This window comes from Helicoverpa zea, chromosome 31, assembly GCF_022581195.2.
Source record: "Helicoverpa zea isolate HzStark_Cry1AcR chromosome 31, ilHelZeax1.1, whole genome shotgun sequence".
Classification (NCBI taxonomy): domain Eukaryota; kingdom Metazoa; phylum Arthropoda; class Insecta; order Lepidoptera; family Noctuidae; genus Helicoverpa; species Helicoverpa zea.
This window is the reverse complement of record NC_061482.1, coordinates 15,487,542-15,549,852: the sequence shown is the minus strand read 5'-3', so window position 1 is coordinate 15,549,852 and position 62,311 is coordinate 15,487,542. Positions and strand designations below refer to the sequence as shown.

At 36.6% G+C, this 62,311-nt stretch overlaps 2 protein-coding genes across 2 annotated transcripts in view; one reads left to right on the top strand and one right to left on the bottom strand.

Moving 5' to 3' along the window:
- The window catches only part of LOC124645455 (transmembrane channel-like protein), a 17,375-nt gene extending 16,192 nt beyond the window's left edge, over positions 1–1,183 (bottom strand). Inside the window, exon 1 of the mRNA XM_047185263.1 lies at positions 1,084–1,183. Coding sequence (XP_047041219.1) covers positions 1,084–1,168 — 85 coding nt within the window. The 5' untranslated portion in view covers positions 1,169–1,183. The remainder of the gene's footprint in view (positions 1–1,083) is intronic.
- Positions 1,184–27,554: 26,371 nt separating this feature from the next.
- Positions 27,555–54,590, top strand: LOC124645104 (laminin subunit gamma-1). Its single transcript, XM_047184848.1, has 30 exons — positions 27,555–27,713; positions 33,333–33,451; positions 33,806–33,954; positions 34,654–34,771; positions 35,030–35,213; positions 35,615–35,820; positions 36,243–36,346; positions 36,751–36,936; positions 37,525–37,750; positions 38,129–38,343; positions 38,676–38,890; positions 39,492–39,855; positions 40,220–40,405; positions 40,780–40,977; positions 41,308–41,477; positions 42,039–42,163; positions 42,712–42,867; positions 43,450–43,570; positions 44,166–44,350; positions 45,456–45,573; positions 48,325–48,566; positions 48,987–49,191; positions 49,652–49,889; positions 50,256–50,458; positions 51,171–51,252; positions 51,336–51,424; positions 51,816–51,945; positions 52,707–52,800; positions 53,290–53,898; positions 53,935–54,590. Exons 1-29 carry the CDS (start codon positions 27,585–27,587, stop codon positions 53,423–53,425), a joined length of 4,893 nt encoding a protein of 1,630 aa, XP_047040804.1. The 5' UTR covers positions 27,555–27,584; the 3' UTR covers positions 53,426–53,898; positions 53,935–54,590.
- The last annotated feature ends 7,721 nt before the right edge of the window (positions 54,591–62,311 follow it).

The following is a 62,311-nucleotide window of genomic DNA, read 5'->3' as shown; positions in this document are numbered from 1 at the left end:
TGCGGTTTAGTTTCTACTACAATTTTGAAATAAGTACTTGCAATAATTTTACCGCTTATTTAAGAATAAGGGACAGTAATGAATGCGTGTAGGTAGCGATGCTCTGAGGAATGCACAGACATTATTTTTTAGCTAAGTCAACGGGTTTCGACGGACCCTAAACAGGTTGAATTACAAATTAATCCTGTTTTCGATCTGGCAATTATTGTTTTGGACGCAAAAAATCGCAGTTTTCAAGCACGATAGAAGCAAGATCGAAAAAGGTCATGCTTGTAAATGGGACCTCAGGTATACTGTTAAGCATTAAAAGTCAGTGTCTAATGGATGTACCTAAGTTCATTTCGGCACAGATTTCTAGGCCGATTGTCTTAAAATTCTTTCTAATTTTGCTTTTGGAAGTAGTTATCATTCATCAGATTCTGACCTGATGACAATGGTGCCACCTGGGAATTAAAAAAAAGGAAAAATCGGTCCAGGCGCTTTTGAGTAATCGGTGAACGTAAATAAAAAGAAGATCTATACGATTTAAGAACCTCCTCCTTTTTGGTAAGTCGGTAAAAAAAATATGTACGATGCAAATAATGTATTCTTAGTTGTACTATAGTTTATTGCACAAGTATAGAGAGAAGTTTATTCATTTAATAATAGATCGCTCAGTAGTAACAATTTCACGCAAGTACAGTCATACACAACACTATTTCAGATAGATACAATATATCATATATAATTTTGTACTATTCGCAAGGCAGTTTATAATTCGCATTTTTTGTATCGCATTGCAGACAAACATAAATTCACACATTTTATTCACTTGAATAAAATCACACGATGCATGTTTTTAGGAAGATTAGAGATAAGTGACGAATACTATAAAACTAGCTTCTGCCAGCGGTTTCACCCACATCCTGTGAGAACCTCTGCACGAACCCGGATAAAAAGTAGCCTGCAGCCTTCCTCGATAAATGGGATATCTAACACTGCAAGAATTTTGCAAAATGGACCAGTACTTCCTAATATTAGCGTGTTCAAACAAACAAACATACTTACAGCTTTATAATATTAAGTATAGATCGTTTATCGTACCTCCAGCCGATGGGGAGAATTTGACTTCATTGCTGACGGGCGTCTCCGAAGGCAGGTGGAACAGGTTGACTCCTGAGGAAGACATGCTGCCAGGGTCTGCCCAAGTGACCGACAGCCGGTCCACCGAAGGCTGCGGAGATGCGGGCGGGTGATCGCACGAGCCCTGACAGAGAACAGCGTACTGGTACAGGTATAACTTGCATGTGTAAAACAAAGTCACTTTTTCTGTCCCTATATCCCTGTGTCCCTTTGTACGCTTAAATATTTAGAACTACGCAAGAGATTTTGATGGGGTTTTTTTAAATAGATAGAGTGGTTGAAGATGAAGGTTTATTGTATAATAACATTGATTAAATAGTGGGGAAATACTGTTATCCCGTGCGAAGCCAGGGCGGATCGCTAGTACTTGTATAAAGAAACAACTCGGTATTAGTTGAGATAGTGTTTATATAGAGAAAAGGTAAGCTTTAATTTGTTTTCAGTAATTTTATATAAATACCATTATGTTTAGTGATTATTTTGCGGCGTTTTCAGACATACTTCTATTGAAATGTGGTTAAAAAATACATATTACGCTCCCACTTTTCTAATAAGTCATGTTTAATACATTTTATACATAAATATATGCTAAAAGGAAGACATTTCTAAGCTATTAGTAGATTACAAAAACAAAAAGTAAGTAATTCCCGCTGTGTTGTTATTTTAATTTACTTTTCATTACTTAGCAGAACTACGACAATTTTCATCATTTAACTTCATGTCAGATTTTAATTATAAAAGTTTTTTTAATAGTGCAACTTTTAGCTTAACAGCTTTCGTTCTAATTTAATTCAAAATTAATATTAATGTAATTAAAACAGTCTTCGTTAGGTTTGTACTTATTTTTGGGATTAACTTTCATCACTGTCTTATATTTTTATATTAAATTAAATGCTGCCTTTAACAATTAACAATATATACGTAGTTTTTATATATTGATGAAAGACTGTAATATTTCAGTTATAAAAATACCCGTACCCAGAAATGGAAAGTCCGAAACACAAAAAGTTGTATTGTTTCGTTGAATAGAGAGATGGTACTGCGGTCAGTTCTCAAGAACCTACTGACGCAAGGCGGGTCGCACACCAACCGTATTGAAACCTCCGATTTATGTAAAGTAATGCTTCAAAAGATTGTCTTGTACGTATGTGTGGATGTGTGAATGGTGGTAACGCACGAACGTGTGAACGGGGAAAATAATATAAGTCTGTTTAATATATTCATGTCGCAGTCATCTGGGCTGCTATTTGATTTCTGGCTAGTACTTGTGTAGTTAGATAAACTTCATTGAATCCAAGATTAATGTATTTAAGTACGACAGGAATATGCATGAAAATACTTAGAAGCATTTTAAGATATCCTGAAGCTCTGCAATTCGTCAATTTCTTTCAGTTCGAGACCTAGCTATTTGTGGTCAAATGGCCGTGTCATTTTTATAACATTTTGTGTGATAATGTATTGTAGTAGAAAAATATACATACATACATCAAGGGTGTACCCGCTGTATTTCAATTGAAATAAAGAAAAGAAAGATTCTAGTGTGCGTCGAGCCTTTCGATACTAAATTAATATAGACTGTGCCTGTTATTGTAAGGCGCGGTGATGCTACTTATGTACAGACGCGCACGAAACTTTGTATTACAATAAAAAAAGGATATCACTTCATAGAATAAAACAAAGTCGCTTTATCTGTCCCGATATCCCTATGTATGCTTAAATTATGTTGCGGTTTTTTTTTTAACAGATGGAGTGATTGAAGAGGAAGGTTTATATGTACAAAAACATCCATTAAATAGTAGGCAAATACCTACTGTTATCCCGTGCGAAGCCGGAGCGGTTCGCTAGCTAACAAATATATTGGTTAAAATTTCAGTCTTACCAAGGACTAAAGGGTCAGTGAGGAGGTCTGATTGACATTCGCTCAATGTAAATCACTGGTTCTTATGGAAGCCGACCCCAACATGATTAGGAGGTCAGGCAGATGAAATTGCTTAACATAATTCAGAAATGAATAGATACACGATAACTTGTTGATAACTGATCTGCCGATTATATGCATGTGTAAAATACTATCGCAAAGAAGCTTGTAAATATTTTTTACGAGAAATCAGCAAGCGCAAAAAAATCTGTGTTCAAAAATATGTCATCGTTGAACAATCCGTCCAAAATTTTCACAATTTAAAGTACCCATTAACAACGCTTTGTGTACACTCAGTAGGGAATCGCTTATACATATAAATAAATGGCATATTACGATAAGTAAACAAACAACAATACACTCGCGACATTGAACCGCGGGTAATTTAATTAAAATGTCATATTCGTTAACAGCGCTGTCTGCGACTGTCCACCATGATAAACCTATAGCCATCACGCACAGGGTACTATATTCCGTCGCTAAAAAGAAATGTGAATAAAATAAAAATGTATTTTTCTAATAAGGAATAGACCAAGATTAGACAATACGAGAGGTAAATAAAGTCTTTTTCGCTTTAGTAGCTCTAACATGTAGGTTTTGCTGCTTATAAAAAGTGAATAAAATCGACTTTTACTCACTAGTGAAACAGATTTTTCAGTATGGCCATGGGTAGCTTTGTCTCACTGGTGGACTCGAGAGGAAATACAAAAGACGTTCGGTGGGCATACGATTTTGTGAAAAGTTGTGATTTTTCCATCTCGTGCCTTTCAATCCTTTGACTAGCTCACGAGTTTTCAAAAATATCAAAATCTAAACTTATGTGCAATTTTAGAGTGCCAAACTTACTGATATCATCAACAACAGAGCACAGTAGGCAAAAAAATAATAACTTAAAACTTCATTCGTACAAGAGCTTGGGTGGCACAGACAGACACACAGAACGGTCAAACTTAAACACAACTCATTTTTCATCGAGGGTTAAATGCTTCCAGAATCTTACAAAACGACTGAAATGTTTGGGATGAAAGACCGAAAGGCAAGAGTTAAAGACAATTTAGGTCTTATTATTCCTTTGGTGTTAGTAGGTAGTTCAGGACGATAACATTTCAGTACTACTTCATAGTATAAAACTAAGTCGCCTTCTCTGTCCCTATATATGCTTCATAAATCTTTAAAATTACGCAACGGATATTGATGCAGTTTTTTTAATAGATAGAGTAATTGAAGTGGAAGGTTTATATGTGGAGATGTCGGTTGTTCTCCATTACACCTGCTCCTTGGAACAATGCAACGAGCATAACGTTTCGAAAGAACTTCTATACGCCTATTTAAAGTTTACAAAAAAAAATAGTTGTAGTTTAAAAAATACTTAAAAATGAGTCTAGAGATTTCATCCCTGAAGGCAAACGGAGTTAATTATGGATTTGTCCATTGAAGGAAAGGGAATATAAGGGAATATATATTGGTCTTGTCAAAAACTAGTAATGCAAAATGAATGTAAAAGTCGGCACGCCCACTGGACACAAATGCCCCGTGACGTGACAAGCCGCAGTATGTCTCGTAGTGCCAATGAGTGTCTGACTGCCACTGATTAACTGTCCAGGGTTGCCACATGTCATTTCTGTCAAAAAAATAAATGAAAACATACAGATTGGAATATTAGAAGAATTGTTGGTCTCACTTCAGACTAACTTGACTGGATATGTCAAAAATCTGTATTTATGAGGTCGGTATTGTGAGTTGTGTATCTTTTCGAAAAAAATAACAGTACTGGGATTCTATAAAACTCGATCAACAACTCGCATTTCACTTCGATTCGTAATGTCATTTCATACTTTAGGGGAGGTAGGGGAGGGATGGGCACTTTTTCACAATTTATTGCATAAAAAATCAGATTTTACAGATCATTATCAACTTTTATTGCCATTTCTTATATTCGGCTAGATATAATGAAAGAGCTTTCCTAAAAATTACAATCAGTTTCAACATTACGAGATATTTAAACGGTTTTATTTAGCTCACCCCGTTTGTTTTATTATTTATTCTTGGATCAAATTTAGTAATTCAAATTTCACCCTCTTCCTGTCAACCGATTGGTCTGAAATTTTGTATACACCTTTAATTAAATCCAATATGGCCGCCGGCACAAAATGGCACAGCCCCCTCAATATGGGTATCAAATGAAAGGGCTACACAAGTAGAATACTGTCAGCAACCCCAGCGGGGCGCAACAGGGCCAAGGCCTGCCTGCACGTCGATTCTATAAAATTCGAACAACAACTCGCATTTCACTTCGCTATTCACTCTCACTTCGCATTCGATTCAGAACGACCTTGATTTTGCATTCTGTAAACATCACCTAATCACTTGCGAAGTGAAGTGAGCTCGACATCGACCAATGCTGTGCTAGTGACTTCCCCATTCGACAAAATGTCAAAACAAAATATTTAAGTACTTTTACGAGTGTTTGTTCTTGACAACTCACAGAAATGACAGATAGTCTATGGATGAACACCGTTACCAGTCGGTAACGTAAACTACCCAATTAAAAAAAAACAAAACTATGATCAGAAATCAGAATAAAAGGACCCCCCTTTTATTCTGATTTGATCATGTCTCCCAACTGCCCATCTCTCCCCTACCTCCCCTATAGATAGACAGATTTTGACAAATCTGTCAAAATCTCGTCTTTGATTTAGTTCAACTTGTCAACACGCTCGATAGTGAAGCGCTAGTGTAGTTTGACAATGTCAATCACGAAACTTTAAGGTAGAATTCCGTGGGTCGCGATTGTCGCAGCCGCGCGCGACAAAAGTCAACCTATGAAAATGTATGGCACCGCTGCCGAGGGCTGCGACAGTCGCGCGCGGACGACGAATTTCGTGAGCCGCTCGCGGCCGTACGCTTCTCAACATGGTCTAGCGCTTAATAACATCTATAGAATTTTAGTAAAACCAGAATTAAATTTTTGACAATGCCGCGAGCAGCTTACGAAATTCGTCGGCCGCGCGCGACTGTCACGGGCCTCGACAACGGTGCCATACATTTTCAAAGGTTGACTATTGTCGCGTCCACGGAATTCTACCTTTAGATCGAAGTCGAAGTGAGAGTGATGTCGAAGTGAGTTGTGATATTTTATAGAATCGACATGCAGGTCAGGCGCCAGGTTCATAATAATATGGTTGGTAACACGAGATTTGTTCAATCCAATTAAATCAATTTTACACGCTTTTTATTAGCTTCACCTGTATGTTTGTATGTTTGTTTGTGACCGACTTCTTTGGGCGCGATTTTGACCCACTTTAAACGGCCAGATTTCGTTCAAACTTTGTAGATTTATTGAGGACCGATGACAATACACTAATTTGATAAAATTATTCCATTTTAACCGACTTCCCAAAAAGGAGGAGGTTACACATACACATCGAATACTCAGAGGTTTATAGACCGATTTACGTGATTCTTTTTTTGTTCGACTCGGAATAGCTGCCAGTTGGTCCCATAGTCATCAGGTCAGGATCTGATGATGGAAACCCTGAGAAATCGAGGGCAACCTTCAAAAGTTGTAGGCATATATAGGGTAAAAACTTGACACTCAGGTGTACGCCTAAAAGCACTATTGAACTGTGAAGATTTGGAGCTGACCTGATGATGGAGACCAGGGAGGGTCGAGGGAACTCGACAACTGAATATGTAAACTACCTCGTGTTTGGGCTTAAATTATTTGTATTGACAAGACCTTTGCAATAGTGAAGGTTTGGAGCTGACCTGATGATGGAGACCAGAGAAAATCGAGGAAACTCGACAACTGAATATGTAAACTACCTCGTGTTTGGGCTTAAATTATTCGTATTGACAAGACCTATGCAACAGTGAAGGTTTGGAGCTGACCTGATGATGGAGACCAGAGAAAGTCGAGGGAACGCGACAACTGAATATGTAAAATACCTCGTTTGGACTTATATTCTTTGTATTGATGAGAACTTCCCACTTGTATGGATAGTGACAACTATTCGTATCACTGAAAAGCTTTAAATAAATAATCTTTTTACAAAAAAATTAAACCGACTTCCCAAAACACTAAAAAGCAAAAAAAAAAACTAATTTTAGGTGCATCGGCCTAGAAGTCGGTGGCAAAATTAACTTAGTAACATCCATTAGACACCGACTTCTAGGCTTTTCAATTTGCAAAATATGATTTTTGTTAATTTATATAATTTTCATCTATAGTCGATAAGGTAAGAAAATTAATTAAAATTTTCTAGAATTTTTCTCTACAGTCGATAAGGCAGGATTCGATGTTAATTTTTGTTTCCAATCATTATCTTTAGCCGTTTCCTCTAATATTGACAAATTTTTGTATACTAAAGAGAATTTTAATTCTACAAAACAAATAATAGTTTTAAAACAAACTAAAAAGTAGAAAATAAATAATAGTTTAAAAAAACTAAAAAACACGCTTTTTATAGAAAAACGAACTAAAAAATAGAGAATAAATTTTAATGAATTTAAATTAAGAAAACAGTGTTAAAAATTTCAATGAATATAAATTAATAATAGTGTGAATACAAAAAAAAATATTAAAAAAAGCGTGGGGTGCTTTTTAAGATATTATCGAAATGAAAATCACTGTACTCATATCTGTCAATAAAAAAACTATTGATACCATGCACCCCACGCTTTTTTAAAATTTTTTTTTTTTGTATTCACACTATTATTAATTTATATTCATTGAAATTTTTAACACTGTTTTCTTAATTTAAATTCATTAAAATTTATTTATGTAGAAGTTATTTTGGATTACAGTTTAGTTTTGTGTTTGTATTAGATTTAAGTTAAATTTTATTCATTTTGTAGTGTTAGCTATTGGGTAATAACTGTGGACACCACTATCGTATTGGTTAAGCTGTAATGATAGTGTGCATGTTTAAATAAATAAAAACAAATAAACATCTTACAAGCAAGTAAAGATACGCAAATATTAAAACATTTTTATTATATTTCAACAATTCTGAGAAAATACGTTTTATGCAAATAAAAGTACAGGAATAAATTAAAAAAAAAGAACTTCTAAAATGGACAACCCTGACGGTTCATACCATTATGTTCTCCCTCCCTGCGTTTATATCACTCCGAATAATAATTAAGAAGTGATTTTTCACCAAAGATAGAAACCGATCGATACCGTACTAAATCGTGGAAGCTTTTTTGATACACACCTATTGTGGCAATTTGTATAATCGTGTCAATTGTGCGTTGTATAACTAGGTTGAGTAGATCAGATAGGCAGTCGCTCCTTGTAAAGCTCTGGTACTCAGCTGCATCTGGTTAGACTGGAAGCCGACCCCAACATATGTAGTTGGGAAAAGGCTCGGGAGATGATGATGTGCGCTGTATCACAAACCGCTTATATTTTCATAGAAAAAATCGAAGCTTATGAAGCGTATGTTAAAAAGATTTAGCTTTTTTCTTTGGTTTGATTTACTTCCCAATGCAAGATACTTCTCTGGCCTTAAAAATTCAATATGTCTATCTTAACACCAGTTTTGAACTAAGTCGGTGCAGGCCTTTGGGTAGATAAGGCCAATGATAATTACAAACGAAACCTACATCATCATCTAACGAGCCTTTTCCCAACTATATTGGGGTCGGCTTTCAGTCTAACCGGATGCACCTGAGTATCAGTGTTTTACAAGGATCGACTGCCTATCTGACTTTCTCGACCCAGTTTCCCGGGCAACAGACAAAACCCACATTATTAATAAAACATTAGCTAAACTGCCTCTCAAGAACTCACTTGCAACCCAGAGACTGAGACCAAACTACAGACCTAGGTACAAACTGACTGAACTAAAGTTTTATATTTATAGTAGGTACTTTCGACTTGATTTTTTTTACCAACGTACATATATTGTGCCAGTCAGTGCTGAGCAAAGGCCTCCCCTAAAGTCTTCCAGTTTTCAGCACGCTGCTTAAATCTTCAGGAATGAATGATTCACATTGTTATACTTAATTAACTTAGACTTATATTTAAAAATTACAATTGTTCAGTTTCTAAATTACATACTGTTACTTACTATATTGGTAATAGTTGAAGTCACAATTAAATCACAACACCATCCAAATATGAAACACAGCACACCGCCTTTGTCCGACTGCGCGGAGTATTACATTTCGTTAATTGGCTCCGTTTAGAGGTCGGGGAGTGCCCTGATTGGCTGTAATTACCTTTGTGTACCTTTCCCAGTAATGGTTACCGTTAAATGTACTCAGAATTCGGGTTTTTGAAGGTGTGAAGAATTTAGAATGAAATGTGAGTAAAATTCTAATGAATATAGTACTTTGCGATGTAAGTATGTACGTGTTTCTGTCGGTAAGGTATGTACCTACTGTGTCCATAGTTAGTTAGATAAATTCACAATATATGTACCTACGGGTTATGCCCATCCAAACATCGGGCCAACAAGCACAAGACGTGACACAGAGTGTAGGTACTTTTAACCTAAGCACTACCTGATTCTCGCGGTTTCACTTGCTCTAAGTCCTGTAGAAATTACATGAATCTGTCTAGCCTTTTGTGACGGCTTCTAGTCTAACCGAATGCAACTGAATACCCGTATTTTCCATGAATAGACTGCCTCAACAAGGCTGACTTTCTAACTTCACTATTAAAAAAAACTTATGGTCGAATTAAGAACCACCTCCTTTTGGAGTCGGTTAAAAATAAAGACGTTTTCGCATTTAGGACGCTCTCAAAAAACGCGTCGCGGCGTGCGGCATCGCATTGCATCGCATCGCAGTTTTGTGTGGAAACCCACGGTGCTTAGGTATAGTTACCTACCTAGATTTTATCTGTAGTACTTAAGCAGATAAAGTGTTACATACCTGCGGAGTCAGCTCCGATTTGGCTATGTCTATCACAACTCTCGGCCGAGGCTCCAACTTTAAGATGCCGCGTTCTTTATTACCCTGCAGAAGAAAAATACTTTATATAATATATTTTGTAATTTTTCAAGTACTAACCGTCAGACGCACAAAGCTCCATTAAAGTTAAAGCTTCATTAAATCTATTGCTGTAACTTTTTATCTTGTTGACAAAGAAAGGGTCAGCAATAGACTTAAAGAAGCTTCAACTTTAATGGAGCTTTGTGCAACTGACGGTATAAGACTACAAAGATTTAGTGAGCCGATAGTTGATTTGGGCTCATAAACCAATGGGAAGATGAATGGAAGTACAGACATAACCACAATTAGGTTTTTGTTCGGTATCAGACTGACTAAAAAGTTTGATTGAATTCATAATAACAAAAAAAAACCATTAAGGACCAACCAAATAGTTAGCAGTGAGTGCGCAGGCAGGACTTACTTACATTTAGAAAATTTTAAAAACAGCGGTAGAAATGGTGAAGAATTTCTTTGCAAAAAGTTATGAGACCATACCGTACACTTTGAAAGCTCGTGAGGTTCTAAATATTTCAATGGCAAACAAAAGAGTGGTGTTATTAATTGGTCATCAGCTGGTACAACCAGTTACAGTTATACTATGAAGTTCCGCGTTTATTTAACCTAGCTCAATGATTTGTATAGTACCTACAAACACATTTATCGTCATCAATGGTTACAAAAAGGTGTTTAGCATCTTAAAAATTGCAAATAATAATGAGCGATCAAAAAAAAAAACCGGCCAAGTGCGAGTCGGACTCGCGCACATAGCGTTCCGTATCATCCAAACTAATATTCTATACTTATATATTAGGGATATCGAGCAAAAATGAGTAAAACAATCACGTTTGTTGTATGGGAGCCCCAAGAAATATTTATTTTATTCTAGTTTTCAGTATTTAGAAAGAAAGAAAGAAAGAAAATCCATTTAATTCAAACACACGAATGACGCAAGAAACAAGTAAATAAATAAGGGACAAAACATACAACATATTTGTTGTTATAGCGGCAACAGAAATACATCATCTGTGAAAATTTCAACTCTCTAACTATCACGGTTCATGAGATACAGCCTGGTGACAGACGGCCGGACGAACGGACGGACAGAGGATAGAAAACAATAGGGTACCGTTTTACCCTTTGGGTACGGGACCCTAAAAAGTAAAAGTCTACAGCCTTCCTCGATAAATAGGCTATACTACTAACACTATAATAAATTGTTCAGCTCGGGCCATTAATTAGACCAACCAATTACACAAGAGTTTATATGTGTGAATTCAATCAAACGTATAAACTTATCAGATTTCATAATACCTATAGATAACAATGACAACTGTGGTAAAACTACAATAACTCCTCCCCGTCATGTATTTGGATATTTTTGTTTCAGCTGACTGTACTTTCTATTGAAAGGACATTGTTCAATTTTGGCCTAAGAACCGATGTGAATATAAATTATACTATAATTTTCATTTATTTTTATATTGTTTGAAACATATTTTAGTATTCCACGGACACTTCAAATAAATAAATTCCAAATAAAAAGTTGGGTCACAATTATTGATGCCTTATAAAATGTTTCCGTCAGCCAGTGCTGCCAGTTTCGGAAGGTTTCGCGATTTCGGTAAATACGGATCGAATTGAGAACCTCCTTTCCGAAGTCGGTTATTAAAATAAGTTGCTAACACTTTATTCATTTAAATACCTAAACTGACTAGCTAGAAAAAAACTAGTATTCTATATGTTTTAAGTGAAATCGCGAATTTCTAGCTTGGCATTCGAGTAGGATTATAGTTTTCGTAATTGGCAACACTGGTGTACTTCAGTCAGTTGGCTAGAAGTCAGTTTGATTGCTTTGCGACTTTCGTTTCTTTTATGATTTTCTATGCGTTTCATGGTTTTATTCTAACAACTTTGGCTTGATTACGCACTCCGATTAGATTGCGTACTTGGTAGACTCGGCTGTGTGTAAAGGACTGGATTTTCCTGGCATTTTCGGATATTGCTGTGTCTGTGATCGAATTTAGTTGTATTATAATTACAACAATGGATGCAGAATATAGTATATTGTATAAATTGTGGATCTGCTGGAGGTTCTTTAGTATTAGAAAACGAAGATATACTTCGTTGCATACAACAATGGACTGTTCCCCGTATGGTAAGTGGTCTACGAAAGTGTTTTTCTAATTTTGATAAGAATGTTACTACCTACTTATGTTTTCATAAGCACACAATTTCTCGGTTTTCAAATCAATTGCCACAATTGCAAGTTACTTGACATTTACTAATGTTTTATTGTATTTATTTATTACAGGTTGAAGCTCATGACCTTATATGTACGACGTGTTGGTCTGAAGCAGTCGAGCATAATAAGATGCAATGCACTGTTGGACGCAATTGTGTACTTTGTAAGAAGCTCCTACCATCAGGCGTTACTGTTGCAATTGTATCGTTGGGCGTAGAACAGTGGGCTGTCGTGCCCACATAATGACTATTATCTGTTATTTAAGCTGGGCGAGATACCAAAATTCAATTGAACCCCCTGCTCAGTTAGTAGTAGTAGTCAGATAATATATTATTGAGAAATATTGATGATTAAAAACCTTTAATTGAATATAAAAAATGTTTTTATTGCACATCCTCGAAAACCTCTTTCATTGTTATTGGTAAACCTTACTTTAACTGTTAAATTATTTTGTGTGGTAATGACATTTTTAGTATGGTTGTATGTCCTTCTTGGTAATAGACCGCGGGTTCGATTCCCGCCTTATGGCATGTAGATAGCTAGGTAACTGTCTAATATAAAAGTAGTAACAATCATTTAAATAAATAATTCTCCATCGTAATAATATCGATATTTTATGAATTGTGGTGAATGGAACTCTTCCATTTTGGATACTTATGCGTTTTATCACAAATCCAAAGTGGATTCACTATATATTAAGAAACGTAACGTTGAAAGCAAAAGCGTTAAGGTAGTTGTTTTTCATAAAAATTCTAAGCATTTATGAAAACTAGTCACACGCCCCGTCTTCGCACGGTGGCAATGTAAAACCTTGGTGTAAACCTTCCTCTTGACCTACTCTATCTATTAAAAAAAATCGCACCCAAATCTATTGCGTAGTTTTAAAGATCTAAAGCATTCATAGGGACAGACAGAAAATGCAACTTTATAAAATGATCATTGTCAAAGAATTATCTTAAACTTGACTAGGTACTATCTCTTTTCCTAGTATCTAGTAGAGTAGTCTTTTCCTAGATCTAGAAGAGAACATATAGAGCTGTACATAGTATTGTTGATATTTTGTATAGTGTAGTTTGATAATACTACTCTGATATTTCACGCAAGCTTGGTTATTTTTTATTTATAACCTCAAAATATTAACTTTTTTCGTAATTATTTTAGTTTCCTGAAGTGTCCGTTCGTGAAAACTTATTTCATAGGATTCCATATAATTTTAAGAGTTTATAGAAGTCACTTTCCATTCGAACGGTTCTTAGGCAGAACATGTATGGAGCCGGAACAATGTCCTTTATCAACCAATAGCAGTCAGTTTTCTGAGCTGGTACATTCATATACATAATTATCTCATCATTTCTTAGTGACGTTTATGCGATCTTCATTTTGGAAGTCAACTCTCACTACAATTAAAATAAACTTTCCCAAAGAGGTACTTTTTGGAGATTAGGTAAAGGATACCTTGCGTTTTGACAGTCTGTGTTTTTGTTAAAGTTAAAGTCAAATCATTTATTTCATTTAGGCCTTTACAAGCACTTATGAATGTCAAAAATTATAGTTATATTAATGATTCTAGTTGCCCGTTACGGCTCGAAGTAATTCCATCATAGGATAAATAGTCACTTCCAAAATATAAGGTGACTGGTAACACGTGATTCTTGATTAAGTATAAACAACTTTCTCTAAGTAACTTTTTCTTTACTCATAAGTTTAATCACAATAACGTAACAGCTGTCAAACCTTGAATTTGGCTCAGGCAGCCGTTTGCTTGTGATTAAAATACTACTGTACTAATAAGTAGATATAAAAAGTAACTTTATTACCTAAAATTGTTTAGAATCACGTATTCTAGTATCGGTCACTAATTACCAGTCAAATCCTGACAAGACGTTTAATATATTAGCTAATTAATTAAGATATCATTTTAGTTACGGCAAACAGATTCCTCACTAGTTATCACTTTTATTAAAATATTTAAGAACTGCCAAAAAGCATGTTTGTCTTCACCAAATTCAAATGTGTCGGACAATCTCACATTTAAAAACAATTAACAGGAAATTTGCTAGCAAGAAAATTTTAAGTTTTACTATTTACAACTTAAGTACCTATAAGAAAAATTATCAACACTCGCAATAAATTCGTATCTATATTATTTTACCACAGTATAAATAATTAGTCAAACTTGTGTGAGGGGTACCTCGCTCGTTATAACCATAATCAAGACAACAAAAGATAACTTGACACAAATTCTATGTAACCAAAACTAAAATATGACTTAAAAAAAAAAACAAAACGCTTCAAAAAATGTTAACATTCTATAACTTTTATACTTAAACCACATACATATTTAATTTTCTTTTCCCAAAAACCTCGATAACTTTCCTGAACTGTGCACACAAATTACACTTACGGCCAAAAAAGTTGACCACACAATAAATAAATTAAAAATACAAAAATAATAATTGTGAATACCTTTCCGTCCATCGTGAGGCACGGAGCAGATACCGTTGTAAAGTACTGCTGTGCCAACTCTTGCCAGGTGGCAATGAAACCGCTTGCTGCAAACGGTATAACTTCATAATCACAGATTTTGTAAATCTGTTCTTTTTACTGTTCGATTACATATTTTTGTTTTCGTTCTAAATATATATTTTATATGAGCTTTCTTAGGAAGTGTCTATGGTTATGAAGTAAAAGGATACATGGATTATCTTCCATTGAGAAAGTTTTGTAAATCATCCTATTTGTTTCTGAGACCAACGCGACCAAGCAAAACAAATTCTTGAGGTTTATAATTATTATGACAACGGAAACTGTACGGAATGTGTGATTTAACGTAGTTTCGGGCAACGTCGTTTATAAAAATAAAGTATAGTTTGACTCACAACTCACCATGATTTCATAAACAGTAGTAGATAAAACATATTCTTTTGACATCCATCCGACGCAATGTCCTGTTTTCAAAAAGCTTCATGGAGTCAATTGGATTGTTCATTATTTATTATATGTAAAACAGCTGATTGTTTTCACAATACTATCAAAGATGCACTTAAAAAAATCTAAATGTTTCTTTTTTTCATTCAGTTGTCACTTTTTTCGCAACACCTTTTCACTCTCTATAATCTCAAACACTGGAAAATAAACGCGTTACTATGTTATGGTGCCATTTCACTCATTTGTGTAATTAATAACTCGTATGTGTGTCATTCGTACGTTATTGTAAACATACGCATACGTCAGAAGTTTACTATGAGGGACAACTAAGGAGCTGACAGGATAGGCTGAAGCTTACAATTTTAAAAAGTCATAACTTAAACTAGAAAAAAAAACAATTCAAGAATTAAACTTAAAAATGCCAAAAACTTAAAAATCATTTTTTGCAGAAACCAGTTTATGCCAGTTTCGAAACCAGTTTGTCAGTAATTAGCGGAAAACTAGGTTGTTAAAAGGGGTGAGACGGCGGGTTGTTTTACATCACTCATCCACTGCTATTAAATAAAACGTCCCTTGATTATATGAATTCTCCAAGGTCAGTTACTAGTTAATTGCAATTTACGTTGTTAATTAATGCCATTGTTTTCCATTTAAATTGCATTTTAGTTGAAGGAAGCAGCACAATTGCATTAAGTGTATTTATCGATAGAATAAATAATTCTATTATTCTATAGTGAATGCTTGCAATCATCCAGGAATTACATTAGATAGCCTAGAAGCTCTTTGCTTGAATCAAACTCAAAGTCAAAATCATTTTTCCCAACTTGATTTCAAAACAACACATTCTGAAAAAGTGCTGTTTAACTACAAAATTTTACAAAACTTTTCTCCATTTCCTAAATGTTATTGCTGGGAAGAAGGGGCGCAAACTCCCCAGCAATCTATGTTCGTCAGCTAATCCACGATAAGACTCATTTAAACATCAGTAGAATTAAATACTAATAATTAATTACAAACTCATTTGAATTAACAACTTGTGTTTCAACCGTCACCTGTTGCAACCGACCACATGGTCTAACAAACTTAAACCAGCTAAGTAAAATGTCTATGGGGATGGGCGACTACACCCTGTCAACGGGTGTCGTGTCTCGTCACGGCAGTCGTAAAGACTGCTCCTGACCCATTGTCCAAGTCGTTCACCCTTTTAAAAAGGTATGCAGGAAGGAGTTAATGAATCAGTTCGGGTTTTGATTTTTATTGAGATACTATCTTTCCGCCCGCGGTTTCACCCGCGTCTTGAGATAACTGCTTCCCGTAGCCGGATGGTGACAAAAACTCCTATCTAACTCCTGTCCTAAAACCTTCTCCCGGGTCTATGTTATCTCCCCTCTAATTTTCAGCCAAATCGGTCAAGCCGTTTTCATGTTATGTCGTGACAACGGAAAGCGGGTTTCATTTTTATATACAGGGTGTGTCGTTCACAATCACATTAAATCTTATCACATATTCTTTATGATATTCTATGGCGAATTGAAAAAAAAAAATAACCTAATCCATTCAGTGGTTTAGCCACAGGAGTCATTTTTCTAATTTACAACATCATGTGTAAAGCATAGATAAAGTTAGGAGTATCGAATGTTTTGATCAGTTGACAGCTGTTAGTTTTCAAGGGAGAGTTTCAGTTGTTTGTAATGACTGACTTTTATATGGTATTCTAATTTTCGCACATTTTTATTCTATTTACTTTGTTTGAAAAATTCATTTTTTTTATTTTTACGTATTTTTCTTATTTCTTGGTGTTAATCGACATATATTAACCAGTATATTAACGCATTTCATTCAATGTGATTGTGAACGACACACCCGATATATAGGTAGATGTGATTGGTTTTTAATGATATCGGCAAAGGTGTAGAATTGAACTGCTGACAGTTCAAAATACATATTCATAGGCAACATTGTGTAATGTTTTTTTAGGGAAGCGTTTTACTATAACAAATTGCAATAACAGAATATTATAAGAGCATATGAGATTTTATATCTACATATAGTTTTATACTTCTGTGTTGTTTGATAGTGCACATTTTTAGGCCATACTTTCTTTTTAGGGTTCCATATCCAAAGGGTAAAACGGGACCCTATTGTTTTCGCTCCTCTGTCCGTCTCCGTCCGTCTGTCACCAGGCTGTATCTCATGAACCGTGACAGTTAGAGAGCTGAAATTTTAACAGATGATGTATTTCTGTTGCCAGTATATATAATAAAAAGTACTGAAATCTAGAATAAAATAAATATTTTGGGGGGCTCCCATACAACGAACATATAGTTTTATTTGTTGTCCGTTTTATAATTGATGGTACAGAATCCTTCGTGTGCGAGTCCGACTCGCACTTGTTTAAGTATAGATTTTGACTCAATTCATTATGGCCGTTTTCGAAATACACAAAATTAATAAAAGCGCCATCTATTAAGAGTATTTGGAATTAAACTCTCACCACCCCAACCACATCGTCCTAGGGGTTGAGGATTGTTCTCTGGACTCAAAACATTTACATGCTTTTGTAATATTGTAGCTGTAAACAGTTGGGTGGCGCTGGTTTGTGTACCACCTTAAAATATTTATTTATCACATAAATTGCACATTCATAAACAATTAAGCTCAGTCGCACAACTGAAATAAACAAAAGTCTATTCTAGTCTAGACACTATTTATTGTGCAATACTGCTACTGTTACAGCCTTTTTATCGTCCCACTGCTGGGCACAGGCCTCCTCTCACACGGAGAAGGATTGAGCATTAATCACCACGCTTGCTCAATGCGGGTTGGTGATTTCAGACTTTATTGACTTTATAGTATTTATTGTGCAATATGCTGTGTATATTTCAAACATTTGCTATTGCCATTATCAATATCGAGTAAAAATTCATCTAAAGGAACCCCCTAAAATAATATATTATTATTGTAGTCGAATTTACCTGTTGTTATTATATAGCGTCTACGGAAATAAGTAGGTAAATCATCAAACTCTTCGGTCTAAGGCCAAAGTTTTCTGACTACATAAAGGTCGGTTTTAATAAACAAACTAAGAGCATGTAAAGGCTTAAATGAAATAAATGATTTGACTTCGACAGGGCAGAACTTTGACCCTTTGGGCACGAAACGAAAAAAAGTGCATTCTAAATTCGGTTACTTTCGTGGTACATCGCCTACTGCTTGCTTACCTTACCGCTACATTATGAACTGAGATTAAACTGTAATAATGTCACTTGAGTTCTATGACCTCTTATCAGTTACAAGCACGGGTTTAAAGCTTCCGTTAAATCTAAAATTAGGCGCCTGGGATTTATCTCATGTGATAAACTGTACGTACCTACTTACTGCCGTTGAAAACATTATATCTATGAGTTGATTCGCTTACTACACATAGGTATATTTTTGAAATTAGCCTCATACAAATCATCACTTATTCAGATCTTTAGTAAGTAAGTAGTCAAAACTCCAAAACTACTGAACCAATTTGAAATATTTTCCGCTGTCAGAAAGCTATACTCTTCCCAAGTAACATAAGCTATATTTTATCTCGCTACGGGCAGTAGTTCCCATGGGACAAACGTGAAACCACGGTAAAACGGCTAGTCAGTAGTATGTAAGTATTCGGTAAATGCATAACATAACAGACATTAAAACCAATAATATCACATATCACTTGATATAATAATAATATCAAATTCAGCCTACTTAGATTAAATGTTTTTTTTTTTGTATAGATATGAAATAACAAAGTAGGGATTTCCCCTAAAAGAACTGGCTATCAAATGATAGAGATGGCAAGTTATTGCTTAACTTGTCTCATCACGTCATGCAGTCAAAATTATTCAGTGCATTTGTCCAACAACATTTTTGGTACATAACGAAATAATTTAAGCCACATGTCACTAATTGTTCATTTGCACACATGTTAGACATCTGCTAGACTATTACGTAGTTAGGCCTAAACATAGGCACGTATGTAATCCTTGTCTTATTCAGAATAAATGGTCTAGCTAAATCTAAATAAGTGTTTTCTTAATTACCAAAATAATGGTGCTATATACTACCAAACATTGATATAAATAGGGTTTTTGTATATCAATGCTATCAAAACATATTATTTTCAATTTAATCCGACCCGGCTTCGCTTCGATATTATACATATAAATCTTTCTCTTCAATCACTCTATCTATTAAAAAAACCGCATGAAAATCGGTTGCGTAGCTTTAAAGATTTAAGCGTACAAAGGGATATAAGGACAGAAAAAGCGACTTTGTTTTATAGTGTGTAGCAAGGCTTATGATATAGAGGCCAGAGGCCCAGAGGCTCAGAGAGAGGCTCAGCGGGCACTTTATACATTCGTATTTTTAAGACTTCTGGAGATCGACCCAGTATGGGGCACAAGAGAAACTACGAATGTGTCGGCTTGGACACCAATGACTGAGTTAAGGAGAAAGAAGAAAGCCTTGAGGAAAAATGGACTTTTTAGTTTGAAATCGTGAACCCAATCCGAACAAGCGTGTTGGGTAACACTTATCCTTACTAAATGAGTAGTATGAGAAAAGGTCTATGCCATACATCGGTGGAACAGAAATAATGGGTAGTAATCACATAAAATCGTCATGTTATGATGAGTGAACAGACGAATGAGCATGAGGTTATATCTTCTACGTGCTTCATGAATATCTCCTGCATACACATTCTTTGTTCATCGCTGTATCCTAAATTCAGGATAAAAGACAATACTATATTTAGTTTCCACAGCTTTTTCAAAGAAAGGATGCAACGAGTACGACGTTGTTCTTTTTCGCTTCACTTAAATAATCTTTAGCAAGTGTGACAAAATAATGTTAGTAGGCAATGGTCTAGTTGACGTCAGCACATTATCTTGTTGTTCTATAGTACATGAAGCTACAGGTCATTGGAGGTCAGCTATCTGCTTAGAAAAAGATAAAATGCACAAAAAGTGTGCCGTTATTTCATATTTAATTGAGCTTCTTTTTGTGGGGTGAATCATCGAGTGACCCCGCTGTAAGTGCAACGTAGGGGGATGTCAGACTCTTAATGACTGAAACCCACCATGTCACTTCTTAAGCCCTTTATGAACCTACCAGGGCCGCGGTAACTCTTTTGAACAATCCCGTAGCCCTCACAACTGCTTCTTTGAGACATAGTTAGCTCATGTAGTTACCTATCTATACCTTCCTATACACATTTGTTTGCTTAAAAGTGCTCAATTTCTACTATCCGATTGGGAAAAAACAGTTTTAAATCACTACATACTACAAAACAAAGAAGCTTTCTCTTACCCTACATCCCTTTGTAAGCATAAATCTTAAAAATTTTAACACAACGGATTTTGATTCGATAGAGTGATTGAAAAGGAAGGTTTAAAATAATATGTACATATACATAATAACATTCAGCACCCGGGCGAAGCCGGGGCGGGTCGCTTGTTACTGATACATAAAGGAAGCGTATAGATAGACTATTCAAATCGCTAGAGTAAGCTGGTTAGTAATGATGCGTCGGTTTCAGATAGCGTCGACTGCAGATATTTCATCATCTGCCTTTTATCATCCCACTGGTGGGCACGGACCTCTTTTCACACAGACAGGGATTGAGCGCTAATAACCGAATAACCACGCTTGCTCAATGCGGGTCAGTGATTTCAGAATTTATAGTCCAGGTTTCCTCAGTCATTGTTCACACTAAGAAAGTATAAAAAACTTCGAAGAACTTCGAGAATTACTTGCCTGACCTATAAACAAACCCACACTCATACTTGAGAGGTTGAAGTTTTGCCCACTAGGCCACCACGACTTTTTATGAACTTTTTTTGTGTGGAGATACCTTAGTATATTATTTAGTTTGTCGTTCTTGTGTTCTTGTGTGTTGTTCTTGAACTAATTGAATAAGGTAAACGCGGGTGAAGTCGTCATGCCCCAATAGTCGTCAATTAATCTAAAAACTTTTATTTATTATTTCTACTGAACTTAAAATGGCCCGGTTTATATGTCAACATATTGTTGATAATATATTGCACAATTGAAATTACAATACGGGGTTTTAACATTCATGGCGTCTGAGATATGTTATTCGAAAAGTGTGTGCTCTTACAAAATAGTTTTTTCGTGAAGTTCAGCTGTCAAAAGTGAAACCCAGCACGTGGTTTTGTGCTTTGATTTACATAACTCCAGTGGGGTCTGTGGTATGTTTCTTTGTTTAATTAGATAGTTAAGTTTATTTGCTAACGATGTAATATGCAATTTGGAATACTTTTAACATAGAAGATATATTTTTTTAATGTGACATCTATTGGTACTTTAAAACTCCTATTAGACCCAAAACCCGTCAATTTTAGAATTATTATGACGACTACTGGGACGTGCTCAAAAGTTGCACCTAAACTCGTCATAATGAGGATATTTTGTGTTTTACAGTACAAAATGCGAATAAATAGCTAATATCGGGACTTTTACAAAATTGTTATCTCTCTAGTACAAACATATTTAAGGTTTAGACTACATTTGTTGATAAAACTGCGTTTCTTTAAAGCTTTTTCTTAGGGGTACATTTTACTCTCCTGGTTCTAGATGCACGTACACAGTCATGTTATTCGATTGAATTAATATGTTTCTTAATGGTTAAATCCCCTGTTTCCTATAAGTATTCATTTTCTACGAGTGTTTTTTTTAGGTATATATTGGCAGCTGTAGGCCTCCGCCATTCGATTAAGGACACACGATACATATCTACCGCTTTGGGTACAACTACCACTAGCCTTTGTTTCTACTACGCTTGGATTACAATTTGTGGCAAGCAAAAATTGACTGTTCTTACACTATGCTTTTTGTTTGAAATAACTGCATGTCGTCACGCGTATTGTACCGCGTCTCCCTAACTTGCTTTAATAGCGCCTGTATAAAAATTATGTCATTCGACTAGTTTTGACGCAAAAAATATTAAAATCAGTTTTAAAACTAAGATGACATAGCTTCCATCGCTGTCACTGCTTTGCTTGTCGTATTCGATATTGATGGGTAAAGAGTAATCTTATAGTTATCGGCACGAATCTTGAGCTCTGTCTGTCTGAAAACTAATACAGTGCATCAAAAAATTGTTCCTCATCGCTGTCACTGGGTAATGTACCCAAAAGGCTGGCAGAATTGCCACGTTGGATGGCAATGCTCAACCTCTGTGCGAAATAAAAGCCAGCCTTTGGGTCCCGTGAAGTGTCAACCAGGCGCTGGGAAATATCCTTGGCAAGAAGGCGGGCTCTCGGACCCCACGGTCCAAGAGCTTCAACCCCAAACGGCTTGAACCTGTACCTACTTGAATATAAGGTTACTATATTTGCGCCGCTTGAGGTTCTCTGCTTGTGCAGCGGCGGAGCCAGCACAATATGCAGTTCCGGGATGGGAGAGTTCCGGAAGATGGCGCAAGAGTGTCGATGCATGTCGCGTCCCACACTATAGTCCTACCCAACTTCCACGGAAATAGCGACATGCCGTCTGGTCTCTTGCCATTGTCGCGTACCAAGCCATTTGGTTCGAGTACGGCTGGTACGCCGACGGCAACAAGAGCGCGACGGAACACGTCGTTGATGTTAGCATGTCGTGGTATGCGGCACTGCGGCTACACGACTTTCCAAGCATTTAAAGCCTCGGTCAGACATGGCACCTCAAAATTGACCAGTGTGGTGGTCTCACAGACTTTCATATTTACAAAAATAATAAAGGGGGAAATATTAAAACTAAGTATCAAAAAATTCATCCGCATCGCTGTCAGCGGGGATCGTGCCCAAAAGGCTGGCTGCATTGCCACGCTGGATGGCAATGCATATCCTTTGGCCGAAGTATAGGCCAGCCTTTTGGTCACGAGTGGACTCCACATTTTCATGTCATTTATGCTGGCGTGTCGTGCCATGCGACCAGCACTTTTGCCACAGGAAAGACCATGGTGCTCAAGGCAGTCCACAGATTCGCCGCACTGACAGCGATGCGGAGCCCCAGTGGGAGCGCCGAGGCGTAGGCATGTAGCGAGCCGGAATGTTGTGTCACCCAGCATGGTCCCAACGCTGGGTGACGGCAGTGCGTGAAGCCATAGCCTGACTCCCACTCTCCCACAGCCAGTAGGCGGGCACGCTCAGCAGTATTGACCGATGTTTCAATTAGTCTCGTCAATTTGCAGAGCGGCTCGTCCCACTGTCTCTGGGAAGCCGGGTTGTCAGGGAAGGCTGTATTTGGGTAAGCCACTTTCCAGGCGTTCATACCATGCACCTCAGAATCGACCACTGAAGGGGCTAAAATTTTGCTGGTCAACTCCGTAGTGCCGCAGACCGAGGATAGGAACGCCGGTAGACTTAAACTGGAAAATTTGCGGACGCCGAGGCCACCGAATCTGATCGGAAGGGTGGCTTCGCGCCCGTGTCGACGGCGCGCGTTGTTCCACGCGCTCCTCAAAGAGATGTCAGCAACCCCAGCGGGGCCCAGCAGGGCCAAGGCCTGCCGAGGCTGCGGGTTGTTCGAAAGAGATACCGCGGCCTGGTACATAAAATGCCTATGATGGAACACGACGGTTTTTAGTCAGTAAGAGTCTGACACTCCCTCACCGCTGCTAACCCACAGCGGGAGGGGGTCATTTGATGATTTTTGACGTCGTTGAAAAAAAAAAGGGTGGCTTGAAGCCACGCTCGGTCGTCCAAGGCCAAATTAAAAAGAGATGAAGGATAGTACGGATAATTTGGTCAATTCTGTCTAAAAGATGTGGCTGCTTCCATAAGGGAGAGGAGCGAAGGTTGTATATAAATTTTGGGAAAACAATATTGGTTTTACAATTTAAATATTTTAATAGTAATAATTTTACTCGTGCTACATATGCACATGACTACATGGTTATATGATTGATTATGAAATATAACATATATTTTATAGACTGATTTTGTGATTCCAAGCGTTTGATAGATAGGAATATAAATTAAAATGTAACTATGTATCTGTTTTATTGAATACCTGCTCTTCTAACAGATTATGACCTGCTATTCTAAATAGGGATTTGGTTTTCTATCTATCTAGCTAATGTTTCAAAGGCACAAGTATGCTTAATAAAGTCAAGCACAAAAAAATGTACATATCTTGAACTTTATGTTCAAGAGCAGAGAGTTCACATTAGCATTAAAAGTTGACGAGTACTGGGAATATTTGACGAGTATCCGTACAAATCAGACGACTATTGGTACAAATCGCCCTTTTTTTACTTTTGCCTTAATAAGTACATAAACCCATGAAAATGATTAAAAAAACATTAATTACTTAGAATAACGAATAAATACTCTATCACGTCATGCAAAAATTTTCATTTTATATTGAATATTTAACACACAGTAGCGCTTCAAAGTCGGTGATTTCCGAAATCCGACGAGTATTGGTACGTTTACCTTAGTTGACTTGACTTGACTTAGAGTCCTATGTCGCCTAGATGGGGCAGAGGGCATCCACAATGCTCCGCCATCGCGTTCGGTCTTGAGCTTCGCGCTTTATTTCGCTCCAATAGTAGAGCTGTCTGTATATTATTATCTGAACAACAGCTCAAAATATTCTCTGTATCTATTGTTTCGCTTACTAAAGATGGGAAGATGTGAATAGAAACATTACTTGTGTGGGACTAATCTCAAAATTGTATCTTTAGTAAGCAAATCAATAGATAGATTTCGACGATTCGATTTATGAATTTCTTGTACCGTGAATATTGCTTTAACATGAAAGACTGTCCTCTCAGATATTTCTTGGTGTTTAAAATAATTTTAAGTTTAGGTAACAAATCCTTAATGTACACTAATAAAGAGGAAACATTTTTCTGTTTGAACCCCAAAGCCTTCCAAGCTATTGAACCAATTTGAAAAATTCTTTCACTACCTATCAAAAAGCTACACTCTTCTCGAGTAACATTTGCTATATTTTATCCCGGTACGGGCAGCAGTCCGCAGGGGACGCGGATGAAACCACGGGATAACGGCTAGTAGTTAAAGTGAAAGTTTGAGTCTTGATCGATCTGTCAAAAAGTTAACTTTTTTAAAAACTGTAAAATATGTCATCTTATCAATTCAATTTAACTAAGTCATCATTAATGATCTGGTTATTTTTTTGCATAGCCCATTACATTTGGTCGGAACTCTGAGCCAAACATAAGCCTCTGTGCAAGCGGGACAGCGCAATACGGTAGAGCAGGACAACAAGATGAATGACCTAATGCTCGGGTACGCTAAAGACTATTCATGTGTTCAAAATGAAATAGCCAGACTAGGGAAACGGCATAGAATATATTATTAGAAACGGATATGACACTACATAAAAGTCACACAAGTATGGATATTTAAATGATTCCATTTATTTTAATTACCTAATGAATATCTATCTAAAGAGTGAATACACTTTAGCTAGTTTTTGTAGCTTGTAATAGGCTCGCAATAATTATGTACTTGCTCCCACCCGCGGCTTCACCCGCGTCCCGACAGAACTGCTGGACGGTGCCAACAACTGTCCTATGTCCTTCTCCCGGGTCTAAGCTACCTTGACTCTAATTTTGAGCTTAATCGGTTCAGCCGGTCATGCGTGATGTAATCGATGTACCCGAATATTATTCAAAATTTTATTAATAACATTGAAGCGATGTGATTATGTTCTATAGTAAACAGAAAACCAGATCGTTAGAACCAACGCGTCACTTGATGTTATTTTTAGTTTAATTACCTATATTAATTACTACACAAACAAAATTGATCTCAGATTTAAGTCACCGATACATTATAGCTGACATTGAAAGGTCTATTATGTAAAAAAATAAATGTATTTCTAAGGTCATCAAAAAAATAAAATCTTAAATTAAGTATTGTATAAATGAATAACCTCTTAATAATTGTAATAAGTCGTGGTAGCCTAGTGGGTCAAGAAACAACCTCGCAAGTAAGAGAGTGGCTTCGATGCCCGGTCGGGCAAGCACCAATGCAACTTTCCTATATTTGTATGTACTTTCTAAGTATATCTTGGACACCGATAACTGATTAAAGTTGAAGGTAAAAATCTCGATAAAATCCTGAAAGAATGATTGGGATTTCACCATCCCGCATTGAGCAAGCGTGGTGATTAAGTTCAATCCTTCTCTATATGAGGAGGCCTGTGCCCAGCAGTGGGACGTTTAAAAGGCTGTCGATGATGATAAAGAACATTTAGGTATGACTAAATGTGTTAATGTATAAAAGAACATATAGATATGCATAAAAATGTATAGGTATATTTAACTATTTCAATCCGTATCTACCACTTGAGTAGACTTGAAAGTGGTCGAGTAAAGAGCTCTTCTTTGAGGCGTTTATGCTAATGTCGCCATTAATGTGACTTTGAAGTCCTTTAGTAAATGTAGAGAAATAGGAAAAAGTGTGATGAAAAGAACTTACGTTAAGCCTGTATCACTACATGTAAAAAAAGGATTCCAAACTAGGTATGTACCTATAATAAACATTTACTGATTAGAGGTATATGAAACATTATAAAAACAATATCAAAATTTAGTGTTTTATTCAATACCAGACATTAGTATTTCCACTGGCCTCTAACTTCAAAGCCAAAGAAACGTGTTCTCAATCTAATGTCTTCATATTTTTACTCTTTTTTATTAATCGGACAACTAATTTGGTGTTCCTAAAATTGGGAACATTGCCGAGACCTTTGCACGGCTCGCCGATTCCTTCCCCAAGTGACCGCACATGTTGGCATTCTAACAGAAAACAAAAGGCGAACCTTTTCAGGTTTGTTCACAAAAAACCGACGGTATGGGGCCACGTTCTCTGCCGCTGCTGTGATTGCAAAGAATAAGGAATCTGCAGACGTGGTAGGGCTCGTGTTTATACGACTGTGATGTACATTGCAGGTATTTTTTCAAAAAAATTATAGGTATATATGGTTCATTTTTTTTAGTCATTGTAGTACTAGTGTTATTATAGTACTTAAGTCTTTTAATGGGGCGTTTTGTGTTTTGATCTTATCCAGTTTGATAGGTTTTGGAAAAAAAAATTGTTATGGAAAATTACAATTCCAACATAATCATAAAATACATTTCTTCAAGAGAGATCATAAATAGGACGGAATCAAGTAAAAAAAAAAGTAAAAATATTTGTATAAATTCATTAATATTACTAAAATATTTAACAAAGGTCGTGTATTAATAAAAATAAGTAAGTCTTCAAAGTTTCTTGCAAAAAAGTAGCCCAAACTTTCCTCACAGAGGCAGAGACCTATCTATAGCCGCGAACAACTTAATCTTTGGCCGAGTGTTGTGAAACCGGCGCGCGTCACTCAGTGCTTGGTCGAAGCGCGCGGGCTCACGACGCCTCGCGCAAAATGGCGGCCTCACAACTTATCACATTTATATGTATAATACTCACTGTATCAGCCCAGGATTACTACCACACGCCCAGGATTGGCTCCAAACAGCTAGCTTCGTGTTACAACAGTGAAGGAGTCGCTCAAGTAAGTCGAACTTTTAGTTAAATATTTTTTTGTCTTATTTGCTCGGCTTTCGAGCGTAACTGTATGTTTCGTTTAGCTTTTGAAGTTTGTTGTGTTGTTTTAAAGCTGTCCTGAAGATTACCGTAAGTAAGTAAGTTATAGATAGAAAATGTAGAGTTTTTAGAATGCAATGCTTTGCTAAGAGTTGTTAAGCTCTTGTTTATACGGACTTTTAGTGAAGTTTGCCCAAAGTTAGTCGTAATGGTAACTCCAGACATACTTACTGTTGAAACTTTTAATGCTTCTCGTATAATCGAACATCTGTGCAGTTTAAGTAGGTATTACGTTTGTGACTGAAGTACATTTTGGTAGTTGTAATTTGAGCTTTGCCTACGTGTTTGATAACCTTTACGATAATACTGAGAGTCTGGCCCTAAAACCACATTATTAGGGCAAGATCACACGCCAGTATTTCATTGATGTTTTTCGTTGATCTCAAGAAATAGATCAGATAGGTATCTTATTTAGAAGTAAGTAGATGAAAGCTATGTAGTACCTACATTATGTACCCAAAGCTCTACTAAATTAAAGAGACGTTCGAATAGAGCTTCATTTGTTTTTAAATTTTTCACCAATCCCTTTTATAGAGCAAAATATTCCCCCCATACCGACAATTTCTCCGTACTTTAATACATTAGGTACCAAATATATAATACCCTAATCACTTAACGTATGCTAGCGATGATAAAGAGCCCGTATTTTAATAACACACTAGTCTTATCTCTCGCGTTGGATGCGGAGGTCCATTGCCTCATATAAAACACAATTATTACTACACTCAGAAAACATGGAAGTCATTAACTTGCTCTTAAACTATTCGAAAAAAGGGTCAACAGAAAGAAACTCTTAGAATTTATAAAATGTTAATGTGACTACAGTTTTTGGTCATGATGCAAACATTTGTATGGAAGCAAGGAGGTCCCATTAAAAAAAGAGGTGACCAAAAAAGAGTATCAATTAAACCAACGAATCTAATAAACCAACAACTTCAAGTATGAATGAACTGTGATAAAAACAGATAAAAGAAACACTCCAATCATAAAATAACCCTTCCAGTTGCTAGCGTACATTTTGGGGGATCAATAGGTTATCAACCGAACCCTGGTGGTTCTGAGTAGTAATGAGTTCGTTAGCTCTCAGCCTAATGTACCGTTATCTGGGCAAACGGAACAACTTATCGCATCCGTCATATTTTATTGTCTACATGTTAATTGTGTCATTATTATATTGAAGTTTTACGCTCACCCTTTTAGGGTAGAAGCAGGGAGCTGTAACTTAAATTGTATAAATTCGCTCGTTGAGCTTTCCAAGATCAGTTTAATGCAGTCTATTTTCGCCTTTGAATGATTGACTCCGCGAATTGATCAACAAAAACTATAATATCAAAAGTCGGTTTACACGCACTTAAAAACCAAACTTTTAATAATATTTTGTGTATGTTTGTTTACCTCATCATATTATTAACCAATTTTCGGAAATATCAATATCACTGTTCCAACTAAAAGTTCACACACCCATTCAACCGTCACCAAATTCCATCGGCGATAACTTTACAACGAGCTTTTCATTCTAGAAGCGGTCTATTGTTAGGCAAAAACAAAAGACATCTGTTATGCATTCTATCAACCGCTATAGATGTTTAGGAATACGTAAACTGGTACAGGCTCGCATATCCAACCTCGCCTTTGTTTGAAATGGCCTTTCTAGAAAAGCGAATTGTTTTTATTGCATTGACAAAGCTTTATAAATACTTGAGTTCAAACATGCGGGTAAAGAGTAGACTCTGTTGTTTCTCAGGTTCTAGACTATCTGTGCGCCAAAATTGATTCAAATTGGTTCGGTATTAGCGTGAAAATAGGAAATATAGACAGTAATTACATTAATATGGATAAATTATAATCATTTACTTCAGGAAATCGTGCCCTTACATATTAACGTCATCTGTTAAACTTTAAACTGATTCATAAACCATATTATGATTGCATTACTTACTTACTTATTTAAAGATCAATTTAGTTATGTATTCCGCAATTTATACGAAATAAACACTGAAAAGTACAATTGTTCGATAATTCTACTATTGCTTTTCAAGCTCGAAAGCGTGACATCTCCATTATAGAAATGTATTGTAAAGCAACTAAATGCATCGATGATTACACGCTTCATTGACGAGCAATTGTGATAATGAAAATGGAATTGAAATGTTTATACATTATTAATACTCTCTTTCCTATAGCCATTAGCAATCAATCCTTACTATAACGTCTAAAGTAAATGCGATAGTAACTCTTTCTGTCGGTCCGGTTTTCATGACAAAATTATGAAACCAATTTGAATTAAGTTTGGTACACGGATAGTCTAGACTTCTAGGGCCCAAGAAGGGACATGAGCTTTTTATCCGGGTGCGGAAAGGCAGTCTGGACACGTGTAGAACCCCGGTGAACAACTATGGTTGTTTGGCTAACCGTAATTCGGAATGCAGTGTTTTGTTTATTAATTACCCGAATCAAGTCAAGTCGATCAAGTTTCTTAGGATTGACCTAAGAAACTGGGGAATATCGGGACCTCTTTCACAAACCCCCATGATAAGCTTTTTAATTAACTTGTGTTACGTGAGCTAACACAACAAAAAACTATATAGGTAGAGCTATAATAATGTTATTCTTTATTACTGGAAAAAAAGGCCTGTTTCCGTAGTAACCGTTCCAGTCCAGTCCTTCGTGGGCCGAAGCTTGTTAGCTCTCTATGTTATCTTCACAAATGCCCCGTGTTTGTTGTTATAGAATTCTGTAGATAGAATACTATTAAATAAAATAAAACTGTTCTGCGTTCTAAGGGTGCATACACACGGTGCAAGTAGCTTGCGCATGTTGACAGGTTACATACATTTTAAAATCATGCGGGTCCAGCAACTCGCGCGTGTACCTAAGCAAAATACCCACCCACGTGCTCTTGTCACTTGCGCATGTTAACTTGCTCCAGCTACATGCATCGTGTAGACGCACCCTATCTGCCTCGTTGGCGTACGAATGCGTACGAGAGTTCGGGTTCGAACTAAACTAACTTCTATGTACTGAGGTTGTGGCTGAATACCAACCGCACGGGTTGAAGATCATAGGTTAAACTTAGCGCAGTTAATCTATGGATGTTTCGGAAGGCACGTTAAGTCATTGCGGCAGTCATAAGTCAGAGAATCCTATTCTTCTACATCATCCATTTTATCATCCCACTGCTGGGTACAGGCCTCCTCTCACATAGAAAAGGATTGAGGGTTAATCACCACGCTTGCTTAATGAGGGTTGGTTGTTTTAAACCTAATAGTCCAAGTCTCCTCGAGATGTTTTCCTTTATCTTTGATCAGTCATTAGTAAGATATACTTTAGTCTGACTAGTTTTACTAAGGAATATCGTTCTGCCCGAGTTCAGGAGGTCAGATGACTCAGCTGCATCCAGTTAGACTGGACGCCCGCAAAGTCGGGCAAAGGCTACACACTAAACCTCATTCAAATCGAATTCAGGCTTAAAGCTTACTGTTATAGACTTCCTCATGCACATTAGCAAAGACACGGCTTCCAAAGTCGAGAACTCAGGTAAAAAGTATTTCGTTACAAGCTTGAATAATATTGATTCTGTTAACGAAGCCTAAATATCTGTCAGTTGTTTGGTGTAATAGAGATAGGAATTTGACATGACTTGTTTAGGCTAATGTCAAAATTGTATCTCTAGTATGCTAATCCACAGATAGATAGAATATTGGAAATTGTGAACAATAATTCATGTACCCGACACAATTAATAGCCTTTATCCATGACAATTCCTGAGTATTATTTAATATCAATGCACGAAAATTCCTAAGTGTTGCGTTTGTTTAACACTTTACGAGCATACATTTCTGTATGTTTTACGAGCTAGGCATAGTGATATTTAATATTATGTACTAAAACCTCTGTAACCTGTGAACACAGAATAAAGAAGCTTTGTCTCTGACTTTAACTGTAATCATTCAGTGGTCACCATTAAAAATACCACGTGAACTTATTTAATGACCACATGTACAAATAATATTTGTTTCTTACCGGCTTACTGTTAATTACGTTTATTCACTTGTTTATGTAAGTAATTAAAATAAATAATAGTATCTACTGACTTGCTGTTATTTAATATTGTATGTACATGAAGTAGTAAGTGCTATAAGTTTTCTATTCTTATAATGTAACGAGTGAATATTTTGTTTGTTTTTTTTTGTTCCCTGAAGGCTCCAAAATTACTGAACTAATTTGAAAAAATCTTTCTTATATATGGCAAATCAGATTATATTAATGCGTATACTGTTTGGTACTATTTCAAATAAAACTGTATCGAATGAGTGGGTTTTTTTTTTACAGAGACCCCTCTATTCAGCAAAAGTCACTATAACATATACCTACTCCATGACATCAGACATAAATTATACTTACCTAAATATATATATTATATCATAACTTGTTCCTACAATCATGCTTTTTAGCCAACTATGATTTGTAAATAACAAGTAAATTAGATGGATGGGAAAAATAAACATTTTATACATAACATACTTTTACAAATAAACATAACATACTTTAACATCTTTAAAAGCTTCACAGAATATCACATGAGACTATTCAACTCATGTCATACTCTTCAAATACTAGCTAGAAAAATAAGAAAGACAAGGAAACTCGCTTTATATCGCGACACATGGTGTATCCAAAATAGTGCGGCTAGCTAAATATAGCCCCGACTCATAGGACATTCACCCACACACCTTTCATGCACTACGTAAGGATTTGCGCTGACTCTTACATCAATTCAAAAACGTAAACTTACTGCTTACACACAAACGATAAACTTTACGATTTTGATTGAGTAAGCGATAAAAATGCTGCATCTTGTAACTGAAGACTTGAGAATGTATTAACTATAGCTTTAAATAATTAAATGATTGATACCGACGATATTGTTCTTAATATAAATCCAAAAACAAATGACTCTTTACAAAATTAGCTTGCAATTGATGTAGTTGAAGATAAATTGGCAATAGTTGATATTGCAGCAAGAAATTTTGAAGATAAAGCTGATAGTAATGTAGTTATTAATACAGAATATAATGACGCTGTAAGTACTTTATATATTGAAATAGCAGCAGATAATACCGGCTCACATTACTGGTGACTAAACGTATTCTTGTAAACGTGCAAGCAAATAAATAGGACATTCTTAGAACGTCGAACAGATGAAATCGATTATTCATGCTGAAGTTTGATGGCTTGGACAGGCAGTTTATGTTTTATAGGATCGTTTGGGCATAAGGAAGTGCTTATGAATGGCAAATATTATATCATTGGCTGTATACCAATATCAGAAGTTGAAAGCGAACACTAAGCGGTTTTTCAAAGCAAAAATAATGATGTGTCAGGGTGTATTTTTAATACATTTATGGTTAATCGCGAACAAGAGTAGGTCCGTACAGCGATGGTAGCTTAAAGTCCACATGGATTGTAAGTTTTTTTTATATCCAAGATAGTAACTCCATTTTTAATTCCTTTTCATCTCCAACAGAGATGTATCCCGGAGTTCGAGAATGCCGCCTTCATGGTGCAAATGGAAGCGACCAACACATGCGGAGACAACGGCGTTAAGGTCTTCTGTATCCAGACGTCAGCTGGCACTTCTACTAGGTACGCTCACTTATATACTTGGCGTATCCAGTGTTGCTAGATACATGTAACTTGCAAATTCGCTGGGTTATTATACTTATACCTTCTTAGCCAAAAGAGCAATGATATCACGTCTGTATTTTGGTTCTGTATTCGTATCATCGAAAATAATACCACATTAGCAGGCAATATAGGATATATTGCCATAAATGAAGAATCGGATATAAAAAAAATTTGAACAGAAGTGCTAAAAAAACCTATCAGTAAGTTGCATTTTTCACTACCACTTTTACATACACTCGCTAGGTGCTCAAACTAAGAAGTAGATAAGAAAATCCAAATACTCCTAAAGTCACCTTTTCTTGTTGAATCCAGGTCGTGTGACAGCTGTCAACCTGGTCAGTTCTCCAGCTACTACCTGACGGATCTGCATTATGAACAGGACAACCAGACGTGGTGGCAGTCTGAGACCATGAAGGAGGGCATCCAGTACCCTAACCAAGTCAACTTGACGCTGCACTTGGGTAAGCACGTTCTTAAAACCTTTGGATTTTATGAAGGAAGATATATAAATAAATCTTTGCGAATATTTAGAAATCTAAACTTCCATGTTAATATGATAAGGGGAAAACATTTTGTTTGTTTATTGTACCCCAAGGGCGCTAAAACTACTGAATTGATTTGAATATTTTTTTAAAACCGCAGGAAAACGACTACTTAGTGTAATTTTGTTTGTTGACGTGTAATATAATTTTCATCCCATCATCTCGGAAAGAGTAGTTTTACCCTTTGATATCTGAGCACAAAAGCCGTTTTTACCCTCTAGAGCGGCAAAGTGATTTGAATTTAGAACATCGTGTCTCCACTTGTGACAACTTTGATAAGACTTTTTAAACAAATGCATATTCAAGAAATATACTATTGCTTAAATAAAGATTCTAGTAATTAAGTAATTTTTATTATTGTTTTTTGATACATTTTTAACGTCATATTATTTTTAAACTGTGTTGTTAAATAAAAATAAATATAAGAACTTCTTTTTAATTTGATACTTACTTGTGCGCGCCATTTTCTTTTTTGCATTTAGTAATTCCTTTTGAAACACACGCAAGCTTGTGTTCCAATTTTAGAATCCTTCGCTTGCTCGGTCATCAAAATTGAGCCCGCGGTTAACAATCAACTTTGCACTCTTGTATAACAAATAACTATTGTTGTGTTTTCAGGTAAGGCATACGATATTACGTATGTGAGGATCGTGTTCTACTCGCCCAGGCCGCAGAGTTTTGCCGTTTATAAGAAGACCAGTGAAGAAAGGGTGTGGGAGCCTTTCCAATACTTTAGGTATATAGATTTTAGTGTCCTTGAAACTTAGAAGTTCTCACCAGGTAAAGCCATTTATGAAAAAGCAATGAAAACGATACGTTTTTGTGAATCTAATACTAAGATCGAACGAAATATTGTTACAACTTAGAGACATAACAAGGCGATTTACTATGTGCATTATAAAAACTCTGTCACAAAGACCACAGAATATGTGTTCCACCAGTAATAACAGATTGAAAACCCAGACTTCTTAAAGAACCATTTGATTCTTCTCAGTGCCTCCTGCCGCGACACTTACGGCGTTCAAGAGCAAAGAGCAGCGGAGTTAGGCGCAGAAACACGTGCCCTTTGCACCAGCGAGTACTCTGACATCTCTCCTCTGTCGGGAGGAAACGTCCTCTTCTCTACGCTGGAGGGAAGACCCTCGGCTTATACCTTTGATAACAGCCCTGAGTTACAGGTATTGTAATGTTCCATTTATTTTGTATTGGAATTTTGTTATAATGCTCTATAAATGTCTCGGAATATGAGACCTAAATTCGCACCAAAGCAGAGCGGAACGGATTGCGGTAAAGTATTGAAACAACCATTAGAATTTCTATGGTAAAATGAAGATATGATGGAATAAATATGAGGTCTCAAAACATACGAATTCTATTACTCAGTTGTTTGAAAACTTCTCCGCTCCATTCACTTTTATAAAATCTGGGGTACTTTCTGATGTTTCAGATAAGTCTGAAACATCAGAAAGTATTTTAGCGTCAATTGAAAAGCTTTTTTCAGAAGTCCGTTACAACGTAAATGAATTTGTCCAAAATATTTCAATCTCTCCAACTCACTAACATTACTCTTTAACACCAGGAATGGGTAACAGCCACTGACCTGCGAATCTCCCTGGACCGTCTAAACACCTTCGGAGACGAGATCTTCGGTGACGTACAAGTGCTGCAGTCTTATTGGTACGCTATTGCTGACGTGGCAGTAGGAGCAAGGTGCAAGTGTAACGGTCATGCCTCTGTCTGCGAGACTCAGGAACTGCCTGATGGTACCAGGGCTAGAGCTTGCAGGTAAGAGCTTAGTTTTAACTGATGATTTCTATCAATAGTATTCTGCCGCTCCATGTAAGACAATAATAAATCAGCTGGATGCTGGTAACACAATGACGATATACATGCTTTATCTACAAACTTCTTGGGTATTCATAACGAGATGAAAAATTGCCAAAGGGAAATGAGATCAACCTGATTCAATTTGACATCGAAGTATTTAGGTTATTGGCGTGATACACTAAGAGCCTCTTGATACAGTTCTTATCAGCATCGATGATCCTTAAAAGCACTGTTTTCACATCGCATTATTCTTTACACATATCAAAAAACATCTAAGTATTATACCCATAAAATTTTGATCATATTAATAAATAAATCATAGAATAAAATAAAGTAGCCTATAGAAATTATATCAAGTGTATATTATCAAATATTTCCAGATGTGAGCATTTCACTGCCGGTCGTGAATGCGAGCGATGCTTGGACTTCTACAACGACGCGCCGTGGGGCAGAGCCTCGCCAACCAACGTGCATGAGTGCAAAGGTTAGTTCGCCATACATCGACTGTTACCTGCACTGCGAATAGATTGACCAATGCGAATGATTGTGGTTAGCGGGTGTTGGATGGGTTTACTGGTTTCTTTTGCGAAGCTATAGACGTAATTTTTATAACAAATACTCTTTGATATCTTTCTAAGCCTATTATTCCCAAAACTAGATTTATGAAAAATTATTGCGACGCAAATAAACCCTAGGAAAAGTTTCTTAACATAATGAGTAGACTTTATATTGAACTGTGTAGTTGCATAGCTTAAGCTATCAATAAGTCCTCCCCTAACAAAACAACTCTACTACTCGTGACTGACAAGCTAAGCGAACAAAACAAAAGCATCCTTCTAGAAGCTTCTAATCCCTCCACACCACATCTTGATTAAAATTCGTTTGCAGCGTGCAACTGCAACGGTTTCTCCAACAAGTGCGAGTTCGACAAGGATCTGTATGAGCGCACTGGCCATGGAGGAAGGTGCATCGACTGCGCTGAGAACAGGGATGGAGCAAACTGTGAGAGGTGCAAGGAGAACTTCTTCCAAGGTTCTGGAGAGATCTGCTTACCTTGCAACTGTAATCCTACTGGTAAGATTGTTTTTTAGTTTTTAAGCTCATGAAGTCGTATCAGGGCCATCTTAATGACCTTCAGCTAGTGATGTGTCAACAAGTTACTCTAACTATTGAGTATTTTTCCATGGTTTTGTTTACTCGTAACTTCAAGATAGTCAAAATGTAGAGAAAAATTATTACTACATAGTTGCTTGAAAATAAATGGCTGGATTCAGAGGGGTAAAGTTAAATAGGTACAACTCATCCTTCTCATTCAACGATAGCAGATTGTTTGATACGCTACATGGAAAACAGAAACATGTCGATGCGAAAATTCAAATCTCTAATTTTTTTCTGGAAGTAAACTAGACTGGTTACGAGCTTGAGACTGCTCAGACATTATTCTAACTCTTTCACATAACTGTTAATTTCTGGAACGAATAAAATTTTAAGTAGAACTTAAGTAGCGTCCTTGTATTTCAAGGTCAGAGAAGCACCCCTCATAACTCTGATACCATCAGTTTGGATTATTACAAAAAAACACGCATAGTAAGGATCATTCTGCCTGAATGCTACCAATGTAGGAGCTATATCATACGCCTTTAACGAACACAATTTATCCAGGATCCCGTAGCCTCCAATGCAACGCTGAAGGCAAGTGCCAATGCAAGCCAGGAGTCACCGGCGACAAGTGTGATGTCTGCGCCCCCAACCACTACGAATTCACCAGCCAGGGCTGCAAACCTTGTGGTTGTAACGAGTCTGGGTCCTACGGGAATACTCCTCAGTGTGACCCTCAGACTGGCGTCTGTCTTTGCAAGCAGAATGTTGAAGGAAAACGGTGTAGAGAGTGAGTTTTTTATTCAAGTTTTGGAATTTATAGGTGTGTTTTTTGAGCGCAAGTCTGCCATGATCAACTCTCGAAATGATATTAAAAATGTTTATTTCTTGCATAAATATTTACGAACATTTATATACGTCTACCTTTACATACATAATGCCTTCTACTAGATATGCTTACAAGTTTCTAACTATCCTGAAATTCTTAACAATAAGGACTGTATTAGTCTTACATGCGAAGTTCTTTTTTGTTTTAGCTAACGTTACATTTAAATGATTCTTGCTAGGTAACGCAGTGCATAAAAGAGTGTCACGAGTTGCCTTATTGCCCACGCATCATATCATTACTCTTTTACATACATTTTACTAACCTATATCTTACTTATAGGTGCAAACCAGGTTTCTTCAACTTGGACATAGTGAATGAGTTTGGCTGTACACCCTGCTTCTGTTTCGGCCACTCCTCGCAGTGTAGCTCAGCACCCAAGTACCAGGCTCATGAGACCAGCGCCCACTTCATCAGAGACTCGGAAAAATGGGCCGCTGAAGATGACCAGGAAAGAACCGCTAAACTGCAGTTTAACGCTAACACACAGAATATTGGTGAGTTTGTTTGGGCCAATAGAGTAACTTTAATAATATTACAAAGTATTCACAATACTGGATCGATTGCATGACCTGGTTCATTAGGTAATTCAGTTTAAGTTAGAGACATTACAAAATGAACCAGGTTCTTTGATTATTTAGCCTTGTAAGATCAGTCCGTTATTATTATTCTTTGATTCGTAAAAGCGATGTTGAGTAGAGCCAGATATGAGCATGCGAGGCTAGTTTGATAAAATTTTAATTTCAGAACAAAATCTATTGAATTTATATCAAAATATTCATACATCATTTGCTAACATTCCTTTAAATTACCTATTTTTCTTCCCCAGCTGTCGCCTCTCAAGGAGTTGAAACCCTATACTTCGTCGCCTCAAGCCAGTTCCTCGGAGACCAGAGGCCTTCCTACAACCATGACCTGAAGTTCTCTCTTCGTCTTGGCGAAGTGAGAGGCTACCCGTCTGCCCAGGACATCATATTGGAAGGGCCAAGAGCTTCTGTGTCCATCAATATTTACGCTCAGAATAACCCTGAGCCTACTAACCAGGTATGCTGTCATTTTATTAATAATATCTGCGAATTTTGGTACTTTGTTTAGCGACTTTTGTAATAATTGTGTGGTCTATGTTTTCTATTTTGAGATTGAAAGCTAGAGGCGACTGTAAAAGATTGTTTTTTGTTTTCTGCTGATTGTATACTACTGCGAAATATATTTTTTATTTGTATTGTTGATCCTGATTAACTTCGTTTATTTTGACTGAACTTATTTCAACTGGCTAAGCGTTTTACTGTTGCTTTGAGTGCCGTGGGTTCGATTCCCGCTAGTTATATAACAACTAAAACTGTTCTTGGACTCTTAAATGCATGTTTAAAAATTATTAAAATCTGAGTCTGTATTCTTGCGTAAGTGCTGGATTCTTCAAATTTTCAATGACATTAGGACCTTTGCGTTGCTTGCATCAGCATGGGTGAAACAGCTAGTTATAAAAACTATCTCATTTGTTTCTTTATATCCATAAACACGATCCCTTTACACTCAAGCAATCAAATAAACATAAAAAAACTTCTTTACAAAAAATATTAAACAGCTGAGCATCGCAAATCGCGATTCAACAATCCATATTCTCAAAAAAAAAAACTTGTTTCAGGCACAAGAATACACGTTCCGTCTCCACGAAGACCCTCGTTACGGCTGGTCCCCAACACTATCCAACTTTGAATTCATATCTCTGCTCCAAAACTTAACTGCTATCAAAATTAGAGGAACCTACAACAAGCCTGGTGAAGGGTACCTGATGAACTTCAAGTTGGACACAGCTAAGGTTGGAAGGGAGAAAGGTTCTGCTGCAGCTAATTGGGTGGAGAAATGCTCCTGTCCGAAGGCGTATGTAGGAGATTACTGTGAAGAGTGCGCTCCGGGATATAAGCATGAACCAGCGAATGGTGGACCTTATTCGACCTGTATTCCTTGTGATTGTAATGGTCATGCGCATATTTGTGATACTGCTACTGGTAAGTTTTCTATGTCAAAGTGCTTCTTTTTACCCTCGTTTATTTATGTCGCGTCTTGCTTTTAATAAAACAAAAGAAAGGTTTATTTATAAATAACATAAAAAGACCAAAACTTGTGCTCCGAAGAGAAAGTAGGTGCAGGTAAGTAGGTGGTAGGAACACTTACTTTACATAATCGTCAAATTGGGTCTAAGTAGTTGAAACTAGGTTAATATGCATTATCTACCTCATGCGCAATGTTATATGACGTGAAAAAGTGCTAATATAAAATAGTTTAAATTCCAATAAACGAATTTGACTTTAAAGTGAGAGAAGATGTAGTTTTAACTAATTTCCTGCGTAAATCTCGAATTTATTTCCTCAGGTTTCTGTATCTGCAAACACAACACGACTGGCAGCAACTGCGAGCTTTGCGCCAAGGGTTTCTATGGCAACGCGATCGCTGGTACGCCAGATGACTGCAAGCCCTGCCCGTGTCCTAAGGACAGTGGCTGCATCCAACTCATGGATGGAAGCATCGTATGTACTGACTGCCCTGAGGGTTATGCTGGTAAGAATTTGTGTATTTGAGGAAGAATGAGAGAATTGATGAAGAATCGTTCTTAATAAGAGACGACGTGTGGTTTTAGGACTTGTTAAGAATGAATTTCGTTTGATGAAAATAGTTTTTAAAAGTAAATCTTGTATCGTGACACTAACATGAAACAATGAAATCTCCTCAATTACCATAATAGCTGAAGATTAAATCCGAAAAAGAATTGAGCTCTTCTCGACAAAACAGGCTAATGATGACCACTACAACACATCAAGCATCACCTTGATATAAAATCTGTTGCAAGTAATTTGTACTATGCAGTTCATTTAAACATTTAAGAAGCTAGGTAAAATATTAAGCTCATTTTCTAATTAAAACCTAATTTTCAGGACCAAAATGCGAGGTATGTGCCGACGGCTACTTCGGGGACCCAACTGGCCAGTTTGGACCTCCCAAACAGTGCGAACTTTGTCAATGTAACGGCAATGTAGATCCAAATGCTGTTGGCAACTGCAACAGAACCACCGGGGAGTGTCTCAAGTGCATCTATAACACTGCTGGCGAACATTGTGATAAGTGTTTGAGTGGTAAGTGATTATATTGTAACCATTCTTTTGATTATGAGCGAGGTTATTTGTTTATTTCTTCTGTTTTTTACGCTTCCACGTTATGATCCATTGTGATTAGACTACTTCTCATCCGGTTCCCGAACGTAGTTAATTATGATAAAGATATTTCCATGCAAAGAGTATCCGTACGTGCAAAGTATGTACTCTCCATTTAGCGCATCCATTGTAAAAGTTACATATAAGCTTCTTGGTTCGCCAAAAGGAACGTAAAAGCAATCTTGATAAATTCTCCCCTCTAGCTAATACTGTACCCTTTCATATGCAACACCACTGCTCTCCATACCTTAGGTTTCTTCGGCGACGCTCTCGACCCTAAACAGAAAGGTGACTGCAAGCCGTGCCAGTGTCACGAGGCGGGAACTGTTGAGAGCGCTGAAGGGCCTCCGCAGTGTGATGGGTACACCGGCTTCTGTACTTGTCACCCACATGTGATCGGCAAGAACTGTGACAAGTGCGAGGTGAGTTCAAACTAGTGTGGGTTGTATGTTAACAATAACCGTCGTGCAGCCGTCAAAGTCACCAATCTGACCAAAGGAAAGTCAAGTGGTAAAACAATGCTTAGGATTGTCAAACCAGATTTGCATGACGAGTAATGGCTAGTCTAAACTTCGATACTCAGCAGCGCGATAGAATTTTAAGAACAAAGACACAATAATTCGTAGATACTGAACAAACAAGAAAGGCAGAAAGCTAAAAAATCTCAACTTTCTATACTCGTCTCTTTAAACAACTCATAACTTTTGAACTACTTTAGCAGATCACCTATAATCTATTTATTTAATTTATTCGAGAAAAGTAACACTTACCGTCTTACCACAAAAACTTTTAAACGTCAGTTTATGCCTTGTCTAAAAAAATGACAAATTATGACGTTGACATATGGTTCATTTTGCAGCCAAAATTTTATTAGACAAGTGTAAAACAGGGTTTAAAGTTTTTGTAGTAAGGCCCTTATTCTTTAAGGTCTTATGATAAAACAACACTTTACAAGCTTTACTAACTCATTATTTTTTTAATAGGATGGATACTTCAACATCAACTCAGGCGAGGGTTGTGAACCCTGCGAGTGCAACCTGGAGGGATCTTACAACAATACCTGCGACCCCTTCAACGGACAGTGCTACTGCAAACCTGGTATCGATGGGTAAGAACCGTTACTCCTTATATCATTACTTCGATGGAAAGGTCAGATAGATAGATAAGTAATACAATAAGCAAGGTGACATAGCGACTTTTGGCACATCATTAGCGTTTTGGTTATGTCGACTTGGTCACATTCAAACTCAATAAATGTTAGTAAATATCAGGCTGGTAAATCAGCACTTTTCACTTTTTATTGTATTTCTATGCATATTCTTACTTTTTCTTTCACATCTAACCGAAGATACGTTATTACGTACTACGTTTGGCGTATTGTTAGCATACTGCGAATGAAAAATAATATTTATTTTTACGTTTACATTGGAGGTCCCAGTGAGCCTGCTCACATTCGGCGGCTACAGTCAGTTTGATTTGAAGACAATGTAAATGAAACGAAACTTTAAAAATCTAATAGGAACTCTACTTAGATAAACCAGGATACGACCCTCGAGGCTACAAATGACAGCTTCACGGGAAGAAAATTAGGTTCTATTCATACTATCCAGTTCTTTGGCATTTAAACCAATACCATACATCTCCATATTATTCTAGGAAACACTGCGACCGCTGCCGCGCGTACCACTACGGGTTCTCGGCTGAGGGCTGCAGAGACTGCGACTGTGACGAGTGGGGCTCCACCAACTACCAGTGCGACATGTCAGGACAGTGCTCCTGCCAGGAAAACGTTGAAGGACGCCGCTGTGACAGGTGAGCATCTTACAGCCGAGAGGACCTTTAAAGTACGGGTTCTCAGCTGAGGAGTGCAGAGAAACGACGGGTTGTTATAACTTTGGTGAATGTTATTATATATATTACAACCCGTCCGTTGCTCCCAAACGGATGGTCCGATTTAATACTTTTTTTTGTTTGTGAAGTATATCAGTCGTGTACACTTATTTTGTCCTTCGTGTGTACCACCTACTCTGTTATCACGGCCTTGTTCTTGAAGAAATACAAGGATTTTATATATGATTTTACGTAGGATAGAAATACAAGGAACACATGTGCACTGTACAAAAAAAAAATACATTATCTTAAAGTGTAATAGCAACCGTTTTAACGTGATTGACTTGGTGGACAACAGTATAATTACGAATGCCAAGTCTATCCGTCCGTTCTGTCACGTCGAAATTACCACACCGACTTAAATGAAGTAATCAGATACAATTTCTATTTCACGTATTTGGACCTACCAGGAACAGCTAGTATAAACTATTTTGTTTAAATAGACGTCAAACTCAATCACTGCACTTAACTCATAGAACCAACTAAATATACCTCTATCCACAGATGTATGGAGAACAAGAAGCGTCGTGCGGATGGCCAGGGCTGTGAAGACTGTCCTCCTTGCTACAACCTCGTGTTGGATGCTGTCAATCAACACAGGAGGGAGCTGAAGGAACTTGATGACGTAAGTCTTGTGGGAAGCATTGGGAATGAATTTGGAAATAATTCTGTTAAATTGAGATTTCGGAAAAAAAAAACAAGATCACGGATATTTTTTTAATGCATTTTCTAGTGCAGTTATCATCCTTAGGGAGGGACGGGCCCTCCAAGATTTTAAGAACTATAGCTTAAATATCCAAAAATAGAATATTGAAATCTAGTGCAGCTTTGTAATATAGCCATTGTTTGCGTTCACACCAGCTTGCATAGGCTATGGATAATGTTTGAAAACCACATAAATCAGCAATTGAAAAGAAAGTACATAATACCTTTAAGTACAATAAAACTTCCTACAAAGATCATCATACTTAGCAACTTTACACCTTACTTAAAATCTATTTACTATCTATTATCTATTTACTATGTTACTCGCAGATAATATAGCTTACTAATAGTGAAAGAATTTTTAAAATCGGTCCGGTAGTAAACTCAATAACTATTTACATCCGTTTTATAAGTATATCCAACCATCCAACTATGTATCCATTACAAAGAAACAAACAAAATTTTCCTCTGTATAAAATTAAATACATCATTTTATCAAATTGTTCCTTTCGCAGATTCTAGCAAAGATCTCCAAATCCCCCACCGTGGTGGAAAACGCGGACTTCGACAATGAGCTGCAAACAGTTCGCAGCGAGATCGAGCGCTTATCTCAGGAGGCTCAAGCTGAGCTCGGCAACGGGCCAGGAGACAGCCTCACTGATAACCTTGCAGAACTCGCTGATAGGCTGGCTGATGTTAGGTGAGATATAGGCAAACATCTTGAATCTCAGGAGGCTCAAGCTGAGCTCGGCAACTGGCCGGGAGCCTGCCTCACTGATAACCTTGCAGAACTCGCTGATAGGCTGGCTGATGTTAGGTGAGATATAGGCAAACATCTTTAATTTCAGGAGGCTCAAACAGAGCTCGGCAACGGGCCGGGAGACTGCCTCACTGATAACCTTGCAGAATTCGCTGATAGGCTGGCTGATGTTAGGTGAGATATAGGCAAACATCTTTAATCTCAGGAGGCTCGAGCTGAGCTCGGCAACGGGCCGGGAGACAGCCTCACTGATAACCTTACAGAACTCGCTGATAAGCTGGCTGATGTCAGGTGAGCTATAGGCAAACATCTTGAATCTCAGGAGGCTCAAGCTGAGCTCGGCAACGGGCCGGGAGACAGCCTCACTGATAACCTTATAGAACTGGCTGATAGACTGGCTGATGTTAGGTGAGATATAAGCAATTATCTTGAATCTCAGGAGGCTCAGGCTGAGCTCGGCAACGGGCCGGGAGACAGCCTCACTGATAACCTTGCAGAACTGGCTGATAAGCTGGCTGATGTCAGGTGAGATATAGGCAATCAACTTGAATCCTTTCAAATGGCCCGAAGGTACGTGGATAGTCAAAAGCCCGGGAAAGTATACAAATGCTACTTTCTGCCCTGGTGCGGGAAAAAGTAGAACAGTAAAGAACAGCTGGTTTATATTATATAGTTTCTTCAACACCTCTTGAAGGAGCCTAAGAAATTAATTAGCCCACAGTTTAGTGACAGCATTAAGACCAATTGTGCTTGCTACGGTCAACCCGTTGTCTGATCAGCTGGCTTACTATTTTACATTACTTGTAATATGAGACTTGACTGTTATATTATTATTAGTATAGATGAGAACCCTGATATCTAACAACTAGTCTGTAAAATTGTTGATTACGTCAGAAAGCTTTTAGGAAGTGGCGAAAAATTAGGTAATGGTGCAAAAACTTAATAGTTTTTTAAAACACATGACTTAAAACAGTTACAGAAATACAGAAATAAAACATTTTTGTATTTTGTATTTTTTTTTGTAAAACATCTCATATGTCCACAGAAACATGCTGTTCAAGATTGAAGACGAAAGTTACGATGGCAACGAGGCTGTTGAAAAGAGTAAGGGCAACGTCTCCAAAGCTGAGGACACCATCGAAGCTGCACAGAAGGAAATCAACGTAAGTACTACCTTCATGCAGTTCAATGCACTTTACATCAATAAGGCACTTCAGAAACTTTTAACTACTGCATTAAATAAGGAAATGATCGTAACAATACTGCCTTTGTTTAAATGCATTATTTTAATCATCTTTAGCCTTTTTACTGTCCCGCTGTAGGCTGCGGCTTCTTCTCCTACAGAGTTATTTAACTCCTGCGCACAATTATTAATATTCCCATATTATAAAGAGGCATTCCAACGGCAGGGGTGTTCATATTTTTATTTACTTAAGTAAAACCAACAAAGCATACGCCATTTTTTTCATAATTTTACATTCAATATTTGACATCAATTTCAAAGATGGCATCCTGCTTTCATTGATTTAGCCTTTCAATATACACACACTGTAGTAGGAGTTTGGGGTAGATAGCCATGAAGTAAAACCACGCACGTAGTGTCATCTCAGGGATGTATTTCAACACGCAGAATAATCGGTCAACGGCTATCGGTTGCGGACGTACAGTAAAAACTTCGAGAATGAGCAAATGAATTAACCTTGCCATTTTATAAACTATTACACCAATCATTCGAAGAAGGTACATTTCCTTACCTCTTAAAAATAGCTCTTATAAAACCTATTCATAAAAAGAATTCTAAAACTGACCCAAGTAACTATCGCCCTATTGCCCTTTTACCGACAGCTTCTAAAATATTCGAAAAAGCGATGTGCAACCGAGTTTATGCGTTTTGCGAAAAGTATCGTACATATTTAACGACTGCCAAAACGGTTTCCGTGGAAACCGTTCCACAATTTTGGCTGTTTACAAATATATACAAAAGGCTCTTGATTCCATAAATGATAAAAAATACGCGATTGGACTTTTACTAGATATGACAAAAGCATACGACAAAGTTCAATTTAACATCTCAGTAAATGCTATGACTGGTTTGTATCTTATTTTAAAACACAGAGAACAAATAGTAGAAATAGAACACTACAATATTATCAAAAATGAAATAGAATTAATTAGATCCGACACTAACCAAATTACCGAAGCCGACCCCAACATGATTGGGAAAAGGCTCGGAGGATGATGACCAACCAAATTACCGCGTCAATACGTACAGGTAGCGTAATAGGATGTTTCTTATTTTTAGTTAACAAATACGACCTTCCTGATAATATTAATGAGCCATGTGTTCTGTTCGCAGACGACATATCTTTACTTACGTCTTGTGAAAATAACATAAACTTGAATGAAATATTAAATTCTATATTAGACACAACAATAAACTGGATGACAGACCATAAGGGCCTTATCATACTAGCGGGTTGCGAGCGTCTCCAAAGCGGAGCGGGCGAATAGCGAATGCGACGCGAACACGCTGCGGCTGCTCAGCGAAGACGTCGCGGACGTACGGCAAATTCGCAACGTTTTCGTCGCGTGTTTGTAGCAAATTAACGACGTACAATACACTCAGTAACAAAATGGATTCAAACAATAATCGAATGGAGCGACTACTTTGTGTTTTCTTGCAAACGAATAAAACACTGCTTTTCGCGACGAATTTGTTGCGCGTCCGCAATGAATTCGCTGCGTATGCGCGGCGTGTTCGTTGCGCGCCCGTAATGTATTCGTTGCGCGTCCGTTCCGCTTTGAAGACGCTCGCAATCCGCTAGTATGATAAGGCCCTAACATAGAAATTAACTTTAACAAAACCGACGCGCCCACGCTGTTTACCCTACAAAAAAAACTTATTAGGATACTAGTGAATATCGAAGACACTGACAGCTGTAAACCTCACTTCCAGGAACTCAAAATCTTATCCCTCCCCTGCCTTTACATATTTGAAGTTTGTAAGTTCGTGCGAATGTATCAAGAATTCTTTTCTAAAAGACAGGATATACAAACAAAAATGTCTCTAAGGCATAAAAATAGGCTGAATTTACCAACGTCACGTCTAAAAATGCACTCTGATAGTACTTTGCTGTCATGTCCATCAAAATATATAACAAACTACCGGAAAAAATAAACAAAAAAATATTAAAAAAAAATCTATAAACTAAAGGAACACCTTATAAACAAATGTTAATATAGTATAAACGAATATCTTAAATATAAATAAAATTTCTTTAAAATATCCTACTGTTATACATTTAAATACAGAAAAATAATATATAATTATAAAAAAATTAAACTCCAAATTACTAACTACTTACCTAATAATAATACATTAAATAAAACATATTAAATATGCATTAAACACTCAGTGCGCTTCCTCCTCTCTCCTACTAGCGTATGTGATGTGCCCGACAGGGTCCATAATTGGGCATAAATTACCTATAGAACAACAACCGTAAACATTATGGTATGCATTAAAGAATTGATTGAGTATTGAGTAGGGTTGGCTTCGGCGACCAAGTCCTCAGGACGAAGTCCGACGAAAAATCCCTATCCAAAAACGTATTCTTAAATCTTTAGCTTGGTAGTATTAATATAGTATTGTGTCATTAGCCATTAAGTCACGGAGAATCTTAACACCGCGATGCAGAAATGCGCGTCATAGGTATAGCACCATCTAGTGGCGAGTTTCGAAAACTTAGTAATGTAGCACAACGCCACCTATTAGTGAGTTACAGAACCTTTTAAAGATAACTGGATCAATGAACCGTTATTGGTTATATCTAATAAACACAAGGTATTCTAAATAAATATTAAAGTTACATTAGATGTGTAACACTACTCTAAAATTATCCTTCTTAATCCAGAGTGCATTGGAATATATGGACGGCGAAGGTGCAGCAGCATTATCGAAAGCTCGCAACAGATCCGACCAGTTCGGCAAACAATCTGTCGATATGTCAGCTTTGGCCAAGGAGTCCAGACTCTTGGCAGAAAAACTGGAAAACGAAGCGAAGAACATTCGAGACATAGCTGATAAGGCGTTCAATACTTCGATCACAGCCAACAATATTGCTAAAGATGGTATTACTAAGCAGGCTAATATTAGGTAAGTCCTTAAAGAAATAGTATTCTAGTGTCTCCTAGAGTTGGTTAAATAACCACTTAGAGTATTATCGATCGACAGTCGATTGACAATCGATCATTTAAGTAGTAGTAACTACTACCACTTTTTGCATTTGTGTAAGAAATGTGTACTGCATAAGTATCAGTCAGATCGAAAAGTATGAAAGATAAAACGTGCTGCGCTGACTCTAAATAGAAGTTGGGATAAGGGTAGGACAGATGATAATATGTACAAAATTCTGTTTACCCATAAACCATGTAATTACCATCAACTTAGGTCTGATGTTATTCTTCAACAAAAAATGGTCGCAAAGCCAAATGTGATCGACCAAACAATTTCAATACTTCTCAAGAAGTTTTAGCACCTACTCTCATAATAATAATAACGCTTATTTTTCCTCAGCAACGAAGTACAAATCCTGACAAACGAGCTGAACGCTGCTTCAGGCAAACTGAACAGCATGACCGAGTTAGCCGACCAGGCGCTCAAGAGAGCTAAGGAGGTTTACGAGGAAGCTCTCGGCCTGTATGCTGAGGTCAACACCACGTTGCTACCAGATATAAAGCTGAACAAACTCAAGGATACTGCTAGGGAGATGAATAAAACGGTAAGACGTTTTGATACTTGATTTGTGATGCAATTATGAAGCAAATCTCAATATTTTGTAGGTATCTCCTTACAAGGGTTTCCAATATTCCACGTATATGTTGATTTTTTACTACAAATTGAATTTTGTTATTAGCCTCACACAAATAATGGCAATGTCTTATCTACAGTAAGCAAAACAGTAGATATATAAACGGAATACTAGAAGTTGAACTTACTGTTTATTTTGCCTTGTTTTTTCATTTTGAGCTCTTCCATTGACATTCTTGTAAATAATTCAATTAGTGCAGCCTGTTGACCTGATAAGTAGGAAAAGAAAAAATCGAGTAATTTGAAGAAACATTGTAGCAAGCCCTAGTAATTAGAAATATAAAATATAAATAAATCTTGAGAGATCATAGAAATATCGGCAAAAAACTGTAAATGTATCTCAAGTACACATTCTTCATCTTCATCACCAGATCGACGAGAAATCAGCGGAACTAGAACGCCTGGTAGCCGACAACGAAGACACGTTACAACAACTAGAAGACGCCATCAAACAGGGCCGTGGTCTCCTAGACCAGGGTCACGACAGACAGGACGAGTTGAATGACCTGCTCGCCAAGTTGGATGAACTCCAGGGTCAAGCCAGAAATGATGTGGACTTGACTAATCAGACGCTGAAGGATGCTAATGAGATTTATAAGACTTTGAAAGGTAGGGATAACAAAATCTCTTGTGTTCATAATTTTAATCTCAAGAATAGACAGGACTAGCTATTTCCCGGATAAAATATAGCAATTGTTACTCGGGGATAGTCTAACTACATAATAGGAAAAAAAAAACAAATCGGTTCAGTAGTTTCGGAGCCTTTGGCGTATAAACAAACAAACGATACAGAATCCTTTCATTATTTTAGTATCATAATTAGACTTGTGGTTGTGGTGTTTCATCTATCTAACACAAAAATAGATCTCCTTCATAGCTACGTGACTTTTTTTACTAATAAGCTGTATTTTAATAATTAAAAAAAAGAAGGCCCAAATATTAGAAATTCAATCACTAACATCACATATCTTACAGAATTCAGCGATCAAGTAACAGAGTCCCGCCAACTAGCCGAGATGGCGGCCCTCGACGTGCCTTCTGTTCAACAGAAGATAGCGGCTGCAGAAGACAGTATTAACAGCATTACTGAACAATTGTACACTGCCAGCGATAAGGCGAAGGAAGCCAGGGACTTGGCCCAGCAAGCGCAGAAGGAATATGCTGATAAAGCTTCTGAGGTAAATTGATTTTGTTATGAATGTACTGTCATAGTCAAAAATGTCCTTAATTTAGCTTAGCTTTCGTAGTGAGGGGGGTTGAAATCAAGGCTTCTTTACTTATTATAATAATATTGCCAATATATAACAATTTTTTATTTGTTTTAAATATTTACCTTAATTATTTTAATTGTTTTTACAATTAAGATTAAAAACTATTGTAGTAAAAAACCTACATATTAAACTACATATATTATTAACAAAAATAAAAACTAAGTATCAAAAAATATATACCAATTGATTTCGTAAACTTATTATAAGTTTAAAGAAGCAGCTAACATTTTTTAAAATAAACACTAATGGCCTTACCACAAAAACTTTAAACCCTGTTTTACACTTGTCTAATAAAATTTTGGCTGCAAAATGAACCATATGTCAACGTCATAATTTGACATTTTTTTAGACAAGGCATAAACTGACGTTTAAAAGTTTTTGTGGTAAGACGGTAAAAGCGGATTTTAGTTAAGATACTAAGAATTTACTTAAAAAATATTGGTCTGGTTGAGGGAGCACAAATACGTATTATTTTGATATAACTAGCATTCAAACATACAAGTTTAAGGAGAAGTACCTAAGGATTTTGTATAAAGACTACCAACTATTGTATTGTACCCATTATGATTTACTCTTAATCATAACAGTAAACTGTAATTCATCTTTTCAATATTCTCAGGCTGCGTTTGAAGTGAGGAAGAAGTCATCCACATCGAGAGCCGAAGCTTCTAAGCTCAGATTCGAAGCTGAAAAACTATCCAGTAAGTACTCATAACAACGCGTAATATAATCTTTATGTTAATGGCAATAAAATTCAAATTTAATTGATTGCATTTTTTAACAGCTCGCGTACAAGAAACGGCAACTCAGATATCGAACTTGGAGAAGGAAGCTGCCGAAAACATGCAACTCACTAGAGACGCTAAAATGAAGGTAACGCCATAATTACTATGAAGTTCATGTAAAATAAAATCAATTTTAGGAACATTAGGCCCCGAGACTAAAAACTAAAATGAGTTACTCCATAGTTTATTTGACAAACTGGCTAAATTTTAAGAAATAAATTGTTCAGACTTTAATTAAGTTACGGGTTTGCGGGTAAAAAAACCGCGGAACACATACTTCGCATGCCCATAGCATGAGAAATCTTTTTGAAATTTAATATCCACCGTTTTTTTGAACCACTATTATTTTGACCACTCTGTATCACCACCTGACCATGTTACACTTGACCAATCAGCTGTAACATGGTTTTCTTCATTGTTATAGAGGTACAAACATATTCGGAACTCTAACCAACAGTTTCGCATATTTTTATCACCAGGTTGGTCAAGCGAACACCGACGCACGTGAGGCTGAGAAGCAGGTGTCCAAGGGCTTGGAAGACTTGAAGATCATTATGGAGGAACTTCAGAACCTGCCTACCCTTGACGATAAAGCTCTTGAGCGATTACGTAAGTTTCGTTTAAAAGTCTGATTAATTTATGACTGGTATCTCCGCTATGTAGGTATTTACAACACTATAGGTCATTGATATACAAAAACCCAAGATGCACAGTCTCGAATAAAAGTTACGCTCGAAAGTGTCCCCGAACACAAATTCTGTCTCTTTCTATAAGGTACAAGCATACGTTATTGTAAGTTCAACTTTACGCGAATTGCTTAAAGTCGTTATTACAACGCACTGTAGTTGAAGCAATACAATTTTACGACCGAATTGGTCGTCTAGGACAAAGAAAATGAGCGCTCAATTTTGAATGTAGCGCTCATTTGGTGAGGACGCTTTTGAGCCGTTGTGTGGGCATCTTTGCTTTTTTGGATATCAATGACTATAGGTAAGTTTGTTTATTTGTTTATATTTAAAGGAAATGTGCAAATAATTACCTGCAAGTAAAGGTACTACTAAACCGTCCATTAGAAGATGCAAAATTTTAATGATGATTTAAATAAATTCAAGTGCTGAGCTGTATTATAGTAGTATGATGAACATCATGGATCGTATTATGAAAGAGGCTGTCAAGCATGAGTAACGATATTTTTATTGAGGATTGATTTTGTTTGTGTATATAAAAGTTGTTCAGATAAAAGTCGATTCTTTTAGTTCTCATTACCTAACAGTTACGTATGCTTAATATTGGTATCATAAATAAGGCACGCCTCAAATTTTCCCATGTACCATTTGGAATGGCATATTAACGAATATTTTATTTTGCAGAGGAGAGCTTGAATCAGGCTGAGAGCGATCTTATAGCGGTTGACCTGGACGGCAAGATCAAGAGCCTGACTGAAGCCAAGAACAACCATCAGAGGTACGTCATCATCACCATTGTGATTGATCCCCTTCAGAACGCATGTCTCTTCTTATATAGAGAAGTGAGACGAGTACTAGTTAAACACCTGTATGTTAAATGCGTATTGGTGATTTCAAACTTAAAGTCCAGGTTTCCTCAAAATGTTTTTCTTCATCTTGACTCAGTCATTGGTGTCCATTTTACTTAGGTAGGTTCTTGTTTGACCTTCAAACGCGTACCTAAAAGTCAGGTGACCACCTTTTTCCCGTATCAAGGGTAGATGCTATAGTAAGTCCATACTTTCACAGATTTACAGAAGAGATGAGATAATTAAGTGTTTTGAAATTCAAACTCACAAATCCTCCATTTGTCTTCAACTAAACCAGTTTTACAGTCAAAATATTAACTTTTAGATCCCACTCAAGGCATGATCGCACCAGTGCAATCTCACTTTACGCTAATATGTTTCACCTACTAAAGCTAATCTTTTGTATTTATTGTTAACAGGTGGAAGAAACAATACGAAGATGAACATAACCATCTCAAGTTAGAAGTCGATAACATTAAGGAAATCCTTGACCAACTGCCGGAAGGATGCTTCAAAAGAATCGTACTAGAACCCACTGAGGTGTTAGGAAGTTAAAATTAGAACAAATTGGCTCCTTAACTAAAGAGGTAAGGTTGCCTTTCAAAATAAATGTTAAAAAAAAAACAATGGAACAAGTTTAAAAAAACAAAATGGAAGGATAGAAGACGCCATTATGTCGTATGTTAAAATGACGAAAGTCTGAAAATATATTTTGTATTTCCTACTCAAAATAAATATAGGCTTGAATATATTTGTTATTTGCAGCCTGAATTCGCTGAATTTTAACTTAAAGAATGTCTGGAGTGTAAGAAGCCTTTGTAAAATCGTTTATAAAAGTCCTTAAAGTGCCTTAAATACTTAGTTTTAAATGACCACTTTAATACCTAACTAATAAGTTTTCCTACTGACTACTTTCCACCGTTTCAATTTTATAGATACCTTTTTATTGCAAGACCTGTAATAATTCTACCGTTCTGCTTTGAACATCTCGAGCTAGTTTCTAGCATTCAATTGTCATGAAAAAACAGTTTTTTTTTATATTTTTTTAGATATATCAAATCCAGTTAAGATTAAAAATGATCTGTAAGATATTCTAACAAAACAGTTTTGTACTGACTATTTTTTTCCTATGTCTGTGAATCAAAATATGTTTTTTCTTCCATTGTACTTACAGACTGCATTTACTATCTGCATTTTTGTACTTAGAATTATTTAAATAGCAAAAATCGAGGCTTTTCTACATTAAACTATGTGCCATAATTTGATTGGTACCATTGTAAATATAACATTAACATAAGTACTGTTCGTAAGTGCCTTAAGAGTACCCGCATACTGCAAACTTTTAGTCGGCCGATAGTTTGTTTGTGCTCATAAATTAGTATGATGATGAATGGTAGTGCGCACATTATAAAGATCAGGTCAGACGAAAAATGATCGGAATCAAGATTTTCTTTAAAAAAAATGCCTACCAGTGGGTCAACTGTTGACCGACTTTTTAGTCTGCAATGTGCAGGTACTCCAAGTCTTATATAATTCGGTTTTTTATATAAAAATATTCCTTTTTAAAGTTCGCCAAAGAATTGACGATATGTGTGTTATTTAGATATGTTTACTATAATTTTTATACGTCTCTTTACTGAAGGATAATTTTGTGAGTAATATAATTTGTATTGTAGCATTTATAGTATTTATTTGTAATAAAACATTGATAACATTTAAACTGACTTTAATTTTTATCTTGACCACCGAGGATGACAAAATAAATCTGGTTTTAGGGGTAAAAATAACTGTTGGTATCTATTGAGATGTCGCCTTAGAATTCAGAGTCTTGCCAACGGCAAAGTTTTTGTCGGCTGATAGTTTCAGCTTATTAATGAGTATGATAGATATTAAAATGAATGAAAACTCAAAAGTAATATATTTTGTTTTAGCATTCAACCTCAAAAAGGTTTATTCAAATTAGGCTGATAAATAGCACTTTTCGAACGTCAAAAACAAAAGACATCCCCCAAACGCCCGCCCTTCACTACCTATGTGTTTTTGCTGGGAAGTAGTGGCGCGACAAACTGCTTAGCAACACAATGTCTGTCTATTAGGTTCATTGAAATTCTTCAGCACTTCAATTACGAAAACATACGCCAATTACCGTTTCAAACATAGACAAGACTTTATTTTCACTGTCTACGCAGACCTATATTCAAAAAATTACAGATAATCTCAATCTTGTCTCAAACAACACAACTTCTTTACATATCTAACTACAACAAACTGAGCTACAACAGGTATACATGATAAAAGCTTAAGCATCCAAGCCAGGGTTGAGCCACGGGAAATCATGTTCCTATCGAGTAAGCAGTGCTCGCGGCCCTAAACGGAGCGCGTATGTGTTACGTGCGCTTGTGTGAGTGTGTGCGTATATGGTAGGGGGAGTATGTCGTGGGTAAGGAAGATTCCTTGTTTATTTTTTGTTTGGTATTGTGTGTTTATGGTATGCTTGTGAATAGTAGAAAAGTTCGCATGGTAATGTAAAAATTCACAGTGGACGAAGTGGTAGGTATATAACAGAATACGTAGCACATTTTAACGAAGGGCTCAACAACATCCAATTTACGATACTGAATATGCAATAGCAGAAATAGTTATTACAATTCCCCAAAATTATTATTATTATAGCTTACACTTACATATACTGATAAAAAAAAAAACATTATTTGTTTGTTTGTTTGATTGTTTGTCAAGACCCCTCATGGCTCCGAAACTACTGAACCGATTTGAAAAATCTCCCACTGTTGGAAAAATACTTTCTTCCCGAGTAACATATTTTTTCCGGCTACGGGCAGAAGTTCCTACGGAACGCGGGTGAAACAGGGAAAGCAGATAGTTTATCATATTTAGATACAAAGACTTATCCCGCATCAACAAATTTGACGCGGCCCCTACTCGGCGAGTATGCAAACGCTCGCTCCCACGAGTAGTACAATTTATGTCGGGCATTCCCTTGAATTTTCTTTTGTTTTTTTTCTCAAAAGTAACGTTATACTCCTTGGATGTGGCCTCCTGGGTGCCTGTTATGTAGAAATGATTGAAATAATATTCACGTACAGGTTTAGACGTAGGTAGTTTTGTGAAAGAATTCGGTCTTTAAAAAGTTGTGTAGATAATATAAATGGTAAGCATTGTTTTTAGTTGTAATGGGTGAGTTTGTAATTGTGAATGTAGTTTCGTTGATAATAACATAAAAAACACCCAATTCATAACAAAAAACTGCTTTTTCTTTCTGAATTTAGCTATAACTACCTACCTGGCTTAAGTAGGCACTAAAAAACCAAAGTTGCTATCAATTGCTTTTTCTAAAATTCCTTTATTATAACAATTCAGATTTTTAGAGATTTCTCAAAAAATATAATGTTAGTACGAAAAAACAGAGCTGCCAACAGGCGTTGTCGCCGCAAGCTGCGAGGTAAACAAGCCGACAACAAAACAAATTTGCAACAACGAAATTAGCGAATATCTCACTGTCTAGGGGGCGTCGAGTTTCCAAAACACCCTAACTAAACTAAAACTAAATAAGTGGCCGAAAAATGTTGTGACAACCACCGTTTTTCACTGACCTCCCATTCCGCTTTCCCACGTACATTCACTACTACCCCAATGGAGGTTAAGAGACCAGCTTACAATGGTCGTTACAAGTGGAAAAACAAGGTGGTTAATCCGAAAACTTTCCTTAATTACGTTCGTACGAAACTAATTCCCTGAACGAATTAAGTGCCAGCTGAATTTGGGTGAAATCCTGGATCAGATTATGAATGTAGGTCCCGGGCGGGAGAGCGCGTCGGGAACTTTTTGTTTAAAAACACCACAAAGGGAAACGTTTGCTGAAAACTGCATGAAGATAAAACATTGCCTAATAAAAAGTGAAAGAAAATTACGTTGAAACTATTCCGAAAAACGAGTGTTTTGGAGTACCTATAGCAGGAATTGAAAATAGTCGTGTTGACCTAGTGGGTACAGAAGTAAAGAATCAACCTGTCGATTATGAGAGTGTGGATCCGATTCCAGCTAGGTCAGGCAAGTAACATTGCAACTCTTCTAAGTTTTTATGTACTTTTCTAAATATCTTTAACACCAATGACCGTGTTTCGGAGGGCACAATAAACTGCTGTCGTTTGAACATCTTTGGCAGTAGCTACGTGTAGTCATAAGAAAGAAAGTCTGTCAACCAGTCTTACCAAGGGGTATTGGTTTGCCCGGTAACTAGGTTGAGGAGATCAGACAGGCAGTCGCTCCTTGTAAAACACTGGTACCCAGCTGCTCCCGGTTAGACTGGAAACCAACCCATAGTTGGGTTTATGGCTTCCGTGACGATTTTATATACCAGGAATTGAATGTCTATAACTATAGGAAATCCTAGCATAGCTAAGTCTAACAGTTATTGTTAAAAATGAATTTTGCTTATCTGTATTGTGTAATTTTATTCATCTAACTAAATATGTAAGACCATCGCTACAAAGATTAGTACCTACCTACCTACCTAATACCTATATATACTGCAGGTACATACCTTAATGTATATAGATACATTTTAAACGAAGTTGCTGAACTCAATGAAAAATTCAAAATGGTGTGCAACAGCCTTCAGAAACTTCCACCCGAATAAAGTAGCAAAACCCGTTCAAAACTCGATTTGATAAAATTGCCAAAAATTAATTGAAAAAAAAAATGGTGATTAAAAAACAGCCCGGAGAAATGAAACGGCGCGTAAATTTCCCAATTATGGCGGGAACCAACTTCGGTGGCGTTCCAGAGAGTTCGAAAAAAAAATTAATTAGTCCTTCGCGCCTTGTCCCTTCTTGCTTCTAAGTAACTTAATGTCGTAAAAATAAATTAGAATTTTTTACTCGGCGACTTGAGAAATAAAAATTCGTTGTCCCCATGTGGACTTGTTTCCACTTGCGTCTAATTGAAGTTTACAGACGTGGGGAACTTTTTAATCTGTGGTTGTGAACTTTATTTTTTAATAAACAGCGGTAACAGTTTTTTTATTGGGAGGGCACGCGATGGCTGGAGGGAATAAACTCCCCGTATCCTATTAAAAACTACTTTGTTTATTTTGGGTATAAAGCCATAGTCAAATATGAAGCACTGGAGTTTAATTAGATGATTATACCGATGAAAAGCTAATTTAATTAACGTCAACCATAATGTAGTTCTCAAACAATGTACATAAAAAATGCTACGCTATTATTGAAAATATTAGCAATTTCAATGGTAGAACTGCAAACATGGATTTCATTGACTTAGGTACTCAGATCCATCTAAATTAAACATAGATTTCGTTAGGTCAAAAGTTCCATATTTTGTGTCGACCAATCAAAATCATCGACCACTTACGGGCAAGGTTTCAAAAACAAAAAGTTCAATCAGTTTGGGCTACGTGTGCATAAAAAGATTCACCGTCTATTTTAGCATTGTATGAATTTAATTTTACGGTTCCGCACAGTAATAAAGCAAAAGAAAATCTTGTAACAAAGCTTATGATCTACTTTTATGGATTGTAATACGGATCCGCCTATTTTACATGTCAAAATTATTGCAGACGACAATCTATGCTAATTCACTTAAATTACTCAAAAATAGATCTTAATGGTGTAAATATAGGGGTTATTCCGACTGTAAAATATATGTGTGTTTCGTGCCAGCCGCCCACAAAATCACGGGCAAGCCTACTGCAGTATTCACACGAAAAAAACGTAATGAGGGGTCCTGATCAAAGTTTTACGTCGATAGGGATGTGGAGGGGTAGTCGATTAATGATATCGATGTTTTATTTAAAATTGAGTTTCTTTACAAATATATTATGATTTATTAAAATTAATATTTTTATTTATTCTGTTATTTTTCCCTTTGCGTTTGCTCGCAATCTTTTTGTCATAAAAATTTTCCCTGTGTGATAAAACTATTCCCAGTTATAGGTAATGCCAGATTAAGGTGATGATCTCCTATGGCTGTATAAACAGGATTACAATTATAATAACTTACTTCAGAAATCGCTGTATTTTGACAAATGTATATTCTATTTACCAATAAATACTTAATGGTGAACTACAATAACAATGAATAATTCATAATTGCAAGCTCTAGGCGACTAAATTTGTGACAATATTATTCTGTATTTGTGGCATACAAGCAAATATGAGAACGTTGCTATGATTTATTTCCGAGCTCCATTAATTATTAATTATCGATACACCGGTGCGATATATCGACATTTTGGCAACCCTAGCTACGTCGGTGAAGCTTGAAACCGAGTGCACCTCCGTGCAAGTCGATTTGAACATTCGCGGATAGTGGCTTAACTGTAATACTGAAATAAAGTTTTTTTTTTTTAATTTCGATTCCTATAAAAAAGGAGCGTTGTTTTTCTTTACCACGAAAGAACATACTAATGATTATCAACTATTGGGTATTCAAAACTTTAGAAAATAAACTAAGATTGATTGGAATCGTCACTGCAAGTAAAATTAAGTAGGTAAAACATTGTGGTTTTACGCATATTATTTATTAAACTATTTAACGACCTTGAAATCTGATTAATTGCTAGTTGTCTGCATCAATGGGCATTAAACCAAACATTCTAAAAATCATCACACCATAAAAAATCAATTCACCAGTGTCTTAAAAATATCATACAGTTTAGTTTAGTTAGTTTAGTAACACATCTACATTTTTTTGCGACTGGAGACTGTATTCTGACCTTATCTCCATACTAGCCGTTTTCCCGCGGTTTCACCCGCGTCCCGTGGGAGCTACTGCCCGCACCGGGATAAAATATAGCCTATGTTACTCGCATATTATATAGCTTTCTAATGGTGAAAGAATATTTAACATCGGTCCAGTAACCAGTAGTTTTTAAGTTTATCCATTACAACCAAACAAACAAAGTTTTCCTCTTTATAATATTAGTCTCCATATAAATTACTAGCTTTTACTCGCGACTTCGTTCGCGTTTAATTGTGACTTCCGGCAGATTTTTGGTTTGAGCAATAGATGGCGCTATATGTCCAGAATAAATTGTATTTTTTATTCTTATATTTTTTTGTAATAAAAACTATTCTACGTCCTTTCTCAAGTTCCAAACTATATCTGTACCAAATTTCACACAAATCGGTTCAGTAGTTTAGGCGTGAAGAAAAAACAGACAGACAGACAGAGTTAGGTACTTTCACATTTATAATATTAGTTGGAATGTCAAATTTCAATCGCTTATCGGCGGATGGATCGGTTATTGAAATTCACCAGTGAAACAACGATGTTCGTTGACACAAAATGTGCACTAACGCGAATATTCTGTAAGCGCATGTATTGTAGGAGGCTCGGCCGACTTGCTCTCGACGCATTGTCTTCCAACTCTGCAGCCGAGCTTATACGTTTGTATTACTGGCTCTTATTGTTTTAATATAAGTAGCTTTAAATACCTACATATAGTCGAGGCTTTGGTTTTTTGAGGATGGTTTATTTGCAGTGAATTTCCCATTTTAGGTAACTATAATGATGACCAAACCACCTTTACCGAATTATCTTTGCATTAAGTACTAGCTGTTGCCCGCGACTTCGTCTGCGTGAACAATATAGAATTTCCAATTTCGTTTATTTAATCATTCATTGCTCAACCCCCCTAAGTGATAGCGTGATAATATATAGTCTATGTGTTGAACCGGTCCCCAGGTAATAGTCATGCAAAATTTGATTTAAATCCATGCAGTACTTTTTGAGTTTATCCGGGACAAACATACAGACAAACAGACATACAGACAAAAATTCTAAAAACTACATATTTGGGTTCAGAATCGATTATGGATCACCCCCCAAGTATTCTTTTAAAAAAATATTCAATGTACAGTTTTAACTTTCCTACCATTTTATTATATGTATAGATTTTCAAGGCGCTGGTATTCCTGGTACATCCTTGGCAATCGTTGCGGGTAGTCAGAAGCCAGGAAGTCTGATAACAGTCTAACCAAGTGTTATTGGGTTGCCTTGCCCGGGTAACTGGGTTGAGGAGGTCAGATAGGCAGTCGCTCCTTGTAAAACACTGGTACTCAGCTGCATCTGGCAAGACTAAAAGCCGACCCTCAACATAGTTGGAAAAAGGCACTGATATTTTATGGTGGTTTGCACCATTTAACTATATGATAGCTAGCAATTTCGTCGATCGTCGATTTAAACCAGTATGCGGTAAGTACACGGCTGGTTATGGTTTGGTTGTCGTTATAGTTAAATGGTGCAACTCATACTCAAAGCCCATACTAAATTTCCGAGCAAATGGGTGCTCATTTTCAATACTTTTAAGACAAAAAAATATATTTTCGATCAATAACTTATTTTCCTTTACCTACCGACAAACTAGTTAGCTTCCAAACAAGATAATAAAATAAAATAATATATACCAAGTAAGTTTCTCTGACCATTTGGTAACATGCTACAATAACGAGTGATTTAATGACACCCTCCCAGAATTTAGGGTTCCCCAGGCGCAGTGGACACCCCAAGCGGTTTTGAATTGATTTATTTATAGCATAGTGAGTACGGGTTCCGTACCTGGTATACTACTTAGCTTTCTAAATTGAATTGATAGTTGGTGTGCAATTTTGGAATAAGTTATGGGATTTTTTTGGTATGATTTGAGACTTGTTGCATCTATACTCCGTTGGAGTAGTTACTCAAAAATGTAACAATAATGTTATTTTTAAATAACCGATTGGTTTTATTCAATAGTTTTACAAAATGATCTTATAAACCTCACCGGCAATTGCATTTTTGAGCCGTTTGGGGTTGAAACCCTGGGACCATGGGGCCCAAGTGCCCACAGACTCTTTCGAGAAATTAGTAAGCGATTAGTGGAGTCCACTCGTGACCAAAGGGCTGGCCTATACCTCGGTCAAAGGATATGCATTGCCATCCAGCGTGGCAATGCAGCCAGCCTTTTGGGCACGATCCCAGCTGACAGCGATGCGGATGAATATTTTGATACTTAGTTTTAATATTTCCCTATAATAACCGATTCAAAACTCACCAAAACTAAAAACAATTTATACTCCATTTGAGTAGGAGCCTAACTAAAGTTAATATGACTTTTTAATATATAATACAGTAAAATAACAGTTACGAAATCAATTGAATTATGGTTTTCAGCAGTACCTAGTTTGTTTGATTTTAAATATGTAGGTATTTGTAAAAGAAGTTCCATCAAGATTGTTTACCTATTTAAGTGTCCAAGTATAAGTGTTTGGTTTTTAGTGAGTTTTGAATCGGTGGTTAATTTGAAAAACAATCCACCTGAGTATTGTTCCCACACTTTGGGGGAAAATTTTACCTTATTCCCTTGAAGATCCCTTTTTTATACGAATTTACAATAATTTGGTCCCGTGGTTATCTGAATCA

What these genes read in the sequence shown, in the direction of transcription:
- LOC124645104 (XM_047184848.1), top strand. Translation starts at nt 27,585, where the DNA reads ATGGCGGCCTCACAACTTATCACATTTATATGTATAATACTCACTGTA. An exon ending in TCAGCTGGCACTTCTACTAG is followed by an intron (nt 33,452 to 33,805) that starts GTACGCTCACTT and finishes TGTTGAATCCAG; the next exon opens with GTCGTGTGACAGCTGTCAAC. An exon ending in GATAGGCTGGCTGATGTTAG is followed by an intron (nt 44,351 to 45,455) that starts GTGAGATATAGG and finishes ATATGTCCACAG; the next exon opens with AAACATGCTGTTCAAGATTG.